This window comes from Heterodontus francisci, chromosome 35 (assembly GCF_036365525.1).
Source record: "Heterodontus francisci isolate sHetFra1 chromosome 35, sHetFra1.hap1, whole genome shotgun sequence".
In the NCBI taxonomy this organism is placed as follows: Eukaryota; Metazoa; Chordata; class Chondrichthyes; order Heterodontiformes; family Heterodontidae; genus Heterodontus; species Heterodontus francisci.
Genome location: NC_090405.1, coordinates 20,536,667 through 20,608,755, shown reverse-complemented (window position 1 = coordinate 20,608,755; position 72,089 = coordinate 20,536,667). Strand labels below are relative to the sequence as shown.

The 72,089-nt window shown below is 44.7% G+C and overlaps 1 protein-coding gene, 1 long non-coding RNA gene, 1 other non-coding gene and 1 pseudogene across 3 annotated transcripts; 1 reads left to right on the top strand and 3 right to left on the bottom strand.

Annotated features, from left to right (window-relative positions):
* Positions 1-28,961: 28,961 nt before the first annotated feature.
* On the bottom strand, positions 28,962-29,070 carry LOC137350743 (U2 spliceosomal RNA; annotated as a pseudogene).
* Positions 29,071-36,861: 7,791 nt separating this feature from the next.
* LOC137350428 (histone H2B 1/2-like) lies at positions 36,862-37,236 on the bottom strand. The gene has a single exon (XM_068015085.1). It carries the CDS (start codon positions 37,234-37,236, stop codon positions 36,862-36,864), a length of 375 nt encoding a protein of 124 aa, XP_067871186.1.
* A 6,174-nt stretch (positions 37,237-43,410) lies between these two features.
* Positions 43,411-48,475, bottom strand: LOC137350427 (uncharacterized). The gene is made up of 3 exons (XR_010969415.1): positions 48,167-48,475; positions 47,723-47,799; positions 43,411-45,371 (listed from the first exon to the last, which is right to left on the bottom strand). It is a non-coding gene; the product is annotated as an uncharacterized lncRNA (long non-coding RNA).
* A 3,288-nt stretch (positions 48,476-51,763) lies between these two features.
* On the top strand, positions 51,764-51,835 carry trnam-cau (transfer RNA methionine (anticodon CAU)). The gene has a single exon. It is a non-coding gene; the product is annotated as a tRNA-Met (tRNA).
* Positions 51,836-72,089: the final 20,254 nt, after the last annotated feature.

Below are 72,089 nucleotides of genomic sequence, written 5' to 3'. Positions count from 1 at the left end.
GCACAGACTCGGTGGCCGAAGGGCCTGTTTCAGTGCTGTATCTCTAAACTAATATAATCTGAGATTCAAGTTAAATACCAGCCCAATATTTACATGTGATCAGTTTATTATCAGTATTAATTCCCATAATGTGTCCAGACATATACATTAGATACAAGTGCAAATCTGAAGTGCATAATCAGATTGAGAGATTCTGAAATATCGTATAACCTGAGATACAAACTCAGATTCCAGTTTAAAACTCATCCGGATTGTGAAACTAAAAGATACATTATAAATTTGATGAGTTTAGTCTGAGCTATAAATTACATACCAGTCCTGAAACCTCATAGTGTCAGATGGAAGATACTGTACAATTCCAGACTGAGCTCATTTTACACACAAGTCCAAGATTCTCCCTCAGAGTCAGACTGAATGGCATTGATCAAATTGATTAGTACAGCCTGAGTTACATTTGCACATCAATCCTGTATCAGATTGAAAGATACATTATCTTTCACTATTATGTTCACAGTGACAGATATTTAATACTTGGCAAAACTTCAAACATATTGTCTGCTTAAAACCGACCACATCTGTGGCCTGTTGCTCTGCTGACATTTTATGCAGAATGAATCCAGACTTGCAAACAGTCCCAGGGACGGAAGGTTATACAATGAATCCCCCACTCACGCAGAGTACCAGATACTGACAGATAAAGTGATGCTGATACACATGCTCAGTGCCAGATGCTGAAAAGTATAGGTTGATTATTGCACTCACTCACAGTACCTCAGCCTGAGTCATCTAAAGCAACCTAACACACAAATAGTAGCACTGAGAGATTGAGAAAGAGTCCAAAACTCACATAGAGTACCAGACACTGACAGAGACAAACTGAAAACTACACACACATGGATATGGGATTGGCTAACTCACAGAAAACAGAGAGTGGGGATAAATGGAGCATATTCAGATTGGCAAACTAATAATAACTGTAACCAATGGAGTGCCACAGGTACAGTGCTGGGGCCTCAACTATTTATGGTCTATATTAATAACTTGAGTGAAGGGACCAAGTATATTGTTTCCAAATTTGTAGATGGTACAAAGATAGGTAGGAAAGAAAGTTGTGAGGAGGACAAAATGTGTCTGCAAAGAGATATAGATAGGTTAAGTCAGTGGGAAAACATTTGGCAGATGGAGTATAATATGGGGAAATGTGAGATTGTCTACTTTGGCAGGTAGAATAGAAAAACAGAATATTATTTACATAGAGAGAGACTGCAGAATGCTGCTGTACCAAGGAATCTGGGTGTCCAGGTACATGAATTACAAAAATGTTAGCATGAAGGTATAGCAAGTAATTAGGAAGGCAAATGGAATGTTGGCATTTTTAGCAAGGGGAATGGAGTTTAAAAGTAAGGAAGTTTTGCTATAACTTTACAGGGGATTAGTGACATCCCAATTCCATACAGTTTTGGTCTCCTTACATAAGGAGGAATATACTTGCATTGGAATCAGTTCAAAGAAGGTTCACTCGACTGATTGCTGGGATGTTGGATTGTCTTATGAGAAAAAGTTGAGCAGGCTGGGCCTATACTCACTGGAGTTTAGAAGATTGAGTGGTGATCTTATTGAAACCTGTAAGATTCTCAGTGGGCTGGACAGGTAGATGCTGAGAGGACGTTTCTCCTTGTGGGGGATTATAGAATTAGGGGCCAGAGTTTAAGATAAGCAGTCGCTCTTTCAAGAAGGAGCTGAGGAGGAATTTCTTCTCTGAGAGGGTTGTTAATCTTTGGAATTCTGCTCTCCAGAGGACTGTGGAGGCTGTGTCATTGAATATATTCAACGCAGCGATAGACAGGTTTTTGATCGACAACAGAGTCAATGGTTATGGGGGCAGGCAGGAAAGTGAAGTTATGGCCACAATCAGAACAGCCATGATCTTATTGAGTGGCAGAGCAGGCTTGATGGGCCAAATGGTCTACTCCTGTCCTATTTCGTATCTTCTTATGTTCTTACACACACACACACACACACACACACACACACACACACAACCAATGTGTGGCGGATCTAGAATTTATCCCACTTTCATACACAATACCAGTGACTGAAAGGTACAGAATTAATCCCACAGATAGATACAGTACCACCGACAGGTACAGAATGAATCCCATGCTCACAGTCAGCACCCGGGATCGAAAGATACACGTGATTCCTACCCTCACATAACAATATCAGACTGAGTTACAGAATGATTTACACATTCAAACTGGGCACCAATGACTGCGAATTAATTCATCCCACAATCACACACACTACCAAAGGCTGACAGATACAGAATTAATCCCACACTCCTATGTAGTAGCAAAGACTGACACATACAAAATCATTCTCAAATACTCCTACAGTACCTGGCAGATTCAGTGACTGCCAAACTCACATAAATCACCAGAGACTGACATAAAGAATGAACTCACACACACACTGAGATACTGACAGATATAGCTTGAATTCCACACATACAGAACCACTGACAGATTCAGACTAAGTCCCAAATCACATAACATTCCAGAGACTGACAGAATGAATCAAATACTCATACACAGTGCCACTGACAGAATGTATTCCACACTCACATACAATACCGAAGACTGCCAGATACAGAATGTATCTCCCACTTACACAAAGTACCAGTGAGTGACAGGTACAGAATGAATCCCACATTCACACATGACGTTAGAGATGGACAGCCAAAAAACAATAAGACTGCCAGAATAGATAGAATTCACATCAAAATTCTAAAATATGGCAGAGAAACACTCGACACAAATACATGTCTCATTTCCCTCATCTGGAAGGAGGAGAGGGGATCGCCGTGATGCGGTAATTGTGATCATCTTTAAAAAAAGTTGACACGACCGACTGTGTTAACTATAGAGGGGTATCGCTGCTGTCCACCACAGGGAAGGTCATCACAAGAGTCCTTCTCAACTGCCTCCTCCCCGTGGCTGAAGAGCTCCTACTGGAATCACAATGTGGATTCTGTCCATCAACAGGCACAGTGAACATAATCTTCACAGCAAGACAACTTCAAGAAAATGGAGGGAGCAGCAGCAACTTTTGTACATGGCCTTCTCTGACCTGACAAAGGCCTTCGACTCTACCAACCGAGAGGGATTATGGAATGTCCTCCTCAAACATACTGCACTACGACATGCAAGCTGTAATCCTTGCCAACGGATCTATCACTGACCCAATCCGAGTGCAAACTGGGGTCAAGTAAGGCTGTGTCATCGGCACCAATGCTCTTTTCCATCTTCCTTGCTGCAACACTCCACCTCATCTCCTCACACTCAAACACAGTACCTGACAGAGACAGAATGAATCCATACAGCACCAGAGACTGAGTTACCAAATTACATAAAACACTCAAACACAGTAGCCTAGACTAAAAATGAAATTAATTGCACACTCACATGCAATAGCAGAGACACAACGACACAGAATCAGTCAATAAGTGTCCTCCTAACAACAGCCAGGACATTTCCAGGAAGCTCCACACAGGGAGCAGCTCTTTCAATATAAACTGGGGCTGGAGAGAGTCTTTGTGCAATATACTTCCTGATTGCAGTACGGGGATTTGTGATTGGTTGCAAATATTTAATCTGATTGGATGGCGAAAGAGACCAAATGTCGAATTACAATATTAAATCGTTGGGACATCATTCCAAATCACCCAATCACAATCTTTACTTTCCCCCATCCCTCATTAGCATAGAGCTGTGGGATTGTCTATTTAATCCGCACTCGGAAGGGGTTTGGTTTATTTCTGTGTCTGAAATTGAAACTAAAGTTGGTTGAGGAGAAGAAGAAAGCAGCTGCTAAGAAGGGCGCCAAGAAAACCTTAAATAAACCGTCAGCAAAGGGCGGTAAGAAGCGGAGAAAGTCGAGGAAGGAGAGTTACTCCATCTACATCTACAAAGTGATGAAGCAGGTTCACCCCGACACCGGCATCTCCTCCAAGGCCATGAGCATCATGAACTCGTTTGTGAACGATATTTTCGAGCGCATCGCGGGTGAGGCTTCCCGCCTGGCCCATTACAACAAGCGCAGCACCATCAGCTCCCGGGAGATCCAGACCGCCGTGCGCCTGCTGCTGCCCGGGGAGCTGGCCAAGCACGCCGTGTCGGAAGGGACAAAGGCGGTGACCAAGTACACCAGCTCCAAGTAAAACTGCACAATGAACTGAATAACATCCCAAACACAACGGCTCTTTTAAGAGCCACCCACAATCTCTCTGAAAAAGCTGCATCCGAACATCTCGATGAAATCATTTTAAGACAATGTGTAACATAATAAATGTCCCACTGCTGTGTTTTTGTCTGCTGTCCCATAAACCGAACTCAAACCCATAATCCGCTCATCCGCCTTTACTTTTTTGCTTAAAGCTGTTATTGTGGTTTTGCACAGCCCCTGAATGACCGCATTAACAGCTGCTTTCAGCGGCAAGAGTCAGACCTCAGTCCCTTCACTCTATTCCTGAAATGTGAACTGATTCATCATTTTATTAACAGTAACTCTCCGCAGTGTTACTGCCCGGAATGGGATTATTACACAGCATACTAAGGGCAGTTTGAGGACTCGATCCTGCTTCCTCTTTTCAGAGAAGGACACTGATTGAAGAAAAACTGAATGTTTCCCTTCAGGGAAGTGCTGTGAACAGGGATTTAGTACCTCCCGGGACAGTTTGAAAGCAATTGTCGAAAGATCCACAATTTAAATAACATTTTAAACCCGCGTCTGTAATTCGTGACGGAAAAAGTTGAATAAAACAAAATAAAGAGAAGGGATTTTAAATATTTGACGAAGGATGACATTTATTTTAATCCGCTCCTTTCTGACAATGAAATTGGCGGTCTTTTTGAAATTGACAAATTTTCTGCTTCTGATGTTTTGGCGGTAAACCCCGCCCTCTTCTGTTGTCAGTGACCTGATTGGTGAAGAATATAGGCAAATGAGGTGAATTAAGTACCGGCCAATGGGGAGAGTTTTCAGTCTATAAGTAAAGTAAATGCGGCGGAAATTATCCATTCTTTGTGAAAGTATTTGCGAGATTGTGGAAATGTCTGGAAGAGGAAAGACCAGCGGCAAAGCTCGGGCCAAGGCCAAGTCTCGTTCCTCCCGGGCTGGATTGCAGTTCCCGGTGGGCCGTGTTCACAGGCTCTTGAGAAAGGGCAACTATGCTGAGTGTGTGGGTGCTGGAGCCCCGGTCTATCTGGCTGCTGTGCTCGAGTATCTGACCGCTGAAATCCTCGAGCTGGCTGGCAACGCGGCCCGGGACAATAAGAAGAGCCGCATCATCCCCAGACACCTGCAGTTGGCCGTCCGCAACGATGAGGAGCTCAACAAGTTGCTGGGGGGAGTGACCATCGCTCAGGGTGGGGTACTGCCTAATATCCAGGCCGTGCTGCTGCCTAAGAAAACCAGCGCTCAGAGCGCCCAGAAAAAGTAAAGCGGCCAAAATGTCACCTAATAAACCAAAGGCTCTTTTCAGAGCCACCCACAGTCTCTGTGAAAGGGCTGATTACTGTCTGATTCCAGAATGCCAGTAACAGGACCGAATGAGAACTATTTCAAATGTTTAAGCATCTGTTTCAGTGATTTCTCACTGTCACCCCAAAGCCTGTCGAATTTATTACTTCCACACTGAGTGAGTTATTTGTCCCGTTACAGATTGCTGAATAGAGTCTTACCGCCATGTACAGATAAGTAGACAAAAAAATTACAGATTAAAACTTCGTAATATATATAATCCATCAAAAGCTTTTTTTATTCCGCTTTTATCAGCACAAAGTCCTGGCCCGATTTTACGAACAGCTTTCAACTAACGCCAGATTTACCATTAATTCGCTTCTTTCCGACACTGAAATTGACGGCTTTTTCGAATTCAAACTTTCTGCCAATTTAAGCCAGTGATTTGCTGTATTTTCTAATTCGAGGCTCGGCAATTGGTTAAGACATGTGAATGAGACATGGGTGACCAGTCAGAAGTGGGCTCTGGACAGCGCGGGCTCAAATTGCGGGAATTCCAGGTCCCTGAATGATTGAGCTGAAACTGATCAGTTTCACAAACCCTGTCAGTTTCAGTGCAGGAAACACCGTCTCGGGGGAAATAACATCACAAGTGGGTCTGGTTCCAGTGAACGATTTAACGGCTGCTGCAAAACTCCCGGATTCTCTCATTGCAGCGAAATCATTTTGAAATTCTATGAAAACAATGAGTGATTCTGGAGGAGTGATGTGGCTTTTCACTGAGGGCATGTGTGGACTGGGGAAATAACTAACTGGAAAGTCTCGGGCACTGTTTACACAGCCCGTTTAGAAAATCAAATCCACTACACATCCTTGCTGCAAATGAAATGTCAAATTCGGGGATTCCAGTTTTTTTCATCCCGAACACAGCAGATTGATTGAACAAAGAATTAAAAGTAAAATACTGCGAATGCTGGAAATCTGAAATATTTCAGATTGATTGAACTGTTCTGAACAGCCTATCCCAGCTCCCATCTCTCGGTCACTGCTCTCTCTGTGAGGCGGTGGGTGGCTCTTAGAAGAGCCTTTGTTCTGTGTTTGCTGGAAAGGGTCAAATTGTTCAACCGCCGAATCCGTAGAGAGTGCGGCCCTGCCGTTTCAGAGCGTACACCACATCCATGGCAGTCACCGTCTTGCGCTTGGCGTGCTCAGTGTAGGTGACCGCATCCCTGATCACATTCTCCAGGAAAACCTTCAACACCCCGCGAGTCTCCTCATAGATCAAACCCGAGATCCGCTTGACCCCGCCACGGCGAGCCAGGCGGAGGATTGCTGGTTTGGTGATGCCCTGGATATTATCACGAAGCACTTTGCGGTGCCGCTTTGCTCCGCCTTTGCCCAGTCCTTTGCCTCCTTTACCTCTGCCAGACATGATGATTCTTCACTCAAATCTCTTCTCTTTCTCTTTTGGGCCTCCTTATCTCGAGAGACAATGGATACGCGCCTGGAGGTGGTCAGTGGTTTGTGAAGCAGCGCCTGGAGTGGCTATAAAGGCCAATTCTGGAGTGACAGGCTCTTCCACAGGTGCTGCAGAGAAATTTGTTTGTTGGGGCTGTTGCACAGTTGGCTCTCCCCTTGCGCCTCTGTCTTTTTTCCTGCCAACTACTAAGTCTCTTCGACTCGCCACAATTTAGCCCTGTCTTTATGGCTGCCCGCCAGCTCTGGCGAATGCTGGCAACTGACTCCCACGACTTGTGATCAATGTCACACGATTTCATGTCGCGTTTGCAGACGTCTTTATAACGGAGACATGGACGGCCGGTGGGTCTGATACCAGTGGCGAGCTCGCTGTACAATGTGTCTTTGGGGATCCTGCCATCTTCCATGCGGCTCACATGGCCAAGCCATCTCAAGCGCCGCTGACTCAGTAGTGTGTATAATCACTCAAATCACTACACAATATAAGAAGCAGACTCTTGCAGGCTCTACTTTACACAGACCGCCCGGACCTGCCTGAGAATGGAAGAGAGAGAGCAGGAAGGGGAGGAGACACCCAGAGTGACAGACGGAGAGAGAACGGCCCCTCATCTTTCAGCTCCACCTCCAGTTTCCTCTGGTTCGCCAATTTCAAACCCTTTATTAACAGTGGAACCGAAACCCAGCTCTCCACACAAACCCTTCCAGACTCGGCCTTCATAGTCAAGGCTTTCCAGAAAGCCGGAGCTTTTAAATATGGTTCCGCTACAATTAACACTCAGTAATATTCCCACCTAAACACAGTCCATTCTATAACAAATAACCTACTCAGTAACATCACCATTACCACACACATCCTCTTCCAGCAGTTTACAAACACCTTATTGCAGCTGTTTGGGGAATCTCCTGTGTTAAGATTGGAGTTGGAAAGCGGCCTTTACCCGGCAGTGTTACCGTCTCACACTGAATCTGCCAGACATCCTGTTGATCTGTCTCGTTCCCCTCTGTCTCTCTTGACTATTACATGGCACGGGTAGTATTTCAGAAAGTACTGCAATGGAGGGAGTGCTGGAGACTCCAGGCCAATCCTGGAGGGATGGGGGAAATATCTTTAGAAATTCCCTGGAGAGAATCGTGATATGACAGGTCTCCAGGGACAGACCAAGGAGAGAGTGTGGACATTGAATGGAAACATGGCAAAAAGAGTTGGGGATTCAGGAACACAATCCTCTCTGATAGGTTACAGCCACCCCTCTGCTCCTGCTCTTTACGAGGCACTTTTCCAGTTTAAATTTATGGACAAGGTGGGTTAGTTGCTCTCAGGGTGGGTGGGGGGAGAGGAGCCTCAGTGGCCATGGGTGGGACAGGGAAAATGGAGACAGAGAACCAGGACTCCGGTCACTCCCCAGCGATGTCTGCTGGAAAGTATCTGTGGATCGGATGATGCCGGGGTCCCATGGAGAGGGGAAGGGGGTGGGGTGATGGAGTGAGGAGGTGGAGAGGGAGTGTTCGTGGTGTCACAGCCAACCCCCTGCCCAAACCAAACTCCCACATCCCAGCATTATATTGTCCAATTCCTGGAGGCGGAGGATGGCGATTCCCGTTGGATTAATTTCTAATGTTCGGCATCTTATCCTGATAAAATCACCAGTTCTGAAGGAGGCCATTCTGTACTTATTCTCAGGTCATCGAGGGGTCATCTTTCCCTTTTCAGCTCCTGACTGCTGGTATTTTTGCTGTTAAATATGAAATGCAACGTATGTTCGCAGCTGTTTCTGCCCTGTTGCAGCCATAGGAACATAGAAATGGGGGTCGGCCATTCAGCCCCTCGAGCCTGCTGCACCTTTCAATTAGATCCTTGCTCACCTGTATCTTAACTCCAGCTACCTGCTGTGATTTCATAAACCCTCAGACCGTCACTGGATAAACATCTCTCAATCTCAGGTTGGAAATTGTCAATTGACCCTCAGGTTTATCTTATTTTTCGGAGAGAATTCCAGGTTCCCACTACCCTTTGTGTGAAAAAGTGCTTCCCGGCAATATTCCTGAAAGGCAGAACTCTAATTTTTGAGTTCTCTCCCTTTGTTGTGGAACTGCTTGTTTACAGCTCAGACCGAAGTCCACACTGCAGAACAAACAGCTGTTCCTCTGATCCTGTCACTTCAGCTTTGGATTTGAAGCTCAAGCCTCTTTCCATGATGATTCTTTGTGCCCTATCTCTGTAAATGGTTATGCCTGTCTTTTTGTCAGGTATGTCAAACATTCTTTTTTCCAGTCCTACTCAGGACCCCACCCCCAGCTCTTTTTCCGGTACAATGATGACTGGATCAGTGTCATTTCCTGCTCCCGCTCCGAACTGGAAAATTACATCAAATTCGTTTCCGATTTCCCCCTCACTGTGGTTGACAGGGCTCTCAACCCTTTTTATTATTTTATTTTATCTTTTTGTTTAACCATGTGCCTGCCTTAAACTTGGTTTTTCAAGTATGTGCTTTTGGACAAAACTATTGATTATTCTGTCATTAACACTCTCTCAGCACTAATATTTTGTCTTTCACTACACCATTAGCACACTCCCTTTGCCTTTGCCCCATGACCTCCTTGTCAGTTAATCTCTCCTGCCCTCTGCCCTATTACACACCTTCCCTTTTGTTCTCTTCCCCACCTCCCCCCACCCCCGCTTCACTTGCTTAAAACCTATTACATTGAGTGTGAGACAAATTCAATCCATCTTTTGTACTGTATGAGATTAATTTTGACACACTTTCTGGTACATTATGTGACAGCGAGTTTAATTCTACATCTATCTGTCTGTGGTACTGTGTCTGAGTGTGAGATTATTTCAGTGTCAGTCTATGAAACTAAATGTGATTGTGTGATTCATTCTGTATGTTCAGTTTGCTTACCCACTGTTTTTTTCAGGTTTTTTTTCAGGTTTGCACATGCTGCTGTTCAATATTCAGTGTATTCACACCTAATCTGTACTAATGCTTTGTCTTTCAACACACCATTAACATATTGTTTGCCTTTGCTCCGTGACATTTTGGTCAGCTATGTGGCCTTGTTGTGCTTTAGACCATTTCCATTTCACATCTTTCTTCAACAACTCATGTAGTGGAGCTAACACCATTGCATGCTCAGGCAGAAATTGCAAGTAGTATTGGACCATGCATAGAAAAGATCCAAGCTCAGACACATCTTTTTGTCTTAGGGGCTTTGACCATAGCCTCTATCTTCTCTTTCACTGGCTGTAGTACTTTTCATTGATTATCAGGCCAAGGTACACCACCTCAGATTGTACAAAGGCACACTTGTTCTTTTTCAAGTGACACATTGTGATCATTGAGCCTTTTTAACACTTCATCCAACACTTGATAATTCTCTTCATTTGTTACAGTCATGATCAACACATCATCCTGATTGCACAAGCAATGTAGCACTCCTTGTAAAATCTTACCCATTGTAACTTGGAAGAAGTTTGGAGAAGGCTTCACACCGTACGGCAGCTTTATGTAGGAGTATAACCCCATGTGTGTGTTTATTGTGAGATACTGCAGATTCACTTGATTCACATTGAGCTGTGCATAAGCATGGAATAAATCCAACTTTGTGAATAGCTTGGATCCTGCTAAATCCGCATACAAATCTCGAGATCAGTAGTGGATACTTCTCATAATCCACTGCCTGGTTCATTGTGACATTGTCGTCCCCACATAGACTGATGGTTTTGTCTGACTTGGGCACAATGACAATTGGGTTTGCCCAATCACAGTGATCAGTTTTCACCAGCACACCATATCTCTCCAGATTCTTTTGCTCCTCTTCAACCTGGGTTTTGGAAGCATAAGGAAGCAGCCAAACTTTGCAATATACTGGTTTGGTATCAGGCCTGATTCAGATGTGAGCTTTCACACTGATTATGCCTTTATAGCTGTCCTCGAAAGTGTTCCTGTAACAATTCAATGCCTGATCAAGCTCCTTGGTTGTTTCAACTTGAAAAAACATGCTTCCAGTCTAACTTCAGCTTTCAAAGCCAGTCTTTCCCCATTATTATTGGTTTGTTGACATATCTCACTACCTTGTAGGGGAGAGGCTGGCATAGCAGTAATGTCACTGAACTGATAATCTCAGGACTCAGACTAATGCCCTGGGGATATGAGTTTAAATCCCACCATGGCAGCTGGTGGAATTCAGATTCAATTCATTAATGAATAATATAAAATCTGAGCAGTGGTGCCATGCAACTATGATTGATTTTCATTAAAAACCATCTGGTTCACTCATACCCTTTACAGAAGGCAATCTGCTGTGCTTACCTGGTCTGGCCTGTATGTGATGCTGGCACACAACAATTTGGTTTACTCTCACCTGTCCTCTGAAATGACCTAGCAAGCAATTCAGTTGTCAAGGGCAATTAGGAATGGGCATTAAATGCTGGCCTTGCCAGTGATGCCTACTTCCACTGACCTAATTTTTTAAACAATGGGTAACTTGAGGGGCCTGCCCTTATGTTGGATATTGCACTCCATTTGCCCACACATTTCTCACACCTCACCAGAGTAGGTTTTCAATTGACTGGTGCTCTCAGTTTGACGGACATCACTGACTTTGCTCCCATACATTTCTCTACTCATGATGGAGCAATCCATGGTCGTAGCAATGTACTGTTTATTTACCAACAACATTATACAAAAGTCTCCATCATTTGAGTGATTGCTAGTGGCATAAATGCTGTACAGCCCTTGCTCCTCTTTGGTTGGGCACTCTGGATTCACTTCAAGATTGTGAACTCCACCCTTATAACATCACTGTTTTCCATTACCACTGGAATTAGTTCCCTTTCCTTCTTTGGCCTCTGCTTGACAATTAAAACATTTTGCATTTCTGTACTGACATGATTGTGCTGTGTGGTTGCCCTTATGGTGATAACGACACTAAACTGCTATCATTGGCACTCTTCTGGCTATGTCTGTCCACTTTAGACTTGGCTGAAGCACTTTAACAGTGGACAGAAGCCTGTACTAGTTACCTGCATAGGACAAAATTCCCTAACATTCTTTGATGCCATCTCCATGGAAACAGCAATCTTACACACAATCTCAAATGTAAGATTTTGTGTGTTTAGTAACTTCGATTGGATTCTTTTGTTCACCAAATCCACACACAAATATGTCTCATAATGCATGGTCTAAGAATGTGCCAAAGTTGCAATGTAATAAAAATTCTTCAGTGCCACAATATACTCACCAACTGCTTCACTACTTTTCTGATTTCTGGTTCCAAATTTGTAGCATTCTGCTATCTCTCGTGGCTTAGGATTGAAATGTTCCTCCAACTTGGTGATATTGTTTTGACTGGCACATATTTTGCTTTGTTCAGAGCAGGAAGCTTTGTCAGCATGCCATACACTTCCAGGCCAATTTCCACAAGCAAAATTGTTTTCTTTTGCTCAGGAATTGCCTTATTCTGAGTCTTGACCTCCTCACCTTCCAGTCCCAAAATATTCTTAACTCTAAAAACATGCCCATTCTTTCCATATAGGAACTGAATGGTGCTCAAACCCTCTCATACGTTGCCATCTTTCAGCTGTATCCCATGAGTACAGCCAAATTTCCTCAATGAGCACGAAGACCGTGCGGTATCCTATTCAACTCAGGAGACAGTCTGAGGCTCAGGCTGTCCACAACCCAGCTAAATTCTCCACTATCCGAGCAACTAAGTCACCAGGAACTGGCTGATCTTGTTTACTGCAGTCCCTGCTGCTGTTTTCTGCCTATATTTACAGACTTTATCTTCCCCTTGTTGCCATTTTCTCTATAATATTCAGGTGGGTCGAGCAGAGAAAATGGATACCAAATATGGCCAGTTCAAGGAAGTGTTTATTCACGCCATTACGTCATCACGTCATGTGTGAATCACGTTCTGATCACTCCTTCCAGATGTGTGTCTGAATAAGTGAAAAACCCCCCTCACAATTAACAATGTTACCTTTCAGTGTTTTGTGGAGAAATTTCACGGCGTGACGTATGTCATTAATGTGTTCGTACAAATTTCAGAAAAATATGGAGTTGCAAATGATTTGCCAGGAAATCGTCTAAACATATCTCCATGTCTCCCACTCACTCGCAAAGAACTGCAAACTCACAGATTCAGAAAGAACCCAGAGATAGAAATTAATGTTCAGCACAGCTAGAGAGATCTGCACTAATGCATAGCTCAAAAAACACTTGAACACTGCATTTTGACCCTGTGACTTAGTTGGTCGAAGTACCTCTTTAATGAAAAGGTCAATCCTCGGTTCAAATCCCCTCAAAGCCTGACTTTCACTTGGTTTTCCAACTACTTTATTGAGCAGCACAATAAGACAGGACAGTAACAAAAGCAAAATACTGCAGATGCTGGAAATCTGAAACGAAAACAGAAAGTGCTGGAAATATTCAGCGGGTCTGGTGGCATCTGTGGACAGAGAAGCAGAGTTAACATTTCAGGTCTGTGACATTTTATCAGAACTGCTGAAATGTTAACTCTGCTCCTTTCTGCACAGATGCTTCCAGACCTGCGGAATATTTCCAGCACTTTCTGTTTTTATTTAAAACAGAACTCTATCTGTCTTTGCTGAGCGAAGGATTTCGGAATGGATGTTTGACGATTGTCCCTTCTTGTACAAAAATTCACTGCAAATACTATAAAGGTACCTCAGTCAACCACACCTCCTTTGATAGAAATTTGTTCATCATTGCATTTGATCTGAAAACCACTCTTGACATTAATCTCACTGAATCAGAGTGTGACGGATTGTATCTGTCAGTGTGTTCATGTCACTATGTGCTGCTTTCCACCGAGTCTGGGACACGATGCAAGGTGGAGGATTTGTCCGAGTTTTGGATTATATTGTCAGTTGAGAATGATAAAAACTGAAAGGAAGCAAATAAGAAATCCTTGTCCCCAGATTTGAGAATCTGGAGATCCACTTTGGGAAAGTGAATCAGAACAGAATGAAGGATGAACTGTCTGATTGCCCAGAAGTGATGAAGACACAGCTCAATCAGCACGTTCCCCTGGTTTATGATGCTGGAACATTCCTCACACAGAAATTATTCAACTCAGTAAAAATATTCTTACAGCTGATAACTTTGCTACCAATTGAAGGACTGTCTAATGTGGTTATCAAGTCAGAGTGAAAAGTTTATTAAACTTGGTTCCATTCAATCCAGCTGTCATAAACTTTGAACCTTTATTCATTTTATAAACAGTATTTGAAGGGTCTCGGTAACAATGTTCAGTGTTGATGAGAGTGGGGTCTAGGTGAGAAACTGCTGAGTGTGACAGGGTCAGGACTGAATGCAGGAAGTTCTCTAACAGTCTCTCTCTCTCTTTCTCCCTCTCTATTGCTGATGGGATTGAGTTCATTGACAACTGGCTGGTGTTTGAATAAATGAAGTTCCTTCCAACCATTTTTTGATTGACAGCTATAAAGAACTTTTTTGTCCCAGGACACAAAAATGAGCAAAAGTGGATCAGTGTAGGATGATTCTCGGTCTGTATAAAAGGGGTGTGATTTCAGCTGCCAAGGTCCAGTGGTTAAAGATTTCAACATTGAAATCCACTGGACTTATCCCAGTTTGGTTTGAGTGCTGCTCACAGAAGATCTATTCAGTGATTTTAATTATTTTTAATCTTTAATCCTCAATTTCCACAGAACGCAGGCACTGAAATAACTCATACTCCTCACCATTGCTATCCATTATCCAGGTAGTGGCTGCATGGTCTAATGGAGACACACTCGGAGGGCCCTGGGAGACGTTTCTTCTCGGGTTTTCGGGCTCTTTTGGTCCACCAACAGCAACCGGATGTCTGCTGAGGAACTCGGAGTGCCAGGCCGCTCAGAGGACAGACTTCCCAGGATCAATTTTAATCAGGGGACAAAATATCAATGGAAGAGAGCATAAAAAGTCCGAGGATTGAGGCTGAAATTCCTGATGTTTTGGAAGAAACCTGCAGATGTGGGACGTTAATATTTGCTCGGTGCAGATTCATTTTAGTTCGTTATTGTGTCCTGGGACAAACAAATGGCTGGCAGCTGTCAATCCAAAAAATAAAAATCAGAAGATTCTAGCAATTTCCACCCTTACAGCTCTCAGCAGTCTTGGTTGCATCCCAACCAGTCCTAATGACTTATCAACATGAAGTACAGCCAGCCGTTCCAGTATCTCCTATTTATTAGAGGTTATGTGCAAATGAATCCATTTGCAAATTATTGAAAGTGAGTGGTTTTATTGAAGAGGGTTGAAAGGAGGATGAGAGAATCGTGTGTGACAATGAAGTGGAATCAATGCAAGTAAAATTAGCAGGAACTGGAATGAAGGGGGTGGGGATCTCCTGGTCACATGGACTGATTGCAGAATTTTATAAAGATTTCTTTCATAGAGATTTTAACCATTTCATTTTTGTTATTTTTTTCATGGGATGTAAGCATCGCTGGCAAGACCATCATTTATTGCCCATCCCTAATTGCCCTGGTTTTGGTGAGCTGCCTACTTGAACCACTGCAGTCCACATGTTATAGGTACACACACAGTGCTATTAGGGAGGGAGTTCCGGGATTTTGATATGCCCTCGGCAAAATAGATCCAAGTCACGATGTTGTGTGGCTTGGAGGGGAGGTTGCTGGTTGCAGTGTTCCCATGTATCTGCTGCTATTGTCCTTCCAGGGAATCAGGGGGAAATCTCTCCGCTGGTTGGAGTCATACCTAGCACAAAGGAAGATGGTTGTGGTTGTTGGAGGTCAATCATCTGAGCTACAGGACATCACTGCAGGAGTTCCTCAGGGTCGTGTCCAAGGTCCAACCATCTTCAGCTGCTTCATCAATGACCTTCCTTCAATCAGAAGGTCAGAAGTGGGGATTTTCGCTGATAATTGCACAATGTTCAGCAGCATTCATGACTGCTCAGACACTGAAGCAGTCTGTGTAGAAATGCAGCAAGACCTGGACTATATCCAGGCTTGGGCTGATAAGTGGCAAGTAACATTCATGCCACACAAGTGCCAGGCAATGACCATCTCCAACAAGAGAGAATCTAACCATCTCCCCTTGACATTCAATGGCATTACCATCGCCGAATCCCCCACTATCAACATCCCAGGGGCGACCATTGACCAGAAATTGAACTGGAGTAGCCAAAAAAATACTGTGGCTACAAGAGCAGGTCAGAGGCTAGGAATCCTGCGGCAATTAACTCACCTCCTGACTCCACAAAGCCTGTCCACCATCGACAAGGCACAAGTCAGGAGTGTGATGGAATACTGTCCACTTGCTGGATAGGTGCAGCTCCAACAACACTCAAGAAGCTCGATACCATCCAGGACAAAACAGCCCACTTGATTGGCACCCTATCCACAAACATTCACTCCCTCCGCCACTGATGCACAGTGGCAGCAGTGTGCACATTTTTAAAATTCATTCATGGGATGTAGGCATCGCTGGCTAGGCCAGTATTTATTGCCCATCTCTAACTGCCCTTGAGAAGGTGGTGGTGAGCTGTCTTGAACCACTACAGTCCATGTGAGGTAGGTACACTCACAGTGCTGTTCGGAGGGGAGTTCCAGGATTTTGACCCAGTGACAGTGAAGGAACCGCGATATAGTTCCAAGTCAGGATAGTGTGTGACTTGGGGGGAACTTGCAGTTGGTGGCGTTTCCATGCATTTGCTGCCCTTGTCTTCTAGTTGGTATAGGTTGAGGGTTTGGAAGGTGCTGTCGAAGGACCCTTGGTGCGTTGCTGCAGTGCATCTTGTAAAAAAAATGGTGGTAGAGGTCGGGTGTTTGGAAGGTGCTGTCTAGGATGTTAAACGCTGCTGCCACTGTCCACCAGTGGTGGAGGGAGTGAATATTTAAGGTGGTGGACGGGGTGTTGATCAAGTGAACTACTTTGTCCTGGATGGAGTCGAGCTTCCAGAGTGTTGTTGGAGCTGCATTCATCCAGGCAAGTGGAGAGTATTCCATTACACACCTAACTTGTGCCTTGCAGATGGTGGACACGGTTTGGTGAGTCAGGAGGTGTGTTACTCAGAGAATAACATAAAAGGCTTTGCTATGGATACCCGCATAGGTCCTAGTTATGCCTGTCTTTTTGTGGTGTATGTCAAACATTCCTTTCTCCAGTCCTACTCAGGGCCCCACCCGCCAGCTCTTTTTCCGGTAGAATGATGACTGTGTCAGTGTCATTTCCTGCTCCTGCCCCGAACTGGAAAACTTCATCAACTTTGTTTCCAATTTCCACCCTTCCCTCACCTTCACATGATCTATCTCCGACACTTCCCTTCCCTTTGTGACTTCTCTGTCTCCATCTCTGAGGATAAGGCTGTCCACTAATATTCATTCTAAGCCCACTGACTCCCACAGTTACCTTGACTACACTTCCTCACACCCTTCTTCTTGTAAGGACTCCATTCCATTCTCTCAGTTTTTCCATCTCAGACACATCATTTCTGATGATGCAACCTTCGACAACAGCACTTCTGATGTGTTTTCATTTTTCCTCAACCGAGGATTTCCCCCCAGCTGTGGTTGACAGGGCTCTCAAACATGTCTGACAAATTTCCTGCACTTCCACCCTCATCCCTTCTCCTCCCTCCCAGAACTGCAATCAAGTTCCACCCGACCTGCCTGCACATCCAAAGGATCATTATCCACCATTTCTGCCACCTCCAGCGTGATGCCATTACCAAACCCATCTTCCCTCCCCTGTCAGCAATCCAAAGGACCGTTCCCTCCGTGACACCCTAGTCCACTCCTGCATTACCCCTGACACCTTGTCCCCTTCCCATGACATCTTTGCATGTAATTGCAGGAGGCATAGATCCTGTCCTTTTACCTCCCCTCTCTTCACCATCCAAGGTCCCAAACACTCCTTCCAGGTGAAGCAGCGATTTACCTGTACTTCTTTCAATTTAATACATTGTATTCGCTGCTCACAATGCAGCCACCTCTACATTGGGGAGATCAAACATAGATTGGGTGACTGCTTTGCGGAACATCTCTGCTCAGTCCGCAAGCATAAACCCAAGCTTCCGGTTGCTTGCCATTTCAATTCACCACCCTGCTCTCATGCCCACATTTCTGTCCTCGGCCTGCTGCAGTGTTCCAGTGAAGCAAGCTCCAGGAACAGAACCTCATTTTCTGATTAGACACTCAACAGCCTTCCGGACTGAACATTGAGTACAATAATTTCAGAGCATGACTGGCTCTTTTAGATTATTTTATTTTATTTTATCATTTTTTGTCGCCATGTGTCTGCCTTAATCTTGATTTTTCAAGTTTGTGCTTTTGGACAGAACTGTTCATTATTCTGTCATTAACACTCTCTCTATACTAATGTTTTGCCTTTCACTGCAACCTTAGCACTCTCCCTTTACCGCATGACCTATTTGTCAGTTAATCTCTCCTGCCCTCTGCCCTAACACATACCTTCCATTTTGTTCTCTTCCCCACCTCCACCCCCATCCCTCCGACAACCCCACTTCACTTACTTAAAACCTATTACATTGAGTGTGGGACAAATTCCATCCATCCTTTGTACTGTATGAGATTAATTTTGCCACACTTTCTGGTACATTATATCTAAGTGAATTTAATTCTAAATATATCTGTGGTACTGTGTCTGAGTGTGAGATTATTTGAGTGTCAGTCTATGGAACTAAATGTGATTGTTTGATTCATTCTGTATGTCATTCATGAGTGTTGTATGGGAATGTGGGGCAGCTTCTGTATCTATCTGCTACTGTGGCTGAATGTGGATATCATTCTGTATCTGTCAATGTCTGGAACTAAATGTGAGTGTGAGCTTCATTGTGTATACATCAGTCTTATTGTCAGAATGTGTTTGATTCATTCTCAATGTGTCAGTCTAAGGTACTATGTATGTGCGTGGTTTTAATTAAGTGTGTCACTTTATGTGAGCTTGGGTCTCATTGTATATCTGTCACTCTCTGGTTCTTTCCGTGACAGTGAGATTAATTCTCTATCTGCTGGTCTCTGAACTTAATTGATTTTGTGATTCACTCTGTGTTTGTCAGTCTATGATACTGTGAATAATTGGGGGATATATATGGTGTTTGTCTGAACTTGGTATTGAGTATGATTGTAGTGATTCATTGTGTATCTGTCAGTATCCAGACTGAATGTGAAACAAGATGCATTCTGCACATGTAAATAACTGGTATTCTATGGAAGTGAACTCAGTTCCGAAGAAGGGTCACTGACCCGAAACGTTAACTCTGCTTCTCTTTCCACAGATGCTGCCAGACCTGCTGAGTGAATCCAGCATTTCTTGTTTTTGTTTCAGATTTCCAGCATCCGCAGTATTTTGCTTTTATCTATAATATGCCTGTCAGTCTTTGACACTGTATCTGATTGTGGTATTGACTCAATATCTTTCAGGTTTTGGTACTATATATGGGTGTGGATCAAGTTCTGCATGTCAGTCTCTGTTACTCTATGTGAGTGTGGGAAAACCTTTATGTAACTGTCAGTCTCTTGCAATGAATGCAAGTGTGGGATTAATTCTCTTTTCAACAGTATCTGGTACTGACTGTGAGCATGTGACTCCTCCAATATCTGTCAATGTTTGCTCTTGTATGTGAATGTGCAATGCTTCCTATGTCTTTCAGTGCCTAGTACAGTGTGTATGGGTGGGATTAATTCCGTACCTGTCAGTATCTGGCACTGAATGAGATTGTGGGATTCATTCTTAGAATTAGAATTAGAACATTACAGCGCAGTACAGGCCCTTCAGCCCTCGATGTTGCGCCGACCTGTGAAACCATCTGACCTACACTATTCCATTTTCATCCATATGTCTATCCAATGACCACTTAAATGCCCTTACAGTTGGTGAGTCTACTACTGTTGCAGGCAGGGCATTCCACGCCCCTACTACTCTGAGTAAAGAAACTACCTCTGACATCTGTCCTATATCTATCACCCCTCAACTTAAAGCAATGTCCCCTCGTGTTTGCCATCACCATCCGAGGAAAAAGACTCTCACTATCCACCCTATCCAACCCTCTGATTATCTTATATGTCTCTATTAAGTCACCTCTCCTCCTCCATCTCTCCAACGAAAACAACCTCAAGTCCCTCAGTCTTTCCTCGTAAGACCTTCCCTCCATACCAGGCAACATCCTAGTAAATCTCCTCTGCACCCTTTCCATAGCTTCCACATCCTTCCTATAATGCAGTGACCAGAACTGCACGCAATACTCCAGGTGCAGTCTCACCAGAGTTTTGTACAGCTGCAGCATGACCTCGTGGCTCCGAAACTCGATCCCCCTACTAATAAAAGCTAACACACCATATGCCTTCTTAACAGCCCTATTAACCTGGGTAGCAACCTTCAGGGATTTATGCACCTGGACACCAAGATCTCTCTGTTCATCTACACTACCAAGAATCTTCCCATTAGCCCAGTACTCTGCATTCCTGTTAATCCTTCCAAAGTGAATCACCTCACACTTTTCAGCATTAAACTCCATTTGCCATCTCTCAGCCCAGCTCTGCAGCCTATCTATGTCCCTCTGAACCCTACAACATCCTTCGGCACTATCCACAACTCCACCGACCTTCGTGTCATCCGCAAATTTACTAACCCACCCTTCTACACCCTCTTCCAGGTCATTTATAAAAATGACAAACAGCAGTGGCCCCAAAACAGATCCTTCCGGTACACCACTAGTAACTAAACTCCAGGATGAACATTTGCCATCAACCACCACCCTCTGTCTTCTTTCAGCTAGCCAATTTCTGATCCAAAGCTCTAAATCACCTTCAACCCCATACTTCCGTATTTTCTGCAATAGCCTACCGTGGGGAACCTTATCAAATGCCTTACTGAAATCCATATACACCACATCCACTGCTTTACCCTCATCCACCTGTTTGGTCACCTTCTCGAAAAACTCAATAAGGTTTGTGAGGCACGACCTACCCTTCACAAAACCGTGCTGACTATCGCTAATGAACTTATTCTTTTCAAGATGATTATAAATCCTGTCTCTTATAACCTTTTCCAACATTTTACCCACAACCGAAGTAAGGCTCACAGGTCTATAATAACCAGAGCTGTCTCTACTCCCCTTCTTGAACAAGGGGACAACATTTGCTATCCTCCAGTCTTCCGGCACTATTCCTGTCGACAATGACGACAAAGATCAAGGACAAAGGCTCTGCAATCTCCTCCCTAGCTTCCCAGAGAATCCTAGGATAAATCCCATCTGGCCCAGGGGACTTATCTATTTTCACACTTTCCAAAATTGATAACACCTCCTCCTTGTGAACCTCAACCCCATCTAGCCTAGTAGCCTGAATCTCAGTATTCTCCTCAACAACATTTTGTTTCTCTACTGTAAATACTGACGCAAAATATTCATTTAACACTTCCCCTACCTCCTCTGATTCCACACACAACTTCCCACTACGATCCTTGATTGGCCCTAATCTAACTCTAGTCATTCTTTTATTCCTGATATACCTATAGAAAGCCTTAGGGTTTTCCCTGATCCTATCCGCCAATGACTTCTCGTGTCCTCTCCTTGCTCTTCTTAGCTCTCCCTTTAGATCCTTCCTGGCTAGCTTGTAACTCTCAAGCGCCCTAACTGAGCCTTCACGTCTCATCCTAACATAAGCCTTCTTCTTCCTCTTGACAAGCGCTTCAACTTCTTTAGTAAACCACGGCTCCCTCGCTCGACAACTTCCTCCCTGCCTGACAGGTACATACTTATCAAGGACACGCAGTAGCTGCACATTGAATAAGCTCCACATTTCGATTGTTCCCATCCCCTGCAGTTTCCTTCCCCATCCTACGCATTCTAAATCTTGCCTAATCGCATCATAATTTCCTTTCCCCCAGCTATAATTTTTGCCCTGCAGTATATACCTGTCCCTGCCCATCGCTAAGGTAAACCTAACTGAATTGTGATCACTATCACCAAAGTGCTCACCTACATCTAAATCTAACAGCTGGCCGGGTTCATTACCCAGTACCAAATCCAATGTGGCATCGGCCCTGGTTGGTCTGTCTACATACTGTGTCAGAAAACCCTCCTGCACACACTGGACAAAAACTGACCCATTTAAAGTACTCGAACTATAGTATTTCCAGTCGATATTTGGAAAGTTAAAGTCCCCCATAACAACTACCCTGTTACTCTCGCCCCTGTCGAGAATCATCTTCGCTATCCTTTCCTCTACATCTCTGGAACTATTTGGAGGTCTATAAAAGACTCCCAACAGGGTGACCTCACCTCTCCTGTTTCTAACCTCGGCCCATACTACCTCAGTAGACGAGTCCTCAAACGTCCTTTCTGTCGCTGTAATACTCTCCTTGATTAACAATGCCACACCCCCCCCCTCTTTTACCATCTTCTCTGTTCTTACTGAAACATCTAAATCCCGGAACCTGCAACATCCATTCCTGCCCCTGCTCTGCCCATGTCTCCGAAATGGCCACTACATCGAGATCCCAGGTACCAACCCATGCTGCAAGCTCACCCACCTTGTTCCGGATGCTCCTGGCGTTGAAGTAGGCACACTTTAAACCAGGTTCTTGCTTGCCAGTGCCCTCTTGCGTCCTTGTAACCTTATCCCTGACCTCACTACTCAACATCCTGTACACTGGCACTACATTTTAGGTTCCCATTCCCCTGCTGAATTAGTTTAAACCCCCCCGAAGAGCACTAGCAAATCTCCCCCCCAGGATATTGGTACCCCTCTGGTTCAGGTGAAGACCATGCTGTTTGTAGAGGTCCCACCTACCCCAGAAAGAGCCCCAATTATCCAGGAAACCAAAACCCTCCCTCCTACACCATCCCTGCAGCCACGTGTTCAACTCCTCTCTCTCCCTATTCCTCGCTTCGCTATCACGTGGCACGGGCAACAACCCAGAGATAAAAACTCTGTTTGTTCTCGCTCTAAGCTTCCACCCTAGCTCCCTGAATTTCTGCCTTAAATCCCCATCTCTCTTCCTACCTATGTCGTTGGTGCCTATGTGGACCACGACTTGGGGCTGCTCCCCCTCCCCCTTAAGAATCCCAAAAACACGATCCGAGACATCACGAACCCTGGCACCTGGGAGGCAACATACCAACCGTGCTTCTCTCTCATTCCCACAGAACCTCCTATCTGTTCCCCTAACTATGGAGTCCCCAATGATTAAAGCTCTGCTCCTCTTCCCCCTTCCCTTCTGAGCAACAGGGACAGACTCTGTGCCAGATACCCGTACCCCATTGCTTACCCCTGGTAAGTCGTCCCCCGCAACAGTATCCAAAACGGTATACCTGTTGTTGAGGGAAACGGCCAGAGGGGATCCCTGCACTGCCTGCTGGTTCCCTCTCCTTCCCCTGACGGTAACCCATCTACCTACTTTTACCTGAGGTGTGACTACCTCCCCATAACTCCTCTCAATAACCCCCTCCGCCTCCCGAATGATCCGAAGTTCATCCAGCTCCAGCTCCTGTTCCCTAACGCGGTTCTCGAGGAGCTGGAGTTGGGTGCACTTCCCGCAGATGCAGTCAGCAGGGACACTCTTGGCGACCCTGACCTCCCACATTCCGCAGGAGGAACAGACAACTGCCTTCACTTCCATTCCCTCTATTCTAAATTCCCAACAAATCTACTGAAAAACCAAAAAACTGTCAAAACTTGTTAGGTTAGCAATCCAACGGACAGAACTTCTTAAATAAAAAGCTTACCTTATCAACACAACAAAGTCCTTTTTTTTAATTTCCAAAATATACTTTATTCATAAAAATCTGTAAAAATTACATTGCCAAACAGTACCAAAAAATACAAACATTGCAAGGGAGATCAGTTTCCTTCAATACTGTCATGAGTTTCTTCCCAACCATTCCGTTTCACAATTGTCATGTCAATTACAGTTTTACATTTACAGCAATTGAGAATTTTAACGATACAGTTCGAGGGGTTTCCCTTGGATCCAGCCCCTCAGTCAAGCTTGGTGGGGGACCCTTACACTGTGCTCTTTCCCCATTGAGCCTTTGCTGCGGCTGCCCCAAGCTTTAGTGCGTCCCTCAGCACGTCGTCCTGGACCTTGGAATGTGCCAGTCTGCAACATTCGGTGGTGGACAACTCTTTGCGCTGGAAGACCAGCAAGTTTCGGGCAGACCAAAGGGCGTCTTTCACCGAATTGATAGTCCTCCAGTAGCAGTTGATGTTTGTCTCGGTGTGCGTCCCTGGGAACAGCCCAGAGAGCACAGACTCCTGTGTTACAGAGCTGCTTGGGATGAACTTTGACAAAAACCACTGCATCTCTTTCCACACCTTCTTTGCAAAGGCACATTCCAGGAGGAGGTGGGCGACCGTCTCTTCCCCACCACAGCCAACGCGGGGGCACTGTGCGGAGGGGGCGAGACTTCGGGTGTGCATGTAGGATCTGACGGGGAGGGCCCTTCTCACCACCAGCCAAGCTACGTCTTGGTGCTTGTTTGAAAGTTCTGGTGATGAGGCATTCCGCCAAATGACTTTGACGGTCTGCTCGGGGAACCATCCAACATGATCCACTGTTTCCTTTTCCCGTAGGGCCTTGAGGACATTCCGTGCAGACCACTGCCTGATGGACCGGTGGTCAAAGGTGTTTTCCCGCAGAAACTGCTCCACGAAGGATAGGTGGTACGGCACGGCCCAACTGCACGGAGCGTTCCGCGGCAATGTGACCAGGCCCATCCTTCGCAACACCGGGGACAGATAGAACCTCAGCACGTAGTGAGACTTGGAGTTTGCGTACTGGGGATCGACACACAGCTTGATGCAGCCGCACACGAAGGTGGTCATCAGGATGAGGGCCGCGTTGGGTACATTTTTCCCGCCCTTGTCCAGAGATTTGAACATCGTGTCCCTCCGGACCCGGTCCATTTTAGATCCCCAGACGAAGCGGAAAATGGCTCGGGTGACTGCCACGGCGCAGGAGTGGGGTATGGGCCAGACCTGCGCCACGTAGAGCAACAACGTGAGGGCCTCGCACCTGATGACCAGGTTCTTACCCACAATGGAGAGAGATCACTGCCCCCACATGCCCAACTTTTGTCGTACCTTGGCTACTCGCTCCTCCCATGTTTTGGTGCACGCCCCGGCCCTTCCGAACCATATCCCCAGCACCTTCAGGTAGTCTGACCTGACGGTGAAGGGGACAAAGGATCGGTCAGCCCAGTTGCCAAAGAACATGGCCTCACTCTTGCCGTGGTTAACTTTGGCTCCCGAGGCCAGTTCGAACTGGTCGCAGATGCTCATCAGTCTGCGCACGGACAGCGGATCCGAGCAGAAAACGGCGACGTCATCCATGTACAGGGAGGTTTTGACCTGAGTGCCTCCGCTGCCTGGGATTGTCACCCCTCTTATGCTCGCATCCTTCCTAATAGACTCAGCAAAGCGTTCAATACAGCAAACAAACAAGACCGGGGACAGAGGGCAGCCCTGTCTGACTCCAGATTTGATCGGGAAACTTTCCGATTCCCACCCGTTGATTGAGACTGCGCTCCTGATGTTTGTGGAGAGCAGTTGGATCCAATTGCAGATTCCCTCCCCAAACCCCATTTTGGAAAGCACGTCCATCATGTAGGTGTGCGATATCCTGTCAAAAGCCTTCTCCTGATCCAGGCTGATGAGGCAGGTGTCCACCCTCCTGTCCCGTACATAGGTGATCATATCCCTGAGTAGCGCAATGCTATCAGAGATTGTCCTGCCTGGTATAGTATAGGTCTGATCAGGGTGAATCACCAACTCCAGAGCAGACTTGACTCGACTGGCTATGACTTTGGACAGAATCTTGTAATCAACATTAAGCAGTGAGATGGGCCGCCAATTTCTGATTTCTGCCCTCTCCCCCTTCTGCTTGTAAATGAGGGTGATGATGCCTTTTCTCATGGATTCTGACATGCTGCCGGCCAGGAGCATACTCTCGTATACTTCCAGCAGGTCCGGGCCGACCCAGTCCCACAGGGCCGAGTACAACTCGACCGGTAAGCCGTCGCTCCCGGGAGTTTTACTCGTCTCGAAAGACTCGACGGCCTTTGTCAGCTCGTCCAGAATTAGCGGCTTGTCCAGTCTCTCCCTCCTGCTGTCATCTAAGACCTCTGTAATAGATGACAGGAAGGACTGGGAGGCTCTGCTGTCTGTGGGCTTCGCGTCATACAGCCCAGCATAAAAGGATTTGCTGATCCTTAATATGTCGGACTGCGAAGACGTTACCGAGCCATCTTCTTCCTTCAGGCTGCTGATAAAAGAGCTCTCTCTGTGTACCTTTTGGAAGAAGTAACGCGAGCACGTCTCATCCTGCTCGATGGAGCGGACTCTGGACCGGAAGATGATCTTGGAGGCCTCCTTGGCTAAGAGCGAGGCCTGCTGGCTCTTCACCTCTTGGAGGTCCTCCTTGACCTCGACCCCCATTGACTGCAACCGGAGTAGATTTTGCATAATTTTCTGGAGTCGGGACAGTTCCCTCTGTCTCTCTCTCGCCTTCTGAACACCTTTGTGGATGAAGAACCTCTTGATGTTCTCCTTAATCGCTTCCCACCAGTGAACTGGAGACTCAAAGAGGGGTTTCACGGTCCTCCAACCTTTGTAATCCCTTTTGAGTTCCTCAACGTTCTCTGGGGTCAGCAGTGTCGCATTGAGCTTCCACGTCCCTCTGCCAACCCGCTGGTCGTCCTGTAAGTGACAGTCGGCCAGTAAGAGGCAGTGGTCGGAGAAGAACACCGGCTTGACGTCGGTGGATCCAACCGTGACAGCACGGGACACAAACAGGAAGTCAATCCTGGAACGGGCAGACCCGTCCGATCTTGACCATGTGTATCTGCGCTGCGCTCCGTCTGCAGGTTTGCTGAAGACGTCGTGCAGTTTGGCATCTTTAACTGTTTCTATTAGGAATCTGGACGTGGCGTCCAGTTTGCTGTCGTCACTGCCGGATCGTCCAGCGGCATCGATGATGCAGTTGAAGTCACCACCTAGGATGATGGCCTGGATGTCGCCAGCAGCAGTGGGAGCTGCTGGAAGACGGTCAGCCGCTCGCTGCGTTGTACCGGGGCGTACACGTTGATCAACCGGAGCGGAGCGTTGTTGTACATCACGTCTGCTACGAGGAGGCGGCCGCCCACCACCTCCTTAACTTCGGAGATGGTGAAGTTACCTCCCCGCAGCAGAATACCCAGGCCGGAGGAACGGCAGTCATTACCCCCCGACCAGATCGATGGCCCGTGGGACCACCATCGCGACCACTGCCTGTAGGTGCTGAGGTGTGGTATTGCACACTCCTGCAGAAACAGTAGGTCAGCTTTGACCTTGGCAAGGTAATCCAAGGTTGAAACACATCGCGTAGTAGATTTAATGCTACGCACATTAATGGAAGCAATTCTTCCACCCATTTTTTACTAAAAATTAGTTGTTGCTTTGCATACCATTTGTCCTCGCTAGTCCCAGTCCTTCGGGATGTTCCTGCATACCCATCGTGTGCGCAAGCAGTTTCACGTTGGTTGGGCTCAGAAACCCCTCCTGATTTTTCATGCAGGGTTTGTGCCGCTCGGGTGACATCGGGGGGGTCTTGTAGGCAGAGAGGATTGGGTTGTCCTCAGCTGCTTCCATCTGTTCCTCCTCGAAAACATCACAGCTCCCGGTCTCCCGGAGCTCAGGTGCGCCAGACGTGTCTTTGCTCCCGGTGTCCCGGAGCTGAGATGCGTTGGCCACGTCGTTACATGTGGGGCATTGGGGTTGGGGCACGCCGGGCCCATCACAGCTTCCAGTGCCCGGGGGCTGGGATGCTTTATCATCCATCTCGGAGTTCTGCCACCTCTTTTGAAGGGGCTGTCGTTCCAGCATTTCCCCGTCCAGTGAAGAGGAGTTGTTGCAGTCTGATTCAGAAGAGAGCCTCCTCTTGCCACTGGTTTGGGTGGTGGCTTTGGGATGTTTTTTCCTTGTGGTTTTCCTCTGGACCACTTGCCACTGACCTGTTTGTCCATCTGCTGCCTCCTCCTCCATTGATTCTGTCTGTGGAGGAGGGGTTTCCAGGCGCTGGGTAGGTGCTGGGTCGTTGGTTTCAGCTGCCTCCCCTTCCTTCTCAGGTTGAAGTTCCTCACTGCGGAGAAGGTTGCTGGTCTCCTTTCGAACAGCGGACGCCTTCGTCGAACCTTCTCGCGGCCTTTCCTTGGACCTTGCTGCCTGAGCATAGCTGAGGCAACGTTTGGGGCAGGTCTTGTAGAGATGGCCTGCCGCACCGCACAAGTTGCAACACTTAGTCTGCTTACAGTCCTTGGTCTGATGGCCTTCCTCCTTGCAGTTCTTGCAAACAACCGTGCTGCAGTTGGCTGCCATGTGACCAGATTTGCCACAGGTGCGGCAAACTCTGGGCTGCCCAGCGTAGACCAAGAAGCCTCGACTTCCCCCGATAGCGAAGCTGGAGGGAGGGTGGATGATGGCTCCACTGGGATCTACCTTCAAGGTCACCTTGACCTGCCGCTTGCTGGTCCAGATCCCAAAGGGGTCCTTGACATCAGTGCTGGCCACCTCGACATACCTGGCGAGAAAGGTGAGTACATCCACCACCGGAACATGGGGGTTGTAGAGGTGAATTGTCACCACCCGGTCCCGTTGTGACGGAAGTGTGAAGAGCGGCTCCGCTGTGAGGATCGACAGTGGCGCCCGGTCCCCTTTCTCCTTGAACGCCTTCAGGAACTTGATGCATCCCGCCACGTTCCGGAACGTCACGTCAAAGTATCCACTGCTGGGGAAATCCTGCAGGCAGAAGACATCCGTCGCTTGAAATCCGCAGCAATCGAAGAGAATTTTCTTGATGAAGAAGGTGCGATCAACCGGTGCATCTCCTTCCTTGTCCTTCACGACCACCCGAACGGTGTTCCGCACTCCCTGGCCCGAAGCTCGAAAATTGGTTATAGCCATTTTACTCAAAGCTTCCCCAGGATCAAAAGGCAATGATCATGGTCTCTTCTCAATCAAATAAGCACTGATAAGAACAGATACTACACTTGATCTTAGCCAAAAGGCCGAGAAGTCCTTTTTTTTTTGTTAGAGGAGGAGGGTGGGTGGGAGACACGACACGTGTAGTGTATCGGGTACAGCCACCACCCAAATATATAGTTTTTACTTACCCAGCAGTCCCCTGGTCCTCCGAAAACAAAAGGGAATTAACTTTTAAACTCCCACTGAAATTGACTTCCCAGCTGTAAGCCCGCTCTCGCACCTTCGCTACTGTCAAGCTGCAGTCACCAAAACTAAAAGAAAGAGATTATAAACCACCCAAATATATAGTTTTTACTGACCCAGCAGTCCCCTGGTCCTCCGAAAACAAAAGGGAATTAACCTTTAAACTTCCACTGAAATTGACTTCCCAGCTGTAAGCTCGCTCTCGCACCTTCGCTACTGTCAAGCTGCATTCTGTTGTTTGTCAATCTCTGCTACTGTACATGAGTGATATCTGTTATGCATATGTTATTTTCTGGTACTGGAAGTGAATGTTGGTTTTATTCTTCAGCTGTTAGTCTCTGGTACTGCATATGAGTCTGGGTCTCATTCAGTGTCAGTCAATTTCTGGTACACTCTCTGCATGTGCACATCCAGGGCTCATTCTGCATTTGGCAGTCTCTGGTACTGAATGTGTGTTACAATTCATTTTTTATGTGTCTGTTTCTGGGACAGTCAGTTACAGTGGGATTAATTTTGTATCTCTCAGCTACTGCCATTGTCTGCAAATGTGATACATTGTGTATCTATGAAATTCTGTTACAGGATTCCTCTGTACCTGCACTTAATATGTATCTCAGTGATGGTATTGAGAACTATTTGTTTAATGCCATGATGTGTCACGATTTGCTTGCCTCATTTGTATTTCAAAATATGGATCACATTTTAACTGTGTGTTTTATTGAGTTGTGGTGTGAGAGTTTTAGGAACATAGGATCATAGGAGCAGGACATTCAGCCGATTGAGCATGCTCTGCCATTCAAGATGATCATGGCTGATCATCCACTTCAATGCCTTTTTCACACACTATCCTCATATCCCCTTATGTCATTTGTATTTAGAAATCTGTCACTCTCTGCTTTAAACATACTCAATGACTGAGCTTCCACAGCCCTCTGGGGTACAGAATTCCAAATGTTTAACAACGCTCTGAGTAAAGAGGTTTTTCCTCATTGCTATCTGTTTTGGACTAATATTTAGTCTGTAACTCTGAACACATTTGTGAATGATGGCATATGTTTCAAACTCACAAATGGTGTGCTCAGTACAATTAGAATCATTGAATTGATACTCTATCTTTCGTTACAGCTCTTACAGAGATTATTGGACTGGTATGAAATGAGTAGTGCAGTGTGCACTAATTGACATAATACTATAACTTTATTTTTGATACTGTATGAGATGTTTGTACTACATTGTAATCTGTCACTGAGTCTGCAGTCTGGGCTACATTTATTTTATTTATTTATTTAGAGATACAGCACTGAAACAGGCCCTTCGGCCCACCGAGTCTGTGCCAACCATCAACCACCCATTTATACTAATCCTGCACTAATTCCATATTCCTACCACATCCCAACATTTCCCTACCACCTACCTGCACTAGGGGCAATTTTATAATGGCCAATTTACCTATCAACCTGCAAGTCTTTGGCATGTGGGAGGAAACCGGAGCACCCGGAGGAAACCCACGCAGACACAGGGAGAACTTGCAAACTCTACACAGGCAGTACCAAGAATTGAACCCGGGTCGCTGGAGCTGTGAGGCTGCGGTGCTAACCACTGCGCCACTGTGCCGCCTCTAGGGAATCTAAGGATTCATTCTGTACCTTTCCATCAGCTGCTCTACCTGATATTTAATTTGTAGCTTAGGCTGCACTTTTGTGGGATTAATCCGGTGCCTTTCAATCTGATGGTGGGTGTGATTTTGAACTGAGATTGATAGACCTACCTTTCAGCAGTACTGAGTTGGGGTGAATTGGAAACAACTTCTGCCTCTCCTGCATTGTTTGATTGTCTGCTGGATTGAAAATGTGTCTCTGGAACTTGGGATCAGTGCGAGTCTGACTACTTCTGCTCTCTGTGCCTGTGGAACTCATGGCCTGTCTGTGTCTCTGTGCTCTGGGTGTGATAATGTACCTACTCTGTGTTAGAAGGAGTGGACTGCACTTTTCCTTGTGCTGGGGAATCACCACCTTCCTTCAGGTTCCTTCAAGTTTTTGCCTACAGGGAGAAAGAAAAATATCTCTGTAACTCAAGATCAATTGAGGTAGAAGCTAGAAAAGTCATTGTTACGACCAGGTGAGAAAGGCTCCCCCTCTCAGCCTCTTCCTTACCTGTAACAGGGTTTCACTTTTTAAAACACCATGTTTTAGCTTCACTACTCCCTAATTCTAATGGCAAAGAAATCAACCAGGCATGTTTTCTCAGATTTAAAAAAGAACAGTGTAAGTTTATTAACCTTAAAAATCTAATTCAGTTAAAATGAATAAAGATACGCAGCACAACCACGCTAGCGTGCATATGTGATAAACAGACACACAAATAGAAACGGAAAAGGAGAAAAGATTTGAAGCAATAGCTGGAGTTCAGTTGCTGGCTTTGGGTTTGATGTAAAGTCTTTGATTGCTGTTATGGCTTGCAGTTCTTGTTGGGGACCAGTGCACACTTTCAAACTTGTTTCGCTGGTCTTCTGTCTTGAGGGTTGAGCTACTCCCATGGGTCTCTGGGACTCTGCATGTGTGTGTGTGAGAGAGGGAGGGACCTGCCTTCTGTTGTCTTCAGATTGCAGTCTCTGTCATATTTTTATTTCCATCTGGCATTATAGCATAAGAACATAATAACTAGGAGCAGGATTAGGCTATTCTGCCACTCGAGCCTGTTCCACCATTCAATAAGATCATGGCAGATCAAATCATGGCCTCAACTCCACTATCCTGCCTGCCCCTATAACCAATTATTCCCTTGTAGATCAAAAGTCAGTCTAACTCAACCTTGAATATATTCAATGACCAACCTCCACCATCCTCTTGGGTAGATAATTCCAAAGAATAGCAGCCCTTTGTGAGAAGAAATTCCTCCTCAACTCCATCTAAAATGAGAGACTCCTTATTTTGAAACTGTTCCCCCATAGTTCTCGATTCCCTCATGAGGGGAAACATCATTTCAGCAAATACCTTGTCAAGCCCCCTCAGAATCTTATGTATTTCAATAAGATTGACTCTCATTCTTCTAAACTCCAATGAGTGCACCACAACCAGGTCAACCTTTCCACATAACACAACACCTTTATCCCAGAAATCAACCTAGTGGTACTTGCCTGAACTACCTCCAATGCAAATATATCTCTCCTTAAATAAGGAGACCAAAACTGCATGCAACACTCAAGGTGTGGTCGAACCAACAACCTGCACATTTATACTCCATCCCCCTTGCAATAAACACCAACATTCCATTTGCCTTCCTAATTACTTGCTGTGTTTTCATGCTAACATTTTGTGATTCATATATGAGGACACCCAGATCCCTCTGTACCACAGCATTCTGCATTCTCTCTCTAATTAAATAATATTCTGCTTTTCTATACGTCATACCAAAGTGGATAACCTCACATTTTCCCACATTATACTTCATTGCCAAATTTTTGTCCACACACTTAACCTGTCTTTATCCCTTTGCAAACTCATTGTGTCCTCCTCACAACTTGCTTTCACACCTATCTTTGTATCCCCAGCAAATTTGATTACAATACACTCGATCCCTTCATCCAAGTTATTAATATAGATTGTAAGTAGTTGAGGCCCCAACACCAATCCCTGTGGCACCCCACTAATTAGTTTGCCAACCTGAAAAATGACCCATTTAACCCAATTCTCTGTTTCTTGTTAGTTAGCCAATCCTCTATCCGTGCTAATATATTACACCTGAACACCATGAGCTCTTATCTTGTGTTGTAACCTTTTACATGGCACTTTATCGAACGCCTTTAAAATCCAAATACACTCCATCGACTGGTTCCCCTCCATATACCCTGCTTGTTACATCCTCAAAGAACTCTAATAATTTTGTCAAACATGGTTTCCCTTTAATAAATCCATGTTGACTCTGCATGATTGTACTTTAATTTTCTGAATGTTCTGCTACCACTTACTTAATCATGGATTCCAGCATTTTCCCAATGACAGACATTAGGCTAGCAGGCCTATCATTACCTGCTTTTTGAATAGGGGTTTTACATTTGTGGTTTTAATATCCACTGGCACTGTTCCAGAATCTCGTGAATTGACGAAGATTACAACCAACGCATCCACTATGGCTGGAGCCATTTCTTTTAAACTCTGGGATGCAGGCCATCAGGTCTAGGGGATCTGTCAGATTTTAGTCCCATTAGTTTTCCTCATACATTTTTTCCAGCGACAATGATCGTTTCAAGTTCCTTCCCTCCTTTTCCCCTTGATTTTATACTATTCTTTTGATGCTTTTAGTGTTTTCTACCATGAAGACTGAGTTAAAATACTTGTTCAAAGTCTCTGCCATTTCCTTGTTTCTCATTGGACCAACCATTCAACCGAAATCGACAGCCGCTGTTTAAAATATTTCCTCGATACTTCTCACCGAGTGACAGCAATAGTTGTTGTTCGCATAACTGCCCACATCCCTACTGCCCGGCTCTATTTCCTCTATTCACTGTTCAAGAACAACAAACAGTGTGAAACTAAAGCCAAACCAGGAACGTGCATTACAGGTTTGAGGACAGAAAACAACAATGATTTTCAATAGCAGAATCTTCCCGTTCTGTCTCCCTTACCTTGTCCACACACAGCTCGAGAATGGCCTCTTCCTTCCTGCACTTTGTTCCGGGAGCAAATTCTCATTGAGAAGCGGCGCTCAGATCACCGGAGAGAAAAAAAAGAATTCAAACTGTCTCAATGAAAAACAGACCAGAATTGACCCAGAAACTTCCATTATTAAATTAATTCATCAGCACCAAACCACTTATCATTAATGCACCGAGAGGGTCTCCAAATTTATGAAATTGAAGGTGGCGGCATTTATTAAATTGTTGATTGACATCATATAGTTCAGTTCTTCATTTAATTGGGGGTGGGGGGTAGGGCGGGGGAAGGGTGCAGGGGGATGTGTGAGCAGAGGAGCAGAGCGAAATCCAGAGAGGGAACGGAAAACACACCTGGACAGATGTGAAACTGGTCAATGCACCATTACAATAACTCCATCTCTGACTCCCTCCTGACAGTAACCAACCCTTTCACAGAGACTGTGGGTGGCTCTGAAAAGAGCCTTTGGTTTATTAGATGACATTTTGGCCGCTTTAATTTTTCTGGGAGCTCTGAGCGCTGGTTTTCTTGGGTAGCAGCACGGCCTGGATATTAGGAAGCACCTCACCCTGAGCGATGGCCTCCCTTCCCAGCAGCTTGTTGAGCTCCTCGTCGTTGCGGACGGCCAGTTGCAGGTGTCTGGGGATGATGCGGGTCTTCTTGTTGTCCCGGGCCCAGTTACCGGCCAGCTCGAGGATTTCAGTGGTCAGATACTCGAGCACAGCAGCCAGATAGACCGGGGCTCCGGCACCCACACGCTCAGCATAGTTGCCCTTTCTCAGGAGCCTGTGAACACGGCCCACCGGGAACTGCAGTCCAGCCCGGGAGGAGTGAGACTTGGCCTTGGCCCTGGCCCGAGCTTTCCCGCTGGTCTTTTCCTCTTCCTCTTTTCCCCCAAAATATACTTTATTCATAAAAGTCTGTAAAAAAATACAGTACAAAACAGTTCAAAATAACACCAAGTTGACATCCCAAAAAGTGCAAAGGAAATCAGTTTTCTTTGATGCAGGAGTGAGTTTCCTCACAACCCTTCCATTTTACAGCAAACCCATATTCAGTGTATACAGCCCGAGGGGTTTCCCATGGGTCCAGCCCCTCAGTTCACTTTGGTGGGAGAACCTTACACAGTGTTTATACCTCATTGAGACTTTACAGTGGCTGCCCCTCTTCCAGACACTTTTTTAAAATTTCCAAAGTATACTTTATTCATAAAAAACTATTAAAAAAATAGATTACCAAACAGTTCCAAAAAGCACAAAGTCGAAAAATACAAGGAGTGCAAATGAGATCAGTTTCTTTCAATACAGGAGTGAGTTGCCTCACAACCCTTCCATTTCATTTTACATGCTACGTACATTTTACAGCAAACCAAATATTTTCTGGATACAGTTGAGGGGTTTCCCATTGGTCCAGCCCCTCCGTTCACTTTGCTGGGGGGACCTTACACTGTGATCTTTCCACATTGAGCCTTTGCTGCGGCTGCCCCAAGCTTTAGTGCGTCCCTCAGCATGTAGTCCTGGACCTTGGAATGTGCCAGTCCGCAACATTCGGTCCTGGACAACTCTTTGCGCTAGAAGACCAGAAAGTTTCGGGCAGACCAAAGGGTGTCTTTCACCGAATTGATAGTTCTCCAGCAGCAGTTGATGTTTGTCTCGGAGTTCGTCCCTGGGAACAGCCCGCAGAGCACAGAGTCCTGTGTTACAGAGGTGCTTGGGATGAACCTCGACAAAAACCACTGCATCTCTTTCCACACCTGCTTTGCAAAGACACATTCCAGAACGAGGATGGGCAACTGTCTCTTCCCCACCACAGCCACTTCGAGGGCATCGTGCAGAGGGGGTGTGACTCCGGGCGTGCAGGAAGGATCTGACGGGGAGGGCTCTTCTCACCACCAGCCAAGCTACATCTTGGTGCTTGTTTGAAAGTTCTGGTGATGAGGCATTCTGCCAAATGACTTTGGCAGTCTGCTCAGGCCACAATCTCACAAATACTTTCACAAAGAATGCTGAAATCCGCTGACATTGGTCCCTCTGGGCTGGGATGGTAGTGGTGGAGGCTGCTGATTGGTCACTCTGTTACTGCATCTCATGATGTGGTTCATGTTTCCAATCCCAGAGCGTCTTAATTCACCAATCCGGAGATTCCACGCTGAATAACGGCGGAAAATAACGGCGCTAAATTGTCAGACTCCAACAGATTTTTTAAATTTGAAAAGCCCGCTAATATATTTGTAAAACAAGGAGCAGCTTCAATATAGAATATCGCATTAACAGGCAATTTCATTTTACAGCAAAAAATTTGAAAATCTTTCTCCTCTTGTATTATTCTACATTTTGTTACAAGTTCCAGATACACTTTTACACTCTGGCATCTATTCGGGTTTATTCTCCGTCCTTTTTGAAACAGTCTGTAAGCGGCGGCAGAAAGTCTCATTCACAGCATTCTGCAAGCGGACACATTTCAGATCAATTTTTGTCAGGATACCGCATCACTGATTCTAGATTGAACCTATTTGTGGGAGACAAAAGCGGAGAGAAGATTTTTACTGTCAGGTGTTGAAATGTGAGACTGAGGGTTCCGACACCAGCGGGGTTTCCAGATAATGTACTTATTTAATCATTGAGGCCGAGCTTCAACAAGGGAAACAAGTGACTGAGAACTGATCTGTCAGCTTTTATTATCGAGATACAGGAAAGGGGTCGAATATGAACGCGTCCGAGATCCAAGCACACTTGGGGTCAGTGATGAGTAATTAATTTACACGGCATTATTAAGTAGAGACACAAAGATCTCAACAGTGAAAGTGAATCACCCAGAATCCATGGGGTTAAAACAGAGATCAGAAAGGCAATTAGAAAGTTCCAGACTCTTCGTATAAAAAAAAAACAAATCGATACCATTGAGATGATGATGTAGCTTTTTCAGAGAGATTGTGGGTGGCTCTTAAAAGAGCCGTTGTGTTTGGGATGTTTTTCAGTCCATTGTGCAGTTTTACTTGGAGCTGGTGTACTTGGTCACCGCCTTTGTCCCTTCCGACACGGCGTGCTTGGCCAGCTCCCCGGGCAGCAGCAGGCGCACGGCGGTCTGGATCTCCCGGGAGCTGATGGTGCTGCGCTTGTTGTAATGGGCCAGGCGGGAAGCCTCACCCGCGATGCGCCCGAAAATATCGTTCACAAACGAGTTCATGATGCTCATGGCCTTGGAGGAGATGCCGGTGTCGGGGTGAACCTGCTTCATCACTTTGTAGATGTAGATGGAGTAACTCTCCTTCCTCGACTTTCTCCGCTTCTTGCCGCCCTTTGCTGACGGTTTATTTAAGGCTTTCTTGGCGCCCTTCTTAGCAGCTGCTTTCTTCTCTTCAGGCATTTTCAGATTCAATTTCAGACACAGAAATAAACCAAACCCCTTCCGAGTGCGGATTAAATAGACAATCCCACAGCTCTATGCTGATGAGGGATGGGGGAAAGTTAAGATTGTGATTGGGCGATTGGCAATGATGTCAGTTCCGAAGAAGGGTCACTGACCCGAAACGTTAACTCTGCTTCTCTTTCTACAGATGCTGCCAGACCTGCTGAGTGAATCCAGCATTTCTTGTTTTTGTTGGCAATGATGTCACAACGGTTTTATATTGTAATACTACAATTGGTCTCTTCAGCCATCCAATCAGATTTAACATCTACAAACCAATCACTAACTCTTTCACTACATTCAGGAATTACATTTCCCAAAGACTCTCTCCAGTCCCAGTTTCTATTGGAAAATCCACCGGGAAATGTGTCCTGGCTGCGAGGGTCCCTTATTCTCAGCAGTTTCTCACATTCCGGCCTCTCTAAGTTGAGCCGCTTTTTTGGGTGCTCGGGAGGGAAAGAGTCGCCTTCAGATTGACACTTTGGTTGGCTCAAGAAGACTGAGGACACCAACACCTCACCTGCCTCATCGTCGGGGAGACTGTCAACACTGTTCTTCCCCGCGATATGATCCGGGACCGGTTTTCCATTTAATCTGTTATGGGTCATTTGTCTTTTCTGTCTATTTAGCTTATGCATTACCATAATTAAACTCTTCATATATAAACTGCTACTTCTTAATATTATATTTAAACTGTTGCTTCTTAATAAACTATTATGAGCTCGACATTATGAGCTCGACCCGCTTCTTTGTGTATCTGTGAACACAAAACCTAAATCTTACAATTCCTTCCCAGGGAATATTTTATTCAAAAAGAGACTTTTTGCACACACTGGAAATCTGAATAATAACAGAAGATTCTGGAAACACTCAGCACTTCCCGCAGCATCTGTGGAGAGAGGAAGGTAGGAGCAACGTTTCAGGTTTATTGAAGGGTCGCAGAACTGGACCATTAACCCGAGCTTCACTTCTCCACAGTTGTTTCCGGACTGGCTGAGTGTTTTCAGTATTTTAGCTTTTATCTTTCTGTATTTCATCTCTTTCTATTTTAACTGTTTGCTGTGAAACTTTCAGCATTCTGCTCAGTTCTTTGTGTAGTTATGTTTTCTTTATTTGAAGTAATGTAAATACTATCCTGAAAATACAGACAGAAATACTGGTCAATGGTAAATACTGGTAAAATATAACAGGGCACATTTACAATCATCGGATCAATGAAGACAACCTTTATTACGAATCAATTATCTTTATTTTCAATATAAATATATGAAGCAATATCAGTGTAGCACTTACAGACAAAAATCTATTACCTCACATTACCTGCTTCTTTAACCCTGACAGACCATGTCAATTTCTGCCCCTATGTTGCATTTCTCACTTTTAGCTAGAAAACGTCAGCAATTTGTGATATCGTGCAGTTTACAGATCAGACAGTCAGACACAACCTGCAATAATTGTTCAGCTTTGGTTGGACAGATGGGATTTAGAAATACTAAGAAACAAGACGAGCTGTTATTGCATTTAGTTAGCCCAAACGTTAGTGATGACCCTGTGCCAAATAAGTGAGCCTGTTGTCCCGTACCTTAGAGTAAGAATCATTCTTTATCTGTGGCAATCTGTCAGTTTCCGTTACTGAAAGAGAATGTGGAATTCATGCTGCCGTCAGTCAGTCTCTAATTCTGTATGTGAGCTTAGGATTCAGACACTGCCAATAAGTCTCTGTTGCAGTATGTAACTGTGTGATTCATTCCGTATCCGTCAGCCTCTGGTACTGTGTGTGAGAGTAGGATTGCTGTTGTATCTCTCTGCCACTGTAAACCTTTGAATCTGGGCTCATTTAACATCCGTCAGTCTCTGGTACTGCCTATGAGTGTGGGTTTTATTCAGTATCTGCCAGTTTCTGGTACTGCCTATGAGTGTGAGATTTGTTCAGTGTCTGTCAGTCTCTGGTACTCTCTGTGTGGGATGCATTCAGAAATCATTAATCTCTGGGATAGTTTGTAGTTCAGAATTCATCCTACACACAATTACATAGAATTTACAACACAGAGACAAGCTATTCTGCCCAAGTGCTGCTGGTTCCACATGAGCCTCCTCCCACCTTACCTCCTCTAATTGTATCTGCAAATCCCTCAAATCTTTTCTGCCTCATATTTAATTTATCAATCATTTAATTTGATGTTAAATGTAACAATTCTCACCCGGGTTTTCTCTGGGTGCTCCGGTTTCCTCCCACAAGCCAAAAGACTTGCAGGTTGATAGGTAGATTGGCCATTATAAATTGTCACTAGTATAGGTAGGTGGTAGGGAAATATAGGGACAGGTGGGGATGTTTGGTAGGAATATGGGATTAGTGTAGGATTAGTATAAATGGGTGGTTGATGTTCGGCACAGACTCGGTGGGCCGAAGGGCCTGTTTCAGTGCTGCATCTCTAATCTAATCCAAAAAAACCCAAGTGCTGCATGTTCCAGATTCTAACCAGGTCCAAAGCAGGGTAAAGAAGTTTCTCCTGAATTAATTATTTGATTTATTCCTGACTATTTCATATTTACAGCTTTTGACTCCACCACAAATGGGAAATATCTCTACCTCTACCCTATCAAATCCTTTCATATAATTCAGTGCTTCTATTAGGTGATCATTCAGCTTCCTCTTTTCCAAACAAAAGAGACCAGACTTGTTCAGTATTTAGAACTCCTGTGGAACAAGTAGCTCAGTTTGCAGTAATGGAATAAATACTGTATCTCAGTCTGAAAGTGTATGCGATTTTAGATGGTGATGTCTCGGAACGTGTTTTTGGGATCCTTAGGGGGGAGGGGGAGTAGCCCCAAGTCGTGGTCCACATAGGCACCAACGACATAGGTAGGAAGAGAGATGGGGATTTAAGGCAGAAATTCAGGGAGCTAGGGTGGAAGCTTAGAGCGAGAACAAACAGAGTTGTTATCTCTGGGTTGTTGCCCGTGCCACGTGATAGCGAAGCGAGGAATAGGGAGAGAGAGGAGTTGAACACATGGCTGCAGGGATGGTGCAGGAGGGAGGGTTTTGGTTTCCTGGATAATTGGGGCTCTTTCTGGGGTAGGTGGGGCCTCTACAAACAGGATGGTCTTCACCTGAACCAGAGGGGTACCAATATCCTGGGGGGGAGATTTGCTAGTGCTCTTCGGGGGGGTTTAAACTAATTCAGCAGGGGAATGGGAACCTAAATTGTAGTTCCAGTGTACAGGATGTTGAGAGTAGTGAGGTCAGGGATAAGGTTACAAGGACGCAAGAGGGCACCGGCAAGCAAGAACCTGGTTTAAAGTGTGTCTACTTCAACGCCAGGAGCATCCGGAATAAGGTGGGTGAGCTTGCAGCATGGGTTGGTACCTGGGATCTCGATGTAGTGGCCATTTTGCAGACATGGCGAGAGCAGGGGCAGGAATGGATGCTGCAGGTTCCGGGATTTAGATGTTTCAGTAAGAACAGAGAAGATGGTAAAAGAGGCGGGGGGGGGGGGGGGGGGGGGGGGTGGGGGGGGTGGGATTGTTAATCAAGGAGAGTATTACAACGACAGAAAGGATGTTTGAGGACTCGTCTACTGAGGTAGTATGGGCCGAGGTTAGAAACAGGAGAGGTGAGGTCACCCTGTTGGGAGTCTTTTATAGACCTCCGAATAGTTCCAGAGATGTAGAGGAAAGGATAGCGAAGATGATTCTCGACAGGGGCGAGAGTAACAGGGTAGTTGTTATGGGGGACTTTAACTTTCCAAATATTGACTGGAAATACTATAGTTCGAGTACTTTAGATGGGTCAGTTTTTGTCCAGTGTGTGCAGGAGGGTTTTCTGACACAGTATGTAGACAGGCCAACCAGGGGCGATGCCACATTGGATTTGGTACTGGGTAATGAACCCGGCCAGGTGTTAGATTTAGATGTAGGTGAGCACTTTGGTGATAGTGATCACAATTCGGTTAGGTTTACCTTCGCGATGGGCAGGGACAGGTATATACCGCAGGGCAAGAATTATAGCTGGGGGAAAGGAAATTATGATGCGATTAGGCAAGATTTAGGATGCGTAGGATGGGGAAGGAAACTGCAGGGGATGGGAACAATTGAAATGAGGAGCTTATTCAAGGAGCAGCTACTGCGTGTCCTTGATAAGTATGTACCTGTCAGGCAGGGACGAAGTTGTCGAGCGAGGGAGCCGAGGTTTACTAAAGAAGTTGAAGCGCTTGTCAAGAGGAAGAAGAAGGCTTATGTTAGGATGAGACGTGAAGGCTCAGTTAGGGTGCTTGAGAGTTACAAGCTAGCCAGGAAGGATCTAAAGGGAGAGCTAAGAAGAGCAAGGAGAGGACACGAGAAGTAATTGGCGGATAGGATCAGGGAAAACCCTAAGGCTTTCTATAGGTATATCAGGAATAAAAGAATGACGAGAGTTAGATTAGGGCCAATCAAGGATAGTAGTGGGAAGTTGTGTGTGGAATCAGAGGAGGTAGGGGAAGTGTTAAATGAATATTTTGCGTCAGTATTTACAGTAGAGAAAGAAAATGTTGTCAAGGAGAATACTGAGATTCAGGCTACTAGGCTAGATGGGATTGAGGTTCACAAGGAGGAGGTGTTAGCAATTTTGGAGAGTGTGAAAATGGATAAGTCCCCTGGGCCAGATGGGATTTATCCTCGGATTCTCTGGGAAGCTAGGGAGGAGATTGCAGAGCCTTTGTCCTTGATCTTTATGTCGTCATTGTCGACAGGAATAGTGCCAGAAGACTGGAGGATAGCAAATGTTGTCCCCTTGTTCAAGAAGGGGAGTAGAGACAGCCCTGGTAATTATAGACCGGTGAGCCTTACCTCGGTTATGGGTAAAATGTTGGAAAAGGTTATAAGAGACAGGATTTATAATCATCTTGAAAAGAATAAGTTCATTAGCGATAGTCAGCACGGTTTTGTGAAGGGTAGGTCGTGCCTCACAAACCATATTGAGTTTTTCGAGAAGGTGACCAAACAGGTGGATGAGGGGAAAGCAGTGGATGTGGTGTATATGGATTTCAGTAAGGTGTTTGATAAGGTTCCCCAAGGTAGGCTATTGCAGAAAATACGGAAGTATGGGGTTGAAGGTGATTTAGAGCTTTGGATCAGAAATTGGCTAGCTGAAAGAAGACAGAGGGTGGTGGTTGATGGCAAATGTTCATCCTGGAGTTTAGTTACTAGTGGTGTACCGGAAGGATCTGTTTTGGGGCCACTGCTGTTTGTCATTTTTATAAATGACCTGGAAGAGGGTGTAGAAGGGTGGGTTAGTAAATTTGCGGATGACACAAAGGTCGGTGGAGTGGTGGATAGTGCCGAAGGATGTTGTAGGGTTCAGAGGGACATAGATAGGCTGCAGAGCTGGGCTGAGAGATGGCAAATGGAGTTTAATGCGGAAAAGTGTGAGGTGATTCACTTTGGAAGGAGTAACAGGAATGCAGAGTACTGGGCTAATGGGAAGATTCTTGGTAGTGTAGATGAACAGAGAGATCTTGGTGTCCAGGTACATAAATCCCTGAAAATTGCTACCCAGGTTAATAGGGCTGTTAAGAAGGCATATGGTGTGTTAACTTTTATTAGTAGGGGGATCGAGTTTCGGAGCCACAATGTCATGCTGCAGCTGTACAAAACTCTGGTGAGACCGCACCTGGAGTATTGCGTGCAGTTCTGGTCACCGCATTATCGGAAGGATGTGGAAGCTTTGGAAAGGGTGCAGAGGAGATTTACTAGGATGTTGCCTCGTATGGAGGGAAGGTCTTACGAGGAAAGGCTGAGGGACTTGAGGTTGTTTTCGTTGGAGAGAAGGAGGAGGAGAGGTGACTTAATAGAGACATATAAGATAATCAGAGGGTTAGATAGGGTGGATAGTGAGAGTCTTTTTCCTCGGATGGTGATGGCAAACACGAGGGGACATAGTTTAGTTTAGAGATACAGCACTGAAACAGGCCCTTCGGCCCACCGAGTCTGTGCCGATCATCAACCACCCATCTATACTAATCCTACACTAATTCCATATTCCTACCACATCCCCACCTGTCCCTATATTTCCCTCCCACCTACCTATACTTGGGGCAATTGCTAATGGCCAATTTACCTATCAACCTGCAAGTCTTTGGCATGTGGGAGGAAACCGGAGCACCCGGAGGAAACCCATGCAGACACAGGGAGAACTTGCAAACTCCACACGGGCAGTACCCAGAATTGAACCCGGGTGGCTGGAGCTGTGAGGCTGCGGTGCTAACCACTAACCACTGCGCCACTGTGCCACCCTGCGCCATAGCTTTAACTTGAGGGGTGATAGATATAGGACAGATGTTAGAGGTAGTTTCTTTACTCAGAGAGTAGTAGGGGCGTGGAACGCCCTGCCTGCAGCAGTAGTAGACTCACCAACTTTAAGGAAATTTAAGTGGTCATTGGATAGACATATGGATGAAAATGGAATAGTGTAGGTCAGATGGTTTCACAGGTCGGCGCAACATCGAGGTCTGAAGGGCCTGTACTGTGCTGTAATGTTCTAATTCTAAAAAAGAAAAATAGGTATGTAATGTGTAGCTCAGGCTGCAATAAATAATTGAGACAGTATCTTTCATTCGAACACTATAGATTTATGGCGTGCGATGTTATATGTACTTCTGTCTGTTCTAATGGAATATATAATGTTATTTCTCAGTCTGATACTGCTTGTTTATTCATTCACAGGATGTTGACATCGCTGGCAAGGTCAGTATTTATTGCCCATCAGTAATTACTCTTACAATTATGCTGAGTGGTTTACTGGGCCATTTCAGAGGACAGTTAAGATTGAATCACATTCCTGTGGGTCTGGAATCACTTATTGGCCAGACTGGGTCAGAATGGCAGATTTCCTTCTCTTAAGGACATTCCTGGATCTGATGGATTTTCTTGCAACAATCTAGTAGTTCCAAGGTCACTAGTATTGATACTAGATTTTTTAATTCCAGATTTTTTTAATTAACTGAAATTAAATTACTCAGATTCTGTCGTGGAATTTGAACTCATGTCTCTGGATCATTAGTCGAGACTTCTGGATTATTAATCTTGGAGCATAATAACTAAAACAACCTGATATGAGATTTTTTTATACTGCTTTGTAATGTGGAGCTCAGTCTACACAAATGGAATTGATAATCTATTTCACTCTGATAATGTTTGAGATGTTTTTGGCTGGTAAATAATCCGTATCTCAGTCTACTGTATTTTTCAATTCCGCAGTCTGGGTAAGTTCTGCACTGGCATCTAATTTACATCACAGTTTAGACTTCATATTAGCATTGCTCAATCTGATACTGCATGTGATTTTTGCACTGGTATTGTTTAGATCAATCTATATGAATGGAATCAATACTGTATTTCAGTTTGATATTGTTTGAGTTTTTAGAATGGTATATAATGTTTAGATCAATCTGCACTAATGGAATTGATTCTGTATCTTTCAATTTGACAGTGTGGGTGAGTTCTGAACTGGTATCTAATTTGTGTCTCAGGTTACAATATCTTTCAGCAGCTTTAAATATTTCACTGTAATGAATGTTGGACTTGTATGTAACTTGTATCTTAAGGTACACTATGGGGATGTTTAAACATCCTTTATAATCAATCGATGTGAACTTTGCCTATGGTATTTAATTTAAATGTCAGGGTATTCCATTAGGTTAGATTCTGTGTCATCCAATCAGTACCATGTGCCAATTCTATCTGATATTTAATTGATAGCTAAGTCTGCATTATATTTAGGTTGACACATTACATTTTCATCTGCTAGTGGGTGTGATTTTGACCTGGGATTGATGTATCTGACTGTCAGTGGGACTCAATTGGGGTGAAATGGAAACAACTTCTTTCTCTCCTGCTTTGTTTGATTCTTGGATTGAAATGATGACTCTGGAACGTGGGATCAACGTGGGCCTGACTACTTTTGCAGTCTGACACTGTGGAACTGATGAACCAACTGTGGCTCTGCATTCTGAGTGATAATGTACCGACTGTGTGTGAGAGGAGCTGGCTGCACTGTTCCTTGTGCCTCGAGTGCAGCAACCATCACATTCATCATGATTCCTTCAAGTATTTGCCTGGAAGAAGAAAAAGTATATCTTATAACTCAAGAACAGGTGAGGTGTAAAATATCAAAGTGATCAATTTAATCTCTCAACGAATAATCATTAATAATAGCCACAAATGAAAACCAGTGTCAGTGTCTGCCTCCACTGAAGTACTGAAGCTCCCAGCTCCTGCAACACAAGTGTTCTGGGCAGATCCATCCAGCCAAAACACTGCACTGGGAACATCCCAACTGCTCTATGCTCCACACATATTTCCAGCCATCCTGCTTCATATGAATGAATGAAGAAAAATAAAGCCCAATGTGTGTATCCCACAATTCCTTTCTCCCCATACACGTGTTCCACCTCCCCTTAAATGTGTCAATACTATCCGCCGCACCCTCTCCTTGTGAAAGCAAATTCCAGATTCCACTCACCACTCACTACATAAATAGGGTTTTCAAGAATTCCTCAATGGTTTTATTAATGATGATTTTATATTTTTGGCTCTTGTTTCGGACACCAACACAAGTAGAAACATATCTCCGTGTACCCTATCAAAGCCCTTCACCATTTCCTTACCTTTCTTTCATTTGCTCATAGGTTGTGGGCATCATTGGCCAGGCCAGCATTTATTGTCCGTTCCTTATTGTCCTTGATATAGTGGTGGTGAGCTGCCTTCTTGAACCACTGCAGTCTTTGCTGTGTAGGTACAACCAAAGCGCTGTTTGGAAGGGAGTACCAGGATTTTGACCCAGTGACAGTGAAGGATTGGCAATTTAGTTCCAAGTCAGGATGGTGTGTGGCTTGGAGGGGAACTTTCAGATGGTGGTTTGCTGCCCTTGTCCTTTTAGGTGGTAGAGGTGGCGGGTTTGGAAGGTACTGTCCAAGAAGCCTTGGTGAGTTGTTGCAGTGCAGCTTGTAGATGGTACACACTGCTGTCACTGTGCATCAGTGGTAATGGGAGTGAATATTTAAGGTGGCGGATGCGATGCCAATCAAGCGGGCTAATTTGTCCTGGATGGCGTCGAGCTTCTTGAGTGTTGTTAAAGCTGCATTCATCCACGCAAGGGGAGAATATTTGATCACACTTCTGACTTGTGCCTTGTAAATAGTGGGCAGGTATTGGGGAGACAGGAGGTGAGTTACTTGCTGAAGAATTCCTAGCCTCTGACCTGCTCTTACAGCCACAGCATTTATGTGGCTGGTATAATTAAGTTTCTGGTCAATGGTATCCCCAAGATGTTAATAGTGGGGGATTCAGCAATGGCAATGTCATTGAACATCAAGGGGAGATGATTGGATTCTCTCTTGTTTGAGATGGTCATTGCCTGGCATTTATGTGGCACGAATGTTACTTGCCAGGTATCAGCCTAAGCCTGGATGTTGTCCAGGTCTTGCTACATCTGGACACGGGCTGCTTCAGTATCTGAGGAGTCATGAATGGTGCTGAACATTGTGCAATCATCAGCGAACATCCCCACTTCTCGCCTTTTGATGGAGGGAAGGTCATTCATGAAGCAGCTGAAGATGGTTGGGCCTTGGAAAATACCCTGAGGAACTACTGCAGTGATGTCCTGGGAGTGAGATGATTGACCTGAACAACCAAAGCCATCTTCCTTTATGCTTGGTATTAACTTCCTTTTTTAAAAAAAATGTTTTCCCCCTAATTCCCATTGACTCCAGTTTTGCTAGGGCTCCTTGATGCTACACAAGGTCAATAGCTGCCTTGATGTCAAGGGCAGTCACTCTCACCTCACAATGCAATGTTTCTTGAACCCTAAAATAAAAGCAAAATTCTGCAGATGCTGGAAATCTGAAATAAAAACATAAAATACTGAAAATACCCAGCACGTCAGGCAGCATATGTTGAGAGAGAAGCAGAGTTAATTTCTCAGGTCTGTGGCCTTTCATCTTATAATCTGTTGTATGTAAGATCAGGTTCATTCAGTTTGCAGAAATGGAATGAATACTGTGTCTTCCACTCTGACCATTTGTGAGATTTGTGGAGTGGTGTGTAACATGGAGCTCAGTCTGCAGTCTGGGTCCATTATTGAGATTAATTCTGTACTTTACAATCAGGTACTGTTTGTCTGTTCCATCTGACATTGAATTTGTAGTTCAGGCTGCTCTCTTGTGAGAGTGACACAGTGCCTTGCAATCTGATAGTGGGTGTGATTTTGGACTGGGATTGATGTATCTACCTGTGAGTAGGACTGAGTTGGGGTGAAATGGAAACAACTTCAGTCTTTCCTGCTCTGAGTGACTGTTGGATTGAGTAAATGTCTCTGGAACTTGGGATCAGTGCCGGTCTGACTACTTCTGCTGGCGGTGATTGTGGAACTGATGTCTCTGCTCTCTGTGAGTGATACTGTACTTACTGTGTGTGAGGAGCTGGCTGCACTTCCCCTTGTGTCGAGGAATCACGACATTTATTCTGCTTCCATCAAGTATTTGCCTGTAGAAAGGAAATGTATTTATTATAATTCAGGAAGAGGTGTGGTAGAAGATACAAAAGTGACCAAAACAATTTTTCAATTAATAATCACTATGAACAATCACAAAGGAAACCCAGCAATACAAACAGAGTCAGTGTCTGATTCCACTGCAGTCCTGCAGCCCCCAGCTACTGCATACCAGGGGCTTTGGCCATTTTACAACAATTTAATGACATCCGGAAACAATCCACTGGGGCCATGAATGGGACTGACCGACGGAACAGGGACTTTTACACAGGTCAGATTTCCAGTTCCCGCTCCCATGGTCTAACCGTTCAAGCGAAACCAAACAGCCGCTGTTTAAAATGTGTCCTTCACACTTCTCACCTGGTGCCCATAATAGATTCTCTTTGTGTAACTCCCCACATCCTGACTGTCCGCTTCTGTTTTCACACTTCACTGTCCAATAACAACGAACTGTGGGATGAGGCTGGATCGCTCTCTTTGCGCTGGCACGGACATGATGGGCCGAATGGCCTCATTCTGTGTCGGAATTTTTCCATGTTTCTGTTTGCGGAATTGTTGCAGAAATCTGCGCCTGCGCTCCCCTCCCCCAGCACTGCCTGTGAGCGGAAGAAGATGGTTTAAAACAGCCGCCAATGGAGAGATCCCGGTCCTGGGGGAAGGGAGCAAACAGCAGCCTCCTTCCAGCAGCACATCGCTTTGGGAGCGTGTCCGCAGATGGACTCAGAGATCAGCATCGAGTCCGGGGCAAGTTCAGGGGGAGGCGGGGGCTGTTTGTAAGAGGCGGAATGGAGCAGGAACTGGTCCCGGAACATGGAGTGAGTGGGGGAAGGGAGAGACCATTCTCGGGCTGTGTGGACAAAGGGATGGCGACAGAATGGGAAGAATTTGTTATTGAAATTCAATGCTGCTTCCTCTCCCCAGACCAGCAGTGAATATTCCTGGTTTAGTTCCAGTCTCAGCCGGTTTGTTGCTATTTGACAGTGAAGAGCGGAAACAGAGCCAGACAGGAAGAATGTGGGGAGTTATACAAAGAGCATCTGTAAGTCGCCAGGTGAGAACTAAGACAGGCTCATTTTAAACAGGTTAATGCCATGGGAGCAATAAATGGAAATCTGACCAGTGCAAATGTCCCTGCTCCATCGGATATTTCCATTCATGGAGCAGTGCAGGGTTTGGGCTCTGTCTACATATCATTACATTGTTGTCATAGCGCCCAATACTCCAAGGATACAGACCCTGAGTGCTGCAGTACTGCAGTGGAGTCAAACATTTGATAATGTTTGTATCCCTGGGGTTCCTTTGTGGCCGTTCATAATGATTATTCATCGAGACATTAAGCTGATGGTCTTTGTATCTTCCACCTCACCTGTACTTGAGTTGTAAAACATACTTTTGTTTCAACAGGAAAATAAATGAAGAAGCCAGAGTAAATGGGATGTTTCCTCCACCAAGTTACAAGGAAGAGTGTCACCAGCTCCTTCTCACACACAGTCCGTACATTATCACTCACAGAGCGCAGAGACACAGACAGGTCATCAGTTCCACAGTCTCAGACAGCAGAAATAGTTCCAGAGACACATTTTCAATCCATCTATCCAACAGAGCAGGAGAGACAGACGTTGTTTCCCTGTTACCATAACTCAGTACGACTGACAGGTAGATACATAAATCCCAGTCCAAATTCTCACCGACTATCAAATTATCAGTGTGTCAATCCCACAATAGTGCAAACTCAGCTGCAAATTAAATACACATAGAACTGACACATGGTTCCTGTTTCAAAGTTACAGAATTAACCTCAATAATATAATTTGAGATTCAAATTAAATACCAGCCCAATATTTACTCACGTTATGATTTTATAAGTTTTAGTATTAATTCCCATAGTGCATCCTGACATATACATTAGATACATAATTATTAATGTTTTAGACGTGAGTATAGCAGGTATGATAAGTAAGTTCGCAGATGACACAAAAATTGGTGATGTTGTAACAGTGAGGAGGAAAGCCTTAGGTTACAGGACAGTATAGATGGGCTGGTAAAATGGACGGAGCAGTGGCAAATGGAATTTCATCCTGAGAAGTGTGAGGTGATGCACTTTGGGAGGACTAACAAGGCAAGGGAATAGACAATGGATGGTAGCACCCTAGGAAGTACAGAAAGTCAGAGGGACCTTGGTGTACTTGTCCATAGATCACTGAAGGCAGCAGCACAGGTAGATAAGGTGGTTAGGAAAGCATATGGGCTACTTGTCTTTATTAGCGGAGGCATAGAATATAAGAGCAGGGAGATTATGATGGAGCTGTATAAAACGCTAGTTAGGCCACAGCTGGAGCACTGTGTACAGTTCTGGACACCATCCTATAGGAAGGATGTGATTGCACTGGAGAGGGTGCAGAGGAGATTCACCAGGATGTTGCCTGGGCTGGAGCATTTCTGCTATGAAGAGAAACTGAAAAGGCTAGGGTTGTTTTCCTTAGAGCAGAGAAGGCTGAGAGGGGACATCATTGAAGTATACAAAATTATGAGGGGCATTGATAGGTTAGATAGGAAGAGACTTCCTCCCTTAGCAGAGGGGTCAATAACCAGGGGGCAAAGATTTAAGGTAAAGGGAAAGAGGTTTAGAGGGGAATTTGAGGAAATTGTTTTTCACCCAGAGGGTGGTTGGAATCTGAACACACTGCCTGAAGGGGTGGTAGAGGTAGGAACCCTCACAACATTTAAGAAGCATTTAGATGAGCACTTGAAACGTCATAGCATACAAGGCTGCGGGCCAAGTGCAGGAAAATGGGATTAGAATAGTTAGGTGCTTGATGGCCAGCACAGACACGATGGGCCAAAGGGCCTGTTTCTGTACTGTATAACTCTATGACTCTATATAAGTCTAAGTCTCAAGTGCGTTATCAGATTGAGAGAATCTGAAAGATAGTATAACCTGAGATACAAACTGAGATTTCAGTTTAAAACTCACCCGGATTGTGAAACTAAAAGATACTGTCGCAATTCCATTAGTGCAGACTCAGCTCTACATGACAGAGCAGGGAACATATTTAAACAACCGGGAACACTTTTACACAAGACGGATCATATTTACACAACTGAGAAGACCTTTACCCAACAGGGAACCATTTTACATAATACCAGAGAGCATCTTTACACAACAGCGAATACAGTAAGAAAGAAAATAAGCAAATTTTTATCGTGCACAGGGAATGTGGGGTGGATTGTGATCTCAGACAGGGAATGTGGGATGTTTTGGGATCTCACACAGGGAATGTGGGTGGACTGGGCTCTCACACAGGGAATGTGGGGTGGATTGTGAGCTCAGACAGGGAATGTGGGATGGACTGGGCTCTCACACAGGGAATGTGGGTTGGACTGGGATCTCACACACAGCCTCATGCTGTCCGAAAGACCCAGACAGCCAGTGAAGGACGTTTAAAACATAGTCACTGTTGTCGGAAATGCTGCATCCAATTTGCCACGAAGATCAATCTGATAATGAGCACATAATCACTTGTTTTAGTGACGTTGAGGGATAAATACTGGCCAGGACAAGAGGGAGAGCTTAAAACAGAAAACACTGAAAATATTCTATTACACAGCAGGAAATATCTTTAAAAGAACACAGGGGACATCTTAACAGAGAACACGTTTCCATAAATCATCCGTCTTTCGCTGTCTCTTGCTGGTTTGCTCAGTAACTTTCTCTGTCTGTTCCTTTCTGGATCCTGAAATCTCTTCCTGGTTTTCTGTGTGTCTTTCTCTGCCTGCCTGATTGTCGGTGCTGTTACTCAGTGTCCTTGTGCCATTGTGCAGTGAGGGTGAGTCTGTCAGCGAGTGTGTCGCTGAGTCTGGGTTCTTGAGCAATCTGACAACAATCCTATTTTGTAAAAAAAATTGGGGAAATGAACATATTTCACTAATAGGCAGTTGAAGTTAAAATCATCCAATAGCAGAGTGGCGCAGCGGAAGCGTGCTGGGCCCATAACCCAGAGGTCGATGGATCGAAACCATTCTCTGCTATTCATATTTTGTAGTAACACAAATTGTTTACTTTCAAAACATCAAGTATTTATCCACAATCACATCATGCTTCTTCAAACACTTTCTTGGAATCAGCGTTTTTCTTCCACTCAACACATCAATCAGCAACAAGTCTCACAAACCAATTTGTTGCGCACACGAACACAAGCTGCACCAGCTGCAAACACGTTTCACCCCAGTCTCTCCTCTTTGTCAAACCATTCCTGCAGCGCCTCCTCTCCACCAGCAGATGTAAAACGACGGCAAATGGTCACAGTCAGGAGATGGTGAGTAACAGAAAGTAAAACAATAACACGCAAAACCTTTACTGAACATTGAATTCAATAATTTCCCAGCATGACAGCACCCACCACACACTCCCCCCGCCCTCTCCTTTTTATGTGCAGTTATTTTTCCTTTTTTTCTTTTTAATTTGCTTATTTTATTTTAGGTTTTTTAGTGTGTTTAGTTTGTTTCTACTGTTTCTGCTTTTTAATTTTTTTATTGCTTGTGCTTGGAGTGCTCTGTGCTTTACAGTCTATTTACACCCTCTCTGTACTAATGTTTTGTCTTTCAGCACACCATTAACATACAACCTTTGTTCATGGCCTTTCATGACCTTCTGGTCAGTTATTCTCTGTGACCTTGTCCTATCAACACCTTCTCTTTTGTTATCTCTCCCACCCCCACCCCCCCCCCCCCCCCACCTGCTTTACTTGCTTCAAATCTTTTACATTTCTAATATTTGTCAGTTCTGAAGAAGGGTCACTACCTGAAACGTTAACTCTGTTTCTCTCTCCACAGATGCTGCCAGAGCTGCTGGGTATTTCCAGCATTTCTTGTGTTTATTTCAGACAAGTGCCCTGTTTCTCTATCTCAGTCTCATTGTCTCTCTCTCTCTCTGTCTGTCCCTCACTGTCTGCTTCCTAATAGTCTATTCTTGGTTTTCTGTGTTTTTCTCTCTCTGTCCCGTTGTCGATGGTGTTACTCAGCGTCCTTGTAACATTGTGTAGCCAGGCTGAGCCTCCCAACACCTGTGTTGCTGTAATAAAAACAGAAAATGCTGGAAATGCTCAGTTGGTCTGGCAGCATCTGTGCAGAGAGAAACAGTTAACAGTTCAGATCTGTTTCGTTAGCTCACATTAACTTTGTTCTCTCTCCACAGATGCTGCCAGACCTGCTGACTATTTCAAGCATTTTCTGTTTATGTTTCAGATTTCCAGCATCTGCAGTATTTTGCTTTTGTACGTGTGTTGCTTTGTCTGGGACTGTTTGAGTGCAATGCTATTGCTTTATAAACAGCGTTGAAACAAACATTTATCTCGCTAACACACAGCACTAATACACAGCTGGATATAAACAGCAGCCTGCAGCAGAGGGCGCAGTGGAAGTTTATTAACACAAATAATTCACCAACACTATATTTACTGCTATCCCCAATCACACCACGCTTCATCTTAACACGTTTTACTCTTTATTTACATCAACTTCTTCCTTCCAGTAAACACTTCAATTTGGAACACAGCTTCCAAATCACCTTTATTCACAAACCCGAACACACACCAGCCCAGACTTTCCCCTTTCTGTCAACCCATTCCTGCATCACTGCCTCTCCAACAACAGTTGTTGCGAGAATCATACAATCATAGAATGGCTAAAGCACAGAAGGAGGCCATTCGGCCTGTCGAACCCGTGCTGGCTCTCTGTTAGAGCAACTCACCTCATTTCACTCCCCAGTCAGTTCAATTTTGGAGGTGGGAAAACTTCTCGAAAGAATAATTCGGGACAAAATTAATAGTCCCATGGACAAATGTGAGTTAATTCAAGAAAGCCAGCATGGATTTCTTAAGGGAAAATCATGTTTAACTGTCCTGCTGGAGTTTTTTGATGAGGTAACAGAGAGGGTTGATGAGGGCAATGCTGTTGATGTGGTCTACATGGACTTTCAAAAGGTCTGGCAGCATCTGAAAGGTCACTGACCTGAAACGTTAACTTTGCTTATCTCTGTACAGATGCTGCCTGACCTGCTGAGTATTTCCAGCATTTCTTGTTTTCATTATGGCACAGAGTTCCCTTTTCAAACTTACAGAATTAACCACAATAATGTACTCTTGAGATTCAAGTTAAATATCAGCCCAATATGTACACACATTATGAGTTTATAAGTTTCAGTATTAATTCCCATAGTGCATCCTGACATATACATTAGATATAACATAACATAAGAACAGAAGAAATAGGAGCAGGAGTAGGCCATTCGGCCCCTCAAGCCTGCCCTGCCATTCAGTAAGATCATGGCTGATCTGCCCCAGACCTCAACTCCTCTTTCATGCCAGCTCTTCATAGCCCTCAACTCTCCAATATTTCAAAAATCTATTTGCATCCTCTTTAAATACTTTCAGTGATTTAGCCTCCAATACTGTCTGGGGTAGAGAATTCCAGACATTCACTACCCTCTGAGAGAAGAAATTCCTTTGCATCTCAGTTTTAAATGAGTGTCCCCTTATTCTGTAACTATGTCGCCTAGTTTGAGATTCCCCCACTCGTGGAAACATTTTCTCAACATCTACCCTGTTAATAAAAACAAGAAATGCTGGAAATACTCAGCAGGTCTGGCAGCATCTGTGAAGAGAGAAGCAGAGTTAATGTTTCAGGTCAGAGACCCTTCTTCACCCTGTTAAGCCTCCTCAGAATCTTGTACGTTTCAAAACGATCACCCCTCATTCTTCTAAACATGAATGAATAACCTGTTTAGCCGTTCTTCATAAGTCAACCCCTTCATCTCAGGAATCAGCTGAGTGAATCTCTTTTGAACTCCTCCAATGCCAGTACATCCTTTCTTAAGTCTAAATCTCAAGTGTGATATCAGATTGAGAGAATCTGAAAGGTAGTATAACCTGAGATCCAAACTGAGATTTCAGTTTAAAACTCCCCCGGATTGTGAAACTAAAAGATACAATAGCAATTTAATTTGTATAGACTGTGCTTTGGATCATATTCCAGCCCTCATACAGTATCAGACTGGAAGATACTGTAGCAATTCCATTAGTGCAGACTCAGCTCTACATTACAGAGCAGGGAACATATTTAAACAACCGGGAACACTTTTACACAAGACGGATCATATTTACACAACTGAGAAGATCTTTACCCAACAGGGAACCATTTTGCACAATAACAGAGAACATCTTTACACAACAGCGAATATAGTTACACAACAGAGAACATATTGCACAGCAGGAAATATCTTTAAAAGAACACAGGGAACATCTTTACACAACAGAGAACACAATTACATAAATCATCAGTCTTTCGCTGTCTCTTGCTGGTTTGCTCAGTACCTTTCTCTGTCTGTTCATTTCTGAGTCCTGATAATCTCTTCCTGGTTTTCTGTGTGTCTTTCTCTGTCTGTTCCTTTCTGGGTCCTGATAATATCTTCCTAGTTTTCTGTGTGTCTTTCTCTGCCTGCCTCATTGTCGGTGCTGTTACTCTGTGTCCTTGTGTCATTGTGCAGTGAGGGTGAGTCCGTCAGCACGTGTGTTGCTGAGATTCTTGAGAAATCCGACTCCAATCCTATTTTTATAAAAACAGTGGGGAAATGAACATATTTCACTAACAGGCAGCTAAAATTGAAAACAGCAGTTAGCAGAGTGGCGCAGCGGAAGCGTGCTGGGCCCATAACCCAGAGATCGATGGATCGAAACCATTCTCTGCTATTTATGTTTGGTCGGAAGACAAACAGTTCACTTTCACAACATCAAGTGTTTCCCAATAATAACAAGATGCACTCGATTGCGATCAGCTTTTTCCTTCCAGTGAACACATCAATCAGTAACAAATCACTTGTGCTCACACGAAGACAAGCTGCAAACACGGACCAAGTGGGCAGCTTTCTGGGTTCTAGGTTCCCCTTACCCTGCCCCTCCCTCCCTCCAGTCCAAGCCCCTCTTCACTTTCTTTGTTGGGACTTTGATGAGGGTGAAGTGGGGAAAGTTCCCATTCATGTCTGAATGCGGAATTGCTGCAAAGATCTGCGCACGCGCGACATAGCCCCGCCCCCGGTGGGACGTCACAATGAGGAGTGGAGCGCATGCGCAGTATTTCCCCAACCCAGTCTGTGAGGCCATTCACTCAATGAGGGGAAGATGCTTTAAATCTGCTGCTAATGGAGACTTCCCGGGCCCGGGGGAAGGGAACAAACAGCATCTGCTTCCAGCAGCCACTGCTTTGGGAGCGTGTCCGCAGATGTGCTCAGAGATTAGCATTGAGTGGTGGGAAGTTGAGGGGGAGTCGGGGAGTGTTTGGAACAGACACTGTGGAGCAGGAGCTGCTCCCGGAACATGGAGTGAGCCGGGGACACGGGGAAGGGAGAGTTCATTCTCGGACAGTGTCTGTCCAGGCTCAGGGAGACACAATGGGAAGAAATCACTATTGAAAATCAGTGACAATTTCACCACCCAAAGGAGAGGGAATTTTCCTGCTTTAGTTCCAGTTGGGAGAGCCAACTGTGCAACAGCCCCGACAAACAAATTTCTCTGCAGCACCTGTGGAAGAGCCTGTCACTCCAGAATTGGCCTTTATAGCCACTCCAGGCGCTGCTTCACAAACCACTGACCACCTCCAGGCGCGTATCCATTGTCTCTCGAGATAAGGAGGCCCAAAAGAAAGAAAAGAAAAAGAAAGTTCCAGTCTCTCACTGTTCGTTGGATCGTGAACAGTGGGGGGAAAATAGCTGCAAAATAACGATGTGGACAGTTAGACAAAGAGCATTTATTGCAGACACCAGGTGAGAAGTGTGAAAGGCACATTTTAAATAGTGGCTGCTTGTTTTCCATTGAAATAGAAATGTGACTGTGTAAAGGTCACTGCTCTGTCGGACAGTCCCAGTCATTGAGCAGTGCAGGGCTTGTGTTGTTTCTGAATGTCACAAACTTGTTGTAAAACCACTGCAAACACCTGGTAAACAGAAGCTGAATACTGCAGTACTGCAGTGGAGTCAGACATTGACACTGTTTGTGTTCCTGGTTTTCATTTCGCGATTGTTCATAATGATTATTATTGGGACGATTGCATTGATCGCTTTTGTATCTTCTACCTCATGAGTTCTTAAGGTTTAAGAGTTACTTTTCATTCCTGCAGGCAAATACATGAAGGAACCTGAATGGATGTGGTGATGTGGTGATTCCTGGCCACAAGAAAAAGTGCAGCGAGCTCGTTCCAACACACAGTCGGTACAGGATCACTCGCAAAGCACAGAGATACTGCCAGCTCATCAGTTCCACTGGAACAAGCAAAAGAAGTAGACAGACACTGATCCCAAAGTCGAGAGACACATTTTCAATCCAACAGTCAAACAACAGCAGGAGAGACAGAAGTTGTTTCCATTTCACTCCAATTCAGTTCAGCTGAAAGGTTGATACATCAATCGCAGTCCAAAAACAAACCCACTATCAGATCTATATAAACTCTGTCACCATGGTCACATTTTAAATATAAAATCTGAAACAGAACAGACAAAATTTACATGATTGAAAGGTACAGAATGAATGCAAGGAGGCTTCAAGGGGATTTGGACAGGCGAAGGGAATGGGCAAGAACATGGCAGATGGAATATAATGTGAGTAAGTGTGAAGTTATCCACTTTGGTAGAAAAAGCAGAAAGACAGAGTATTTGTTAAATGGTGAGAGGTTGGGAAGTGTCGATGTTCAAAGGGACCTGGATTTCTTTTTTATTCATTCATGGGTTGTGGGTGTCACTGGCGAGACCAGCATGTATTGCCCATCCCGAATTGCCCTTGAGAAGTTGGTGGTGAGCTGCCTTCTTGAACCGCTGCAGTCCATGTGGGGTAGGTACACCCACAGTGCTGTTAGGGAGTTCTAGAATTTTGACCCAGCAACTGTGAAGGAATGGCAATATACTTCCAAGTCAGGATGGTGTGTGGCTTGGGGGAGAACTTGCAGCTGGCGGTGTTCCCATGCATTTGCTGCCCTTGTCGTTCTAGGTGGTAGAGGTTGCGGGTTTGGAAGGTTTTGTCGAAGGAGCCTTGGTGTGTTTCTGCCATGCATCTTGTAGATGGTACACACTGGTGCTGCTGTGCGTCAGTGGTGGAGGGAGTGAATGTTTGTGAATGGGGTGCCAATCAAGTGGGCTGCTTTGTCCTGGATGGTGTCGAGCTTCTTGAGTGTTGTTGGAGCTGCACCCATCCAGGCAAATGGAGAATATTCCATCACACTCCTGACTTGTGCCTAAGAGATGGTGGACAGGCTTTTGGGAGTCAGGAGATGAGTTACTCGCCACAGGATTCCTAGCCTCTGACCTGCTCTTTTAGCCACGGTATTTATATGGCTACTCCAGTTCAATTTCTGGCCAGTGGTAGCCCCTAGTCTGTTGATAGTGGGGGATTCAGTGATAGTACTACCATTGAATCTCATGGGGAGATGGTTAGATTCTCTCTTGTTGGAGATGGATGTCCTTGTTCATGAGCTACTAGAAGCTAGTATGCAGGTGCAGCAGGCAATTAAGAAGGCAAATTGTATGTTGGCTTCATTGAAAGGGGATTTGAGTACCTGAGTAAAGATGTATTGCTTCAATTGTATAATGACTTGGTGAGACCACACCGAGAATATTCTGTACAATTGTGGTTTCTTTATCTCGGGAAGTATATACTTGTGTTGCGACCAGGTGAGAAAGGTGTCTAGGGGTCTGTTAATTTCTTCACCTGGTCTTATTGTAACAGGGCTTAATTTTTAAACACATTGTGTTTTGAGCTCCCCCTTTGTGAATCCTTGTTCACAGCTTTCCAATTATAAGGCAAAGTAATGAGCAAAAACAGGCTTTCTTTGGTTTAAAGAAGAAAACTGATATTTATTAAACTTACTTAAACTCTAATACGGTTCACCCATACGGATATACGACGTGCCCACGCTAGCATGCATACGCGATACACACATGCAAATAGGGACAGAAAAGAGAAGAAATTGTTAGGTGAAAGGTTTGAGGCAGTCTCTAACGTTTTATTTTACTCTGCTGCATGCTCACTTGATTGTAGTTAGTCTTGCTGTTCGTTGGGGCCTAGTGTTCTTCTTAAACCTTGTTCACGTTGGAGACTTTTCTCTCTTTGAGCTTCATCTGTTTTCACAAGATTCAGTTCCGTGGGGAAGAGATGGAGGCAGGCAGGAGGGAGGTCTTATCAGTCCAGGAGAAAAGTGCTTTCTGATTTCAAGTACTGTTTTCTCCAATTTAAAAACTCTCAGTTCAAACCTCTGCAATAGCCAGTTAGTCATGTGACTGAAACTGGTCTGACCATTTCTTCTGTGCATTGGGGAAGCAACAACTGGGTCCCCATTGTTTCAACACTGTCTGTTACTATGCAAATGTCTTTCCAGTCTGGGGCTTGCAATTTTTAAGTTTTAATGTTCATGCGGTGAAATAATGTGTCCCTCAGTCTTGGCAGGTGGGGGTTTGCCTGACACTTGTCATAGAGGGAGTGCAACAGATGTTCACCAGACTAATCCCCTGGGATGGAAGATGATGAGAGACTGCAGAAACTGGCCCTGTATTCTCTAGAGTTTCAAAGAATGACAGATGATCTAATTGAAACTTACAAAATTCTTCCAGGGTCTGACAGGGTCGATATGGATAGAAGGTTTCTTCTGGCTAGTGAGGTTAGAACAAGAGGACACAGTCTCAAAATAAGGGCCAGGCATTTGAGACTTAGATGAGCAGGAATGTCTTTACTTGGTGTGGCAAATCCGTGGAATTCTCTACCCCAGAGGGCTGTGGAGGCTCAATCATTGAACATATTCAAGACAGAAATTGATAGATTTCCAAATACTAATGAGATCAAGGGATATGGAGATAGTGGCGAAAAATGGCGTAGAGGTAGATGATCAGCCACGAGCTATTTGAATGGTAGAGCAGGCCGATCGGCCGAATGGCCTACTGCCCCTATTTCCTATGATGCTATAAATCCCAATAATATACATCAGACGTTAGACCGAGCTACACATTACATAACAGTCCAAAAATCCCACAAAGTTTAAGACTGAATGATACAGTATCAAATCGATTATGACAAACTGAAGGACTTGGAGCTTGCATACCAGCCCATCGAAGTTATATTTTCATTCACGATCGTTTTCACAGAGCTAAATTTTGAATACCAATCCACAACTTGCACAGGACTACCAAATAAAACCTACAGTTGTAAAATACAGTTAATTCATATTTTAAATTAAACACAAGACAAACATAGATTGATACATTGAGAGTAGGGAGCAGCGAGAGTGGAATGGAGCATAAAGACCCCAGAGAGTGACAGCGAGAGACAGATCGAGTTCGGGTTCAAGTTCGCTCAAAGAGCGGGAAACAGCGAGAGTGGAGCGGACAAGAGTCCAGGCCGCCGTAGTGTGAAAACAAAGTGAATAGTGACATCACAGGAAAGCTGCAAGGTGATTGGTTGTGAGCAAATGCTGTTTAGGAGAATCAGTAAATCGTTAGTACACCACTGTTGGGGTGGATGTGTAAATAGCTGGGTTCTCGCAGCTCAACAACTGGCAGACTTAAAAAAAAAAGTATCAATAATAAGGAACAAGTGAGTAGCCGGTGAGTATGTTTTTTTCAGTAAGGTTTATTTTAACTAGTGAACTGTATTGATTTTTAGTAGGATTTATCAGTACTAGTAAGGTTTTATTCATAATTCTAAGGTGTTGTAGAATTTGTCAGGCTTTTTTTTAGCAGCAGCAAAGGGTCAACTAATACATAAAGGAATGGCAGGGGTGCTTCAATCTCGAGCGTGCACCTCCTGTGCTATGTGGGAGCTCCCAGATGCTTCCCGTATCCTGGAGAACCATTTGTGCCATGAAGTGATGTCAACTTTGGCAGCTTGAGCTCTGGGTTTTGGAACTTGAGCGGTAACTGGCGACACTGTGCTGCATTGGTGAGGATGAGAGCTACATCTATGTGTGGAGCCAGAGGAAATGGCGAGGTACTAAATGAGTACTTTGCATCAGTATTCACCAAAGAGAAGGACTTGGTGGATGATGAGTATAGGGAAGGGAGTGTAGATAGTCTGGGTCATGTCGTTATCAAAAAGGAGGAGGTGTTGGGCATCTTGCAAAGCATTAAGGTAGATAAGTCCCCTGGGCCTGATGGGATCTCCCCCAGAATACTGAGGGAGGCAAGGGAAGAAATAGCTGGGGCCTTGACAGAAATCTTTGTATCCTCATTGGCTACAGGTGAGGTCCCAGAAGACTGGAGAATAGCCAATGGTGTTCCTTTGTTTAAAAAGGGTAGCAAGGATAATCCAGGAAATTATAGGCCGGTGAGCCTTAATTCAGTGGTAGGGAAATTATTGGAGAGGATTCTTCGGGATAGGATTTACTCCCATTTGGAAACAAATGGATTTCTTAGCGAGAGGCAGCATAGTGTTCCCTAACTTGATCGAGTTTTTTGAGGAAGTGATGAAGATGATTGATGAAGGAAGGGCAGTAGATGTTGTCTATATGGACTTCAGTAAAGCTTTTGACGAGGTCCCTCATGGCAGACTAGTACAAAAAGTGAAGTCACACGGGATCAGAGGTGAGCTGGCAAGATTGATACAGAACTGGCTCGGTCATAGAAGACAGAGGGTAGCAGTGGAAGGGTGCTTTTCTGAATGGAGGGCTGTGACTAGCGGTGTTCTGCAGGGATCAGTGCTGGGACCATTGCTGTTTGTAGTATGTATAAATGATTTTGAGGAAAATGTAGCTGGTCTGATTAATAAGTTTGCGGACGACACAAAGGTTGGTGGAGTTGCGGATAGTGATGAGGATTGTCAGAGGATACAGCAGGATATAGATCGGTTGGAGACTTGGGCGAAGAAATGGCAGATGGAGCTTAATCTGGACAAATGTGAGGTAATGCATTTTGGAAGATCTAATACTGGTGGGAAGGATACAATAAATGGCAAAACCCTTAGGAGTATTGACAGGCAGAGAGATCTGGGCGTACAGATCCACAGGTCCCAGAAAGAGGCAACGCAGGTGGATAAGGTAGTCAAGAAGGCATATGGCATGCTTGCCTTCATTGGTCGGGGCATACAGTATAAAAATTGGCAAGTCATGCTGCAGCTGTACAGAACTTTAGTTAGGCCACACTTAGAATATTGCGTGCAATTCTGGTCGCCACACTACCAGAGGGACATGGAGGCTTTGGAGAGGGTACAGAAGAGGTTTACCAGGATGTTGCCTGGTCTGGAGGGCATTAGCTATGAGCAGAGGTTGGATAAACTCGGATTGTTTTCACTGGAACGACGGAGGTGGAGGGGCGACATGGTAGAGGCTTACAAAGTTATGAGTGGCATGGACAGAATGAATAGTCAGAAGCTTTTTCACACGGTGGCAGAGTCAGTTACGAGGGGACATAGGTTTAAGGTGCAAGGGCAAAGTTTAGAGGGGATGTGCAAGGCAAGTTCTTTACATAGAGGGTTGTGAGTGCCTGGAACTTGCTGCCTGGGGAGGTGGTGGAAGCAGGTACGATAGCAACGTTTCAGAGGCATCTTGACAAATACGTGAACAGGATGGGAATAGAGGGATATGGTCCCTGGAAGTGCAGAAGGTTTTAGTTTAGACAGGCATCAAGATGGGCGCAGGCTTGGAGGGCCGAATGGCCTGTTCCTGTGCTGCACTGTTCTTTGTTCTTTCTACATAGATAACACGTTTATAGATGTGGTCACCCCACAGCTTAAGAGTATGCAGGGAGAGAGGGAATGGGTGACCACCAGGCAGTCAAAAGGAATCAGGCAGGTCGTGCAGGACACCCCGAGTGCGTCTCACTCTCCAGCAGGTATTCAGTTCTGAATACAGAGGACAATGATGCTTCACCTGGGGAGTGCAGCCAGAGCCAAGTCCATGGCACCATGGGTGACTCAGCTGCAAAGGGGAGTACAGGGAAGACTGGAAAAGCCATAGTGATAGGTGATTCAATCGTCAAGGGAACAATCAGGTGTTTCGGTGGCCACAGACGTGAATCCAGGAATGGAGTGTTGGCTCCCTGGTGCCAGGGTCAAGGATGTCATTGAGCAGCTACAGAGCATTCTGAAGGGGGAGGGTGAACAGCCAGCAGTGGTAGTCCACATCAGAACCAACAACATAGGTAGATATAAGGATGTTGTGCTGCAGTCAGAACATAGGGAGCAAGGTAAGAAATTAGCAAGCAGGACATCAAAAGTAATAATCTCCGGATTACTCCCAGTGCCACGTGCAAGTGAGTACAGGAATAGATGGATAAGACAGATGAATGTACAGGAATAGATGGATAAGACAGATGAACATGTGGCTGGAAAGATGGTGCAGGAGGGAGGACTTTAGATTCTTGGGACAGGTTGGATGGGTTGCACCTGAACAGAGCTGGGACGGAGTTTCTTGCAGGATGTTTTGCTAGTGCTGTTGGGGAGGGTTTAAACTAGTTTGGCAGGGAGATGGGGACCGGAAGGTAGAGTCAGATGGGACAAAATCAGAAATGAAAATGGAAGGCAGAAAATTAATGCAGTTTGGAAGAGAGAGGAAACACTGATTCGGAAATTCAAAACAAAAAATGTTGGCACTGCTCAAGGATATCTAAATCAATGCAAGGAGTATAGCAAATGAATCAGATGAGCTCAGGGCACAGTTAGACACATGGCAGTATGATATCATAGCTATTACAGAAACATGGCTTAAGGAGGGACAGGCATGGCAGCTCAATTTTCCTGGTTACAGGGTTTTCAGACGTGAGAGAGAAGGGGATAAAAAAGGAGGGGGAGTGGCAATTTTGGTCAAAGAAACTATTAAAGCTGTGAGGAGAGATGATATGTTGGAAGGTTTATCAAATGAGACCGTATAGATTGAGCTGAGGAACAAAAAAGAGGCAATCACACTGCTGGGAGTGTACTATAGACCCCTAAACAGTCAGAGGGAGATGGAAGAGCAGATATGCAGGCAAATATCTGAGAAGTGCAAGAACAATAGGGCAGTAACAGTAGGGGATTTGAACCACCCCAACATTAACTGGGATACTTTTTGTGTAGAGGGAATTGAGGGAGCAGAATTCTTGAGGTGCATTCAGGAGAACTTTTTTAGCCAATATGTAGCAAGTCCAACAAGAGAGGGTGAAGTTTTAGACTTAGTTTTAGGAAATGAAGAGGGGCAGGTGGAAGGAGCGGCAGTGGGAGAGCATTTTGGTGGTAGTGATCATAATTCAGTCAGTTTTAATATAATTATGGAAAGGACAAGGACAGAACAGGAGTTAGAGTTCTCAATTGGGGCAAGGCCAACTTTACTAAGCTGAGGAGTGATTTACCGAAAGTGGACTGGAAACAGGTACTTGAAGGTAAATCAGTGTCAGAGCAGTGGGAAGAATTCAAAGGGGAGATTCAAGGGGTTCAGAGTCAACATGTTCCCACAAAGAAAAAGGGTGGGAAGGCCAAATCTAGAGCCCCATGGATGTCAAGGAGTTTACGGGTATAATAAGGTAGTAAAGGAAAGTTTATGCCCAACACAGAGAACTGAATACTACAGAAAGCCAAGAGGAGTATAGAATGTGGAGGGGGGAAATCAACATTGAAATTAGGAAAGTTAAGCGACAGCATTAAAGAATATTGGCAATCAAAATTATGGTGAACCCAAAGATGTTTTATCAATACATTGAGAGTAAAAGGATAAATAAGGAAAGAGTAGGGCACAGAAAAGACCAAAAAGGTAACCTATGTGTCGAGCAGAAGAAGCTGGCATTGTTCTGAATAAATACTTTGCATCTGTCTTCACAAAAGAGGGGGAAGATGCATATATTGTAGATAAGGAAGAGGGGTGTGAAGTATGGATGTGATCAACAGAGGGAGAGAGGACATATTAATGGGATTAGTGTATATGAAAGTTGATAAATCACGAGCACCGGATGGAATGCACCTCAGGCTGTTAAAAAGAAGCAAGAGAGGAAATAGCAGAAGAGCTGATCATCATTTTCCAGACCTCACTGGATACAGGTGTGGTGATGGAGGATTGGAGGACTGCTAACGTTGGACCTTTGTTTAAAAAGGGAGTGAGGGAGACCAAATAATTACAGGCCAGTCAGTCTAACATCAGTCGTGGGCAAATTATTGGAATCTATTCTGAGAGACAGGATAAAATGTTACTTCGAAAGGCACAGATTAATCAAGGATAGTCAGCATGGATTTGTTAAGGGAAGATCTTGTCTAAGCAACTTGATCGAAATTTTGAAGAATTAAGAAGGAAGATAGATGAGGGTAGTGCAGTTGATGTAGTCTACATGGATGTAAAGGTAGGAGGTATGAGTTTGCAGATGGCACAAAGATTGGCTGTGTGGTAAATAGCAAGGAGGATAGCTGTAGGCTGCAGGAAGATCTTCATGGTCTGGTCAGATGGACAGAAAAATGGCAAATAGAATTCAATTCAGAAGTGTGAGTTGATGCATTTGGGGAGGTCAAACAAGGCAAAGGAATACACAATTAATGGGAGAATACTGAGAGGTGCAGAGGAAGTGAGGGACCTTGGAGTAAATGTCCACAGATCCCTGAAGGTAGCAGGACAGGTCGATAAGGTGGTAAGAAGGCATATGGAATCCTTTCCTTTATTAGCCGATGTATAGATTTAAGAGCAGGGAGGTTATGCTGGAACTGTATAAATCATTAGTCAGGCCACAACGAATACTGTATGCAGTTCTGATCACCTCATTGCAGAAAGGATGTAATTGCACTCAAGAGGGTGCAGAGGAGATTCACGAGGATGTTGCCGGGATTGGAAAAATGCAGCTATGAGGAAAGACTGGATAGGCTGGGGCTGTTCTCCTTGGCACAGAGAAGGCTGAGGGGAAATCTCATTGAAACATACAAAATTTTGAGGTGCCTGGACAGAGTTGAAGTGAAGGGCCTATTTACCTTAGCAGAGAGGTCAGTGACTAGGGGAAATAGATTTAAAGTGATTGGTAGAAAGATTACGGGGGAGATGAGGAAAAGTTTTTTTCAGCCAGAGGGTGGTGGGGGTCTGGAACTCACTGCCTCAATTCATTCAAAAGAAGTCTGGATATACACTTCAAGTGCTGTAATCTGCAGGGCTACAGACCAAATGCTGGAAGGTGGAATTAGAATGGGTGGAAAGTTTTTCATCTGGCACAGACACGATGGGCCAAGTGGCCTCTTTCTGTGCCTTCACCTTTCTTTGATTCTATGATACTACAATTACCCAGCTGTTGTAATGGAAATTGAACTTGTTTCTCTGGACCATTAGTGGAGACTTCAGGATTACTCGTCCTGTAATGTCACCACAAAACCACCATACCGCTGTACGAGATTTTTTACTGGTTTGTTCTGTGGATTTCAATCTACACAAATGGAATTGATAATCTATTTCACACTGATAATGTTTGAGATGTTTTTGGCTGGTAAATAATGTGTATCTCAGTCGACTGTATTTTTAAATTCCGCAGTCTGGGTGAGTTCAGGCATCTAATTTACATCACAGTTTGCACTTTCTGTCAGCATTACTTAATCTAATACTGTTTTATTTTTGGACTGGCAATGTTTAGATCAATCTACACTCATGGAATTGATACTGTATTTCAGTTTGATATTGTATGAGTTTTTAGAATGGTATATAATATTTAGATCAATCTACACTAATGGAATTGATTCTGTATCTTTCCATTTCACAGTGTGGGTGAGTTCTGAACTGGTATCTAATTTGTGTCTCAGGTTACAATATCTTTCAGCACCTTAGAAACTTTCACTGTAATGAATGTTGAACTTGTATGTAACTTGTATCTCAGGGTACACTATGGGGATGTTTAAACATCCTTTATCATGAATGGATGTGAGCTTTGAGTATGGTATTTAATTTAAATCTCAGGGTACAGCATTACGTTAGATTCTGTGCCATTCAATCAATACCGTGTGCCAATTCTATCAGATATTTAATTGATAGCTAAGTCTGCATTATATTTAGATTGACACATTGTATTTCAATCTGTTAATGAGGGTGACTTTGACCTGGGATTGAGGTATCTGACTGTCAATGGGACTGAATTGGGGTGAAATGGAAACAACTTATTTCTCTCCTGCTTTGTTTGATTGTTGGATTGAAAATGTGTCTCTGGAACTTGGAATCAATGTGAGCCTGACTACTTCTGCAGTCTGAGACTAGGGAACTGATTAACTGTCGATATCTCTGTACTCTGAGTGATAATGTACCTACTGTGTGTGAGAGGAGCTGGCTGCACTGTTCTTTGTGCCTCGAGTGCAGCAACCATCACATTCATCACAATATCTTCAAGTATTTGCCTGTATGAAGAAAAAATATGTCTTAACTCAAGAACAGGGGAGGTGCAAAATATCAAAGAGGTGAATTTAATTTTGCAATTAATAATCATTAAAAACACCCACAAATGAAAACCAGTGTCAGTATCTGTCTCCACTGAAGTACTGAAGCTCCCAGCTCCTGCATCACAAGTATTCTGGGCAGATCCATCGAGACAAAACACTGCACTGGGATCGTCCCAACTTCTCTATGCTCTACACATATTTCCAGCCACCCTGCTTCATATGCACAAATAAAGAAAAATAAAGCCCCATATGTATATCCCTCAATTCCTTTCTTCCCATACAGTTGTTCCACCTCCCCTTAAATGCATCAGTACTATTCGCCTCGACCTCTCCCTGTGGTTGCAAATTCCAGATTCTAACCACTCACTACATAAATACCTTTTTCATGAATTCCTCATTGGTTTTATGAATGTCGATTTTATATTTTTGGCTCTTGTTTCAGACACCACCACAAGTGGAAACATGTCTCCGTGTATTCTATAAAAGCCCTTCACTGTTTCCTCACTTTTTTCATTTGTTAGTGTGATGTAGGCATCACTGGCTATGCCAGCATTTATTGCCCATTCCAAATTGCCCTTGTCAAAGTGGTGGTGAGCTGCCTTCTTAAGCCGCTGCAGTCCTTGAGCTGCAGGAATTCCAGCAGTGCTGTTTGGAAAGGAGTTCCAGGATTTTTACCCAGCGACAGTGAAGGAATGGTGATATAGTTCCAGGTCAGGATGGTGTGTGGCTTGGAGGGGAACTTGCAGGTGGTAGTTTTCCCGTGCATCTGCTGCCCTTGTCGGTGGTCGAGGTTCTGGGTTTGGAAGGTACTGTCGAAGAAGCCTTGGTGTGATGCTGCAGTGCATCTTTTAGCTGGTATGCACTGCTGCCACTGTGCATCAGTGGTGAATGGAGTGAATATTGAAGGTGGTGGATGTGGGCAATCAAACAGGCTACTTGAGTGTTGTTGGAGCTGCACTCATCCAGGCAAGTGTGCAGTATTCCATCACACTCCTGACTTGTGTCTTGTGAATGGTGGACGGATGTGGGGAAACAGGAGGTAAGTTACTCGCCACAGAATTCCTAGCCTCTGACCTGCTCTTGCAGTCACAGCATTTATATGGCTGGTCCAGTTCAGTTTCTGGTCAATGGTAACCAATGGTCAATGTTAATGGTGGGGGATTCAGTGATGGTAATGCCATTGAACATCAAGGGGATATGATTAGATTCTCTCTTGTTTGAGATGGTCATTGCCTGGCACTTATCTGATGCCAATGTTACTTGCCACTTATCAGCCCAAGCCTGGACGTTGTGCAGGTCTTGCTGCATCTGGACATGGGCTGCTTCAGTATCTGAGGAATCATGAATGGTGCTGAACATTGCGCAATCATCAGAAAACATCCACACTTCTGGCCTTGTGATGGAGGGAAGGTCGTTGATGAAGCTGCTGAAGATGGTTGGGCCTAGAACACGAGCATAAGGAATTCCAGCTGTAATGGCCGGAGACTGAGATGATTGACCTGAACAACCACAGCCATCTTCCTTAGTGCTAGGTATGACTGCAAACAGCAGAGCATTTTGCCCCGATTTCTATTTACACTGGTTTTGCTAGGGCTGCCTTGTTGCCATACATGTCAAAGGCTGCCTTGATGTCAAGGGCAGTCACTCCCACCTCACAATGCAATGTTTCTTTAACTCTAAAATAAAAGCAAAAGTCTGCAGATGCTGGAAATCTGAAATAAACAAAAATGCTGGAAATACTCAGCAGTTCAGGCAGCATTTGTGGAGGGAGAAACACAATTAACATTTCAGGTCTGTGTCCTTTCATTTTACAATATGCTTTATGTCCTGGCAGATAACAGTGCATTCAGTTTGTAGTAATGGAATTAATACTGTATCCTCCAGTCTGACCACTTGTGATATTTGTGGAGTTGTGTGTAACATGTAGCTCAGTCTGCAGTCTGGTTACATTATTGAGATTAATTCTGTACTTCACAATCAGGTACTGTTTGTCCGTTCTGTCTGACATTGAAATTGTAGTAAAGGATGCTCTCTTGTGAGAGTGACACAGTGCCTTGCAATCTGACAGTGGATGTGATTTTGGACTGGGATTGATGTATCTACCTGTCAGTGGGACAGAGTTGGGGGGAAATGGAAACAACTTCAGTCTGTCATGCTCTGTGTGACTGTTGGATTGACTGTTAGTCTCTGGAACTTGGGATCAGTGCCAGTCTGACTAGTACTGCTGGCAGTGATTGTGGAACTGATGTCTCTTTTCTCTCTGAATGATACTGTACTTACTGTGTGTGAGGAGCCGGCTGCACTTCCCCTTGTGCTGAGGCATCATTATATTTATTCTACTTCCTTCAAGTATTTGCCTGTAGAAAGAAAAAGTATTTATTATAATTCAGGAAGAGGTGTGGTGGAAGTGACAAGAGAGACCAAAACAATCTTTGAATGAATAATCATTGTGAACAATCACAAAGGAAACCCAGCAATACAAACAGAGTCAGTGTCTGATTCCACTGCAGTCCTGCAGCCCCCAGCTACTGCACACCAGAGGCTTTGGCCATTTTACAACAATTAAATAACATCCAGAAACAATCCGCTGGGCCATGAATGGGACTGACCGACGGAACAGGGACTTTTACACAGGTCAGATTTCCAGTTCCCGCTCCCATGGTCTAACCGTTTAGGCGAAACCAAACAGCCGCTGTTCAAAATGTGTCCTTCACACTTCTCACCTGGTGCCTATAATAGATTCTCTTTGTGTAACTCCCCACATCCTGACTGTCCGCTTCTGTTTCCACACTTCACTGTCCAATAACAAGAAACTGTGGGAAAAGGCTGGATCGCTCTCTTTGCGCTGGCACGGACATGATGGGCCGAATGGCCTCATTCTGCGCCGGAAATTTTCCATGTTTCTGTTTGCGGAATTGTTGCCGGAATCTGCGCCTGCGCTCCCCTCCCCCAGCACTGCCTGTGAGCGGAAGAAGATGGTTCAAAACAGCCGCGAATGGAGAGATCCCGGTCCCGGGGAAAGGGAGCAAACAGCAGCCTCCTTCCAGCAGCACATCGCTTTGGGAGCGTGTCCGCAGATTGACTCAGAGATCACCATCGAGTCCAGGGCAAGTTCAGGGGCAGGCGGGGGCTGTTTGTAAGAGGTGGAATTGAGAATCAACTAGTCCCGGAACATGGAGTGAGTGGGGGAAGGGAGAGGCCATTCTCAGGCTGTGTGTCGACGGGGAAAGGAGACAGAATGGGAAGAACCTGTTACTGCAGTGCAGTCAAACAATGATAATATTTGTATGACTGGGCTTCCTTTGTGGGGGCTCATTATTATTCGAGAGATTAAATTCATTAAAATCCTGTATCTTCTATCTCACCTGTATTTTAGTTATAAACATACTTTTGTTCAAACAGACAAATAATTGAATGAACCAGAATAAATGTGATGTTTCCTCCACCCAAGTTACAAGGAAGAGTGTCACCAGCTCCTTCTCACACACAGTCCGGACATTATCATTCACAGAGCGCAGAGACACAGACAGGTCATCAGTTCCACAGTCTCAGACAGCAGAAATAGTTCCAGAGACACATTTTCAATCCATCTATCCAACAGAACAGGAGAGACAGACGTTGTTTCCATGTCACCCCAACTCAGTACCACTGACAGGTAGATACATAAATCCCAGCCCAAATTCTCACCCACTATCAAATTATCAGTGTGTCAATCCCACAATAGTGCAACCTCAGCTACAAATTAAATACACATAGAACTGACACATGGTTCCCTTTTCAAAGTTACAGAATTAAGGGCGGCGCAGTGGTTAGCACCGCAGCCTCACAGCTCCAGCGACCCGGGTTCAATTCTGGGTACCGCCTGTGTGGAGTTTGCAAGGTCTCCCTGTGTCTGCGTGGGTTTCCTCCAGGTGCTCTGGTTTCCTCCCACATGACCAAAAGATTTACAGGTTGATAGGTAAATTGGCCATTATAAATTGCCCCTCGTATAGGTAGGTGGTAGGGAAATATAGGGACAGGTGGGGATGTGGTAGGAATATGGAATTATTGTAGGATTAGTATAAATGGGTGGTTGATGGTTGGCACAGACTCGGTGGGCCGAAGGGCCTGTTTCAGTGCTGTATCTCTAAACTAAACTAATATAATCTGAGATTCAAGTTAAATACCACCCCAAGATTTACACATGTTATCAGTTTATTATCAGTATTAATTCCCATAATGTGTCCAGACATATACATTAGATACAAGTCCAAATCTAAAATGCATAATCAGATTGAGAGATTCTGAAATATCGTATAACCTGAGATACAAACTCAGATTCCAGTTTAAAGCTCATCCGGATTGTGAAACTAAAAGATACATTATAAATTTGATGAGTTTAGTCTGAGCTATAAATTACATACCAGTCCTGAAACCTCATAGTGTCAGATGGAAGATACTGTACAATTCCAGACTGAGCTCATTTAACACACAAGTCCAAGATTCTCCCTCAGAGTCAGACTGAATGGCATTGATCAAATTGATTAGTACAGCCTGAGTTACATTTGCACATCAATCCTGTATCAGATTGAAAGATACATTATCTTTCGCTATTATGTTCACAGTGACAGATATTTAATACTTGGCAAAACTTCAAACATATTGTCTGCTTAAAACCAACCACATCTGTGGCCTGCTGCTGTGCTGACATTTTATGCAGAATGAATCCAGACTTGCAAACAGTCCCAGGGACGGAAGGTTATGTAATGAATCCCCCACTCACACAGAGTACCAGATACTGACAGATAAAGTGATGCTGATACACATGCTCAGTGCCAGATGCTGAAAAGTATAGGTTGATTATTGCACTCACTCACAGTACCTCAGCCTGAGTCATCTAAAGCAACCTAACACACAAATAG

Excerpts from the sequence above, each read along its gene's own strand:
- LOC137350428 (XM_068015085.1), bottom strand. The coding sequence starts at position 37,236 with ATGCCTGAAGAGAAGAAAGCAGCTGCTAAGAAGGGCGCCAAGAAAGCC.